This window comes from Archocentrus centrarchus, chromosome 2, assembly GCF_007364275.1.
Source record: "Archocentrus centrarchus isolate MPI-CPG fArcCen1 chromosome 2, fArcCen1, whole genome shotgun sequence".
NCBI lineage: Eukaryota > Metazoa > Chordata > Actinopteri > Cichliformes > Cichlidae > Archocentrus > Archocentrus centrarchus.
In genome coordinates, this window is record NC_044347.1 from 5,201,110 (window position 1) to 5,273,198 (window position 72,089).

The 72,089-nt window shown below is 42.9% G+C and overlaps 2 protein-coding genes, 1 long non-coding RNA gene and 1 pseudogene across 3 annotated transcripts; 1 reads left to right on the forward strand and 3 right to left on the reverse strand.

Annotated features, from left to right (window-relative positions):
- Positions 1–289: 289 nt before the first annotated feature.
- Positions 290–19,825, reverse strand: LOC115796312 (protein NLRC3-like). The gene is made up of 11 exons (XM_030752657.1): positions 19,777–19,825; positions 19,555–19,692; positions 12,841–12,919; positions 12,459–12,678; positions 10,527–12,324; positions 9,303–9,476; positions 3,951–4,124; positions 2,955–3,128; positions 1,983–2,138; positions 1,083–1,129; positions 290–907 (listed from the first exon to the last, which is right to left on the reverse strand). Exons 3-11 carry the CDS (start codon positions 12,841–12,843, stop codon positions 369–371), a joined length of 3,285 nt encoding a protein of 1,094 aa, XP_030608517.1. The 5' UTR covers positions 12,844–12,919; positions 19,555–19,692; positions 19,777–19,825; the 3' UTR covers positions 290–368.
- A 3,227-nt stretch (positions 19,826–23,052) lies between these two features.
- Positions 23,053–27,536, forward strand: LOC115796942 (uncharacterized). The gene is made up of 3 exons (XR_004021368.1): positions 23,053–23,146; positions 24,032–24,141; positions 27,475–27,536. It is a non-coding gene; the product is annotated as an uncharacterized LOC115796942 (long non-coding RNA).
- A 7,876-nt stretch (positions 27,537–35,412) lies between these two features.
- On the reverse strand, positions 35,413–36,860 carry LOC115796702 (uncharacterized). Its single transcript, XM_030753088.1, has 2 exons — positions 35,902–36,860; positions 35,413–35,744 (listed from the first exon to the last, which is right to left on the reverse strand). Exons 1-2 carry the CDS (start codon positions 36,775–36,777, stop codon positions 35,718–35,720), a joined length of 903 nt encoding a protein of 300 aa, XP_030608948.1. The 5' UTR covers positions 36,778–36,860; the 3' UTR covers positions 35,413–35,717.
- A 16,992-nt stretch (positions 36,861–53,852) lies between these two features.
- LOC115798360 (uncharacterized) overlaps positions 53,853–72,089 on the reverse strand; it is a 243,522-nt pseudogene continuing 225,285 nt past the window's right edge.

Consider the following 72,089-nt stretch of genomic DNA (forward strand, 5'->3'; position numbering starts at 1 on the left):
AGTGATTCCTCTCTGATATCACAGTTTGTCTCATCTGCAGCAAACTAACTGCAGCTGACATGAACTGAATCATCTGAGCTGAACTGAGCTTCAGAGAAACACAACATCCTGATATTCACTGTGAAGCTTTGAGTGGAAAAAGACAGAAGAACAACATGTGGATCCTGGAATAATGGCAGCTTCCATCTTTAAAGGACTGAAGAGGAAGAAGTTTACAAGGAATCATTGAGAACAGTTTCAAACATCAACTGATTGAATCCATGAATCTGAAAACGTGTTTGTGAGTGAAAGAGACAGACATGTACAGACTGAACTATCTGTTCAACAGTCAGAGTTTCTCTGACAGGAGGACACTCTTTACACTCAACTCAGCACAGAGACACTGAGGAAGGAGGAAACCAAAAATGAGGAAACCAGAGTGTAAATCCAGGATAAAGAGGTTCAGTGAATGTGGTGTTGAAGGTGTGGAGGTGGATCAGAGTGTCAGAGGAGACTCTGTAGAAGGACAGAGTGCCAGCAGGACAGTCCACATACACTGCTACTCTGTGAGAGAGAGAGGAGGAGGAGATGGATGTTCCTCTGCTGTTGTGCCAGACAGAGTAAACATCATCAGAGCAGCTCAGACTCCAGGACTGATCATTCCTTCCAAACAAACAGTCTTCTCTGTTTCCTTTCCTGCTGATTCTTCTGTAACTCACTGATATTTGAACATCTCTTCTCCACTCGACCTCCCAGTAACAGCGACCAGTCAGACCATCTCTACACAGCAGCTGAGGCCAACGATCAAACCTGTCTGGATGATCAGGATATGACTGAACCTCCAACACATGTGTCACCTTCCTGTTGTTGTCAGACAGTTTGAGTTTTGTGTTCACTGTGTTTGTGTCGATTGTGAGTTGACAGGAATCTGATGGAGAGAACAAACACAATCCAGCTGCAGTTATTGATCCATCATCTGTTCATTGATTGACACTTTGATGATGACTCCTGACATCAGAGATGTGAATGAGTGATGTGACAGTTTGAAGATGGTTGAATGTGTGCTGCCTTGTTTTCATCAATCACATTAAAAACACACTTACACTTCCTCAGACCTGGGATCAGCCATCGGACTCCAGCAGGCTCCACCCTGAAAGGAGGAGGGGGGTCAGAGCAGCACAGTCTCTGTCAGCATGCACACATGGACATTACATCGCTCTCAGACACACACTGTTAGACACTGATTTTCAGATTGTGTCCTCTTTGTGTTTGTTCTAAATGGAGAACATCAGTGACTCTGTGAGCTGTTAATTAACAGCTCTGGAAAAAGATGCAACAGGTTTGTTGTATTTTTCTGCATGGAAATGATCACAGAGGGACCTGCTGACTTTTTGTTTTCCTGTCCTTGATGTGCTGCTACTTGGTCTGAATATTAATGATCAGAGTGGATCAATGATCAGATCATTATTGCAGTGCACAAACAAAGGCAGCTGCAGTGAACTACAAAGGAAGCATCTGTCACTTCACTTTTCATTAGTTTCTGTTTTTGGATTCTCCTGCTCTGTTTCACTCACTCTGATTCTCATACTCGTCTGCTTCACTTTGATTTTTCTCACTGACTTTGATGATCAATATTTCAGATTCTCCTAACAGGAACATGAGCCACTGGAAATCAATAGAAAGGCTCATTTATTGATTTATGAAACTTAATCCCATTGATGGTCAGAGGGTAAAAATGTGAGACTGTTCCTCTGCAGAGATCACTTTGAACTGGTTGCTCCATTGTTGTTGATGGAGATTTTCTCCTTTGAGACCCCCATACAGATATCTACTGTTTCTGTTCAAGCAGACTTTCTGATAGAAGCAAAGTAAAAAGGTTCCTCTATGTGTGACTGTTCAGATAACACTCGTATCCAGCATGAAGTCATCAGACAGGGCCAGAGTGAAGTACAGCTTCCTCCTCTAACAGACACTATCTGTGGCTGCAACAGGCCTCTCCATACCTGAGAGTTTCCAGTCTCAGCTGCTCCAGCAGCTTCACTCCTGCCTCTCCTGGATGGTTGTAGCTCAGGTCCAGCTCTCTCAGATGGGAGGGGTTGGAGGTCAAAGCTGAGACCAGAGACTTACAACCTTCTTCTGTGATCAGGCAGCCTGACAGCCTGCAGACATGACAGATACTCTTAGAGAACAGCAGAGCTGCTGCATGCAGACAACAAACTGAAGCAACAAATCATTTTAAAATGAAATGACTGAAACAGGAGTTCAAAATAACCAAGTCAGTCTAAATGTTAAAGACTACAAGTGATAAAATCAGTGAAGTCAAAATGATGATCAAATCTACATAAAGTAGGACTGAGGCTGATGGGAGTGTCATTAGTTTTGCTGCTTTTTGGTTTGAATGAAAGCTTTGGTCAAACTAGAAGTCTGAGCAGATGATGGCACTAAATTAAAAGTCTGCTGATTGTTGAAGTTCTTATATTTCATTGTGAGGACAACATGAACATCTGAAACTAATTTGATCACAACCCATCAAATCTTTGCAGAACCAAAGTGGCAGCTAAACATCATCCTCCACTGAACTGTGCTGCTGGTGAGGCTGACATCATTTAAAGGTGCACATGAGGAAAGACTTCATTAAGAATCAGACACAGAGGAAGAAGAACAAACTGTGCAGAAAACAGGATTTCACCATCATGAGCAACATCCAACATTTTTTGTAAGTTTTTTGCTTTTGATCAGATCCATCAGCCAGTTTAGAAAAACACTGAAAGCATTTCAGTCCAGATTCAAGGCTCAGGAGCTGATTTAAAGACATCTTTAAAATAAAGAAACTCAAAAAAAAAATTCTTTGAGCAGAGAAAAGAAAACTTCCACAGTTTAGATAATTTGACAAATCACAGCAGACACAGTCCTGCATCAGTTAGACACTAATGAAAACCAGATTTTAGTCTGTTGAACATTTGAAGAATGCTGACCTGAGTGTTTCCAGTTTACAATGTGGATTCTCCAGTCCAGAAGATAATGCTTTCACTCCTGAGTCCTTCAGGTCATTGTTACTCAGGTCCAGCTCTCTCAGATGGGAGGGGTTGGAGCTCAAAGCTGAGACCAGAGACTTACAACCTTCTTCTGTGATCAGGCAGCCTGACAGCCTGCAGACATGACAGATACTCTTAGAGAACAGCAGAGCAGCTGCATGCAGACAACAAACTGCAGCAACAAATCATTTGAAAATGAAATGACTGAAACAGGAGTTCAAAATAACCAAGTCAGTCTAAATGTTAAAGTCTACAAGTGATAAAATCAGTGAAGTCAAAATGATGATCAAATCTACATAAAGTAGGACTGAGGCTGATGGGAGTGTCATTAGTTTTGCTGCTTTTTGGTTTGAATGAAAGTTTTGGTCAAACTAGAAGTCTGAGCAGATGATGGCACTAAATTAAAAGTCTGCTGACTGTTTAAGTTCTTCTATTTCATTGTGAGGACAACATGAACATCTGAAACTAATTTGATCACAACCCATCAAATCTTTGCAGAACCAAAGTGGCAGCTAAACATCATCCTCCACTGAACTGTGCTGCTGGTGAGGCTGACATCATTTAAAGGTGCACATGAGGAAAGACTTCATTAAGAGTCAGACACAGAGAGAGGAAGAAGAACAAACTGTGCAGAAAACAGGATTTCACCATCATGAGCAACATCCAACACTTTTAGTATGTTTTTGCTTTTTGATCAGATCCATCAGCCAGTTTAGAAAAACTATGAAAGCATTTCAGTCCAGATTCAAGGCTCAGGAGCTGATTTAAAGAAATCTTTAAAATAAACAAACTCAAAAAATAAAATTCTTTGAGCAAAGAAAAAAAACTGCCACAGTTTAATAATTTGACAAATCACAGCAGACACAGTCCTGCATCACTTAGACACTAATGGAAACCAGATTTTAGTCATCTGTTGAACATTTGAAGAATGCTGACCTGAGTGTTTCCAGTTTACAATGTGGATTCTCCAGTCCAGAGGATAAAGCTTTCACTCCTGAGTCCTTCAGGTCATTGTTACTCAGGTCCAGCTCTCTTAGAGTAGAGGACTGGGAGCTGAGAACTGAGGACAGAGTTTTACAGCTTCCGTCTGAGAGGTCACAGAGACTCAGTCTGAAAAGACAATAATAAGAAAACAATTAGTAAAGGTCTTCTTAATTAAGAATTATTAACATTTTCATTTAATTGGAGTGCTACTAGTGGGTGGATCCTAAATTCCTAAAATGATTTTTGATATCAATGATGGTATTGGTATCAGATTAATACTAGAGTCATGGAACTGATACTACATTCAATACTCCATTAAAGTATCTTTAATTGCCCCTTAAACCTAATAACTGGTTGTGCCTCCCTTGGCAGCAAAAACTGCAATCAAGCATTTGTGATAACTGACAATGAGTCTCTCTCATCACTGTGGAGGACTTTAGGTCGCATAGGTCCTTTACAGAATTGTTTTAATGCAGCCACATTGGAGGGTTTTCCAGCATGAACGACCTGTTTAAAGCATCTGAGTTGGACTTACTTTAGCCAATCAGAGGTGGACTTGCTGGTGTGCTTTGGACAGAGGTAGGAAGTAACGAAGTACAAATACTTCGTTACTGTACTTAAGTATATTTTTCAGGTATCTGTACTTTACTTGAGTATTTATTTTTCTGACTACTTTTTACTTTTACTCCCTACATTTTTACACAAGTATCTGTACTTTCTACTTCTTACATTTTCAAACAGACTCGTTACTTTTTAACACGTCTGAGAAAAGTTTGCATTTCCGTCAAACATCAAACGATCTGAGGAATAACGGAGGAATAATAACATAAGAGACAATCGAACTGGCGTATCCTCCATCACCAGGGGTAATCGGGGTAACTCATATAATTAATGTATCATAGCGCTATAATCAGGGGTTACAGCGGGCCGGACCGAGTCCATAAGTTGTGCTCGCGGGACATAAACAGCTTAGCTAGCGCTACTGAAGAGGAGCGAGCATAAAGGGAGTAATGTGTGGCAGGTAAATGCAACGTTTCTAAATGCTCAACAAATATCAGCAAACACACAAAGTGTGTGTAATTGGTCACACAGTGTGTCTGTTGGCTAAAAGAAGAGCTGCTGTATTTCAGGGAGAGCAAAGAGAGAGAAAGTCACTCATAGATGGAGAAAGAGGACAGGAGAGGAAGAAGAGAGGTTAGATTTAAAGGTACGGACTGGAAAACAAACTGAAGTATGCTGACTTTGTGTAATTCAAAGATTGTATGAAAATACTGCAGTTTAGTGCATGATAAACAGGTCAGCTTGTTATACTGTATTTACAGTAAAGCTCTGTGTTCATGGTCAGAGTTACAGGTTACATCAGTGCAGCAGAGATGAGTTTGAATCAAAGCTGCTGATGCTGAGATTCATTCACTGAATCCCAGAGGTAGGAAGTAACGAAGTACAAATACTTCGTTACTGTACTTAAGTAGATTTTTCAGGTATCTGTACTATACTTAAGTATTTATTTTTCTGACTACTTTTTACTTTTACTCCCTACATTTTTACACAAGTATCGGTACTTTCTACTTCTTACATTTTCAAACAGACTCGTTACTTTTTAACACGTCAGAGAGAAGTTTGCATTTCCGGTCAGTGCGCCGTCAAACATCAAACGATCTGAGCCTAAACGGAGAAATAATAACACATAAGAGACAATCGTACTGCGTATCCTCCATCATCGGGGCTTATCTCGTACAAAGGGATTAAATACGCAAACCCATATAATTAATGTCTCATTTATAGCGCTATAATCAGGAGTTACAGCGGGCCGGACCGAGTCCGTAAGTTGCGCTGCGGCACATAAGCAGCTTAGCTAGCGCTACTGAAGAGGAGCGAGCACGAAGGGAGTAACGTGTGGCAGGTAAATGCAACGTTTCTAAATGCTCAACAAATATCAGCAAACACACAAAGTGTGTGCAGTTTGTTACACAGTGTGTCTGCTAGCTAAAAGAAGAGCTGCTGTATTTCAGGGAGAGCAAAGAGAGAGAAGTTCACTCATAGATGGAGAAAGAGGACAGGAGAGGAAGAAGAGAGGTTAGAATTAAAGGTAAGGACTGGAAAATAAACTGAAGTATGCTGACGTTGTGTAATTCAAAGATTCTATGAAAATACTGCAGTTTAGGTTAGCTTGTTGTACTGTATTTACAGTAAAGCTCTGTGTTGGACTGGAGCACAGAGGCTGTGTTCATGGTCAGAGTTACAGGTTACATCAGTGCAGCAGAGATGAGTCTGAATCAAAGCTGCTGATGCTGAGATTCATTCACTGAATCCAACATTTCTGCAGCCTGTATGCTGTCAGTGTAGGGGATGGAGATCAGCTCAGAGAGCTGTGAAATACTGGGTTACATCTTTGTGAGTTCAGTTCATCCACACAGAGCAGTAAACCTCAGAGCAGCAGCAGCAGGTCAGCTGATCACAGCCTGCACACCAACATCATTTACTGCAGCTACAATAGAAAGCTGTGGTTCTTCTCCCTATGCAGAGCCACTACAGCTGATCTTAGGGTTCCTCCACCTTCTGAATCCCACTGTAACCCCTGAGTATCCTCATGTTGGTGTTTAGGTGGAGGCACAGTCACCCTCTACTATGGAGGACACAGAGAATAGAGCTGTGTTTAAATTCCCTTTAACAGTTTGTGTCCTACATAACAGTTTCAAGCTGAGTGCATTCATTAGGATTAAAATTTAGATTGGAATAACATTTGTATTCTCATGTAATATTATTTTATATTATTACAATAATATATAATGAGGTTTGGTTAGTTTTACAAAAAAATAGCTTGTAGAAACATCCTCCAAAGAACTACTTTTACTTTCTTACTTTGAGTACATTTCAGAGCCTGTACTTTTTTACTTTTACTTAAGTAGAGAAGTTGAACCAGTACTTCGACTTTTACTAAAGTATTTTTTAACATAAGTACTTGTACTTCTACTTAAGTACAGAATGTCAGTACTTTTGCCACCTCTGCTGAATCCAACATTTCTACAGCCTGTATGCTGTCAGTGTAGGGGATGGAGATCAGCTCAGAGAGCTGTGAAATACTGGGTTACATCTTTGTGAGTTCAGTTCATCCACACAGAGCAGTAAACCTCAGAGCAGCAGCAGCAGGTCAGCTGATCACAGCCTGCACACCAACATCATTTACTGCAGCTACAATAGAAAGCTGTGATTCTTCTCCCTATGCAGACCCACTACAGCTGATCTCAGGGTTCCTCCACCTTCTGAATCCCACTGTAACCCCTGAGTATCCTCATGTTGGTGTTTAGGTGGAGGCACAGTCACCCTCTACTATGGAGGACACAGAGAACAGAGCTGTGTTTAAATTCCCTTTCACAGATTGTGTCCTACATAACAGATTCAAGCTGAGAGCATTTATTAGAATTAAAATTTAGATTAGAATAACATTTGTATTCTCATGTATTATTTTATATTATTACAATAATATATAATGAGGTTCAGTTAGCTTTACAGAAAAATAGTTGGTAGAAAAGTCCTCCAAAGAACTACTTTTACTTTATTACTTTAAGTACATTTCAGAGCCTGTACTTTTTTACTTTTACTTAAGTAAAAAAGTTGAACCAGTACTTCGACTTTTACCAAAGTATTTTTTAACACAAGTACTTGTACTTCTACTTAAGTACAGAATGTCAGTACTTTTGCCATCTCTGGTTTTGGATCATTGTCCTGCTGCATAACACAAGTAAGCAGAGCTTCAGGGCACAAACTGATGGCTGGACATCTGCTCTATATGATAAAAGTGCAGAAGGTTCCTTTAAAAGTTAAAAGCATCAGTGATATTGGCCCTCTGTTTACATGGTATCAGATCAATACCAAATTTTCCAGATCAACATATAAATTGTCCACTGTAGCTCTGTAAGGGTCTTAAATGTAATATAATATTGGGCAATATCAAATATCACATTTCTGTTTGCCTAAGTGTAGTTATTTATGTTGTGGGGTATTTTTATTTTCTTCATATTTTTCTATGATAACATTATAGTGGTTCACACATTTGCTTGAAAAGTTACTGGTCCAGTACAAGCATCAGGAAGAACATCTGGGGGATAACAGTCAAATCAAACATGGAGCTGCTGCTGTGGTGAACCCTTGTGACAAGAGAGCAGCTTAAAGTCACTTTATGCTTCATAAACTACTGAGAGAAAAATGAGCTGCTGTGAAACTATATTAAGAATCACGTGTGCAGAAAATAATACTAGTAATAATAATATTAATGTAATACACCACAAAATTCCAGTCATCTCATGTTTTTGGTCATATTGTCTTAAGTTTTAACAGATTGAGCTGCAAGTCCAGGTTTGTATGGATAATGACACACATGCAGAGGTGGAAAAGTACAGACATTCTTTACTTTAGGTGAAGTTCAGATACTTTTGTTAAAAATATATCTTGCTATAGTTCTCTACCACAGTAGCCTGTACTTTTTCACTTTTACTCAAATAAAAGTACAGACTGTGAAATGTACTCAAAGTAAGAAAGTAAAAGTATCTCTTTGGAGCACATTTCTTTCTATTGTTGAGCAAAGCTAACTGAACCTTGTGCTGCAGCTTTCATACTGTTTTCAGCTGCTGGGAGTGAAGCAGAGTGGATGATGATGCAGATGAGTGACAGACTGATGATGATGATGATAATGTTTGATGAGGAGGAGCACATTAGAGGTCTGCTTCACAGCTAAAGCTCTGAGTCTGAATACACAGGTTCCTCTCAAATGTTTGTTTTTTCCTGAATAATAATTAATAACATTACAGTTTGGCCCATAAGAGGGCAGCAACATTAATACAATTACATGAATATGAATCCTGAAATAACTGCAGAAATGCTGATAAAGGTTTATTAAACACACACAGCAGATGTTGGTGTTTTGGTGCATTTTCACGACAGATCTACCAACCAGTGATATTTCTTCGTAGTTTGTGCCTGGAGTGAATTCCTCTTTTTGAAATTTGATTTTGCATATTTCTATCAGACCCCCCCTCACCATCCAGCTGCCCCTGAGTTATTTATGTGTTCATTTCTGTCCTTTTCTCAGTTATTGGCACATGCAAATATAGACTTCACTGCTTATAAGCAGCTGTTAACTGCAAGAAAACTGGAAGCTTGTTCAAAGCTAAAAATCTGGTTTTAGATGCAATAAAACTCAAAAAAACACTTTGAAAGAGATTTACAATTAAGGACATGTCAGGATATAAATTAAAGTATTTGGTAAACAAATCTCACATCAAATCACAAACCGCATGATCTGACCTGAGTGTCTCCAGTTTACAGCGGGGACTCTCCAATCCAGCAAGCAGCAGCTTCAATCCTGAGTCCTGCAGGTTGTTGTTACTCAGGTCTAGCTCTGTCAGCTCACAGTCTTCTAGTTGAAGAGAGGAGGACAGAGCTTCCCAGCTTCTCTCTGACAGGTTACAGCTGCTCAGCCTGAAGAGATATAACATATAGTGTAGGGTTGTCCTGATGGATGATGGTGTCAACAATGGTCAAAGTGACGGGCAATAGCTCACCAATCTTTTAATCTAATTTCCCTATTAGTGCATTACATTGTTATTATCATTATTCTGAGTCATAATCAATTAAATCTGCTTTGCTACAGTTTCATGTTCAGTCTTCCAAAAACACCAAACACTTGCAACACAGACGTGTCTGAATGTCAACAGACATGCTTTGAGTGTGTGTTTGTGTGTGTGTGTGTGTGTGTGTGTGTGTGTGTTGACAGTGATCCATCACAATAACAATCAAATAAGAGAAAATAGGAAGATATTTCTGACTTCTTGTCTGATTTTTATGTATTTATTTTTTAAATCAGAGTTTAATGTAACTGTGCATTCACAGAGATGCTCCTTTATCTCATCTCCTTCACTTGTTTCCTCCACTGTTATCACTGTTCAGCTGATATCCAGTCATCATATGTTCAGTAATTAAGAGGCTGAATCACAAAGTGGTGATTGTCAACATGCAAAGGATTCTTCATGCTGGAAGTCACTCATATATTTTTTTTTGTTTTAAAGATATCAATACCACAATGGCAGCTCTTCTGCTGTCAGTCATCAGCAATGCCACAGGGGGAGGGCAACTGGACAATGAAGCAAATTGCCCAAACTTAATACAGTGCTGTGAAAAAGTATTTGATCCGTTACTGATTTCTTAGTTTGTTACATATTTGACACACTCACATGTTTTATATCATCAAAGAAATTTTTATATTACACAAACATATCTACATTTTATATTTACTCATGTTATTAAATGATGAATTATTCAATTAAGTGAAAATAATAAATTATATCAATTATTTAAACTACATGTTGTCTAATGGTTATATTATTAAAATTTGTTTGCTGATCTGAAAATATGGAAGAGAGACAAATATTAAGAAATCAGGAGGTTTGCACACCACTGTATGGATCATATGAAGAAAGTAATTTCCTGTTTAAAGTGTATTTAAGTTATTAAATGTTTATGATAACTTACAGAGCTTTGTTGGAGGCTTTGACCACTGGCAGCAGCCTCAGCAGAGCCTCCTCTGAAGCAGAGTATTTCTTCAGGTCAAACACATCCAGATCTTCTTCTGATGACAGTAAGATGAAGACCAGAGCTGACCACTGAGCAGGAGACAGTTTATCTGTGGACAGACTTCCTGAACTCAGGAATTGTTGGATCTCCTCCACTAGAGAACGATCATTCAGTTCATTCAGACAGTGGAACAGGTTGATGCTTTTCTCTGCAGACAGATTCTCATTGAGCTTCTTCTTGATGTACTGGACTGTTTCCTGATTGGTCTGTGAGCTACTTCCTGTCTGTGTCAGAAGACCTCGTAGGATAGTCTGATTGGTCTGCAGTGAAAGACCCAGGAGGAAGCGGAGGAACAAGTCCAGGTGTCCATTTGGACTCTGTAAGGCCTTGTTCACAGCACTCTGGTGCAAAGATTGTAATTTAGATATATTAAATAATGTAGACCATATGGAGGTTGTTTGTTGTTCTTCCAGCAGATTGACTCCAGAGTTGATGAAGGTCAGATGGACATGAAGAGCAGCCAGAAACTCCTGAACACTCAGATGGATGAAGCAGAACACCTTGTCCTGGTACAGCCCTCTCTCCTCTTTAAAGATCTGTGTGAACACTCCTGAGTACACTGAGGCTGCTCTGATATCGATGCCACACTCTGTCAGGTCTGATTCATAGAAGATCAGGTTTCCTTTCTGCAGCTGATCAAAAGCCAGTTTTCCCAGAGACTCAATCATCTTCCTGCTCTCTGGACTCCAGTGTGGATCTGTCTCAGCTCCTCCATCATACTTGACCTTCTTCACTTTGGTCTGAACCACCAGGAAGTGGATGTACATCTCAGTCAGAGTCTTGGGCAGCTCTCCTCTCTTTCTGGTCTTCAGCACATCCTCCAGAACTGTAGCAGTGATCCAGCAGAAGACTGGGATGTGGCACATGATGTGGAGGCTTCGTGATGTCTTGATGTGGGAGATGATCCTGCTGGCCTGCTCCTCATCTCTGAATCTCTTGTTGAAGTACTCCTCCTTCTGTGGATCAGTGAACCCTCTGATCTCTGTCACCATGTCAACACACTGAGCAGGGATCTGATTGGCTGCTGCAGGTCGTGTGGTTATCCAGAGGTGAGCAGAGGGAAGCAGGTTCCCCCTGATGAGGTTTGTCAGCAGCACATCCACTGAGGTGGACTCTGTAACATCAGCCAGGATCTCAGTGTTGTGGAAGTCCAGAGGAAGTCGACACTCATCCAGACCATCAAAGATGAACACAACCTGGAAGTCTTCAAAGCTGCAGATTCCTGCTTCTTTGGTTTCAGTAAAGAAGTGATGAACAAGTTCCACCAAGCTGAACTTTTTCTCTTTCAGCACATTCAGCTCTCTGAAAGTAAATGGAAACATGAACTGGATGTCCTGGTTGGCTTTGTCTTCAGCCCAGTCCAGAGTGAACTTCTGTGTTAAGACTGTTTTCCCAATGCCAGCCACTCCCTTTGTCAGCACTGTTCTGATTGGTTCATCTCTTCCAGGTGAGCCTTTAAAGATGTCTTCTTGTCTGATTGTTGTTTCTGGTCTGTCTGGTTTCCTGGATGCTGTTTCAATCTGTCTGACCTCATGTTCATCATTGACCTCTGCAGTCCCTCCCTCTGTGATGTAGAGCTCTGTGTAGATCTGATTCAGAAGGGTTGGGTTTCCTGCTTTAGCGATGCCCTCAAACACACACTGGAACTTCTTCTTCAGGGTGGATTTAAGTTTATGTTGGCACAGGACTGTAAATTCTCCAAGAACACAAAACATATATTCTTAAAAATATCAATTTCAGCATGTCCTACATTCAGAAATAGATAAATATAAATTTACAAATGTCAAACTGTTCTTTCAACAGTTTAAACCTTCAGAGAAATCCTCTTACTGCTCTGCAGACGGTCAGCCAACTCCTCCTGCTTCATTCTCCTCAGGAAGTACAGTGTGATCTTCACAAAAGCCTCTCTGCTTCTCTTTTCATCTTCACCTTTCAACAGCTCCTCATCCTCTCTCTGACTCTCTAAGCGTTTTGGGTAATCTGGACTCAGAACCTTCTGGATCTTCTTCAGTTCATTCTTCACAAAAGTGATGATGTTTTCCTCCAGCAGCTAGAACAGAATATTATATGAACGACCCAATCAGACTGAATCATAGAGCCAAACATCAGATCCATGTTTGAAACACCTTCATTGTCAGTGTCGTGAGCAGTGTTCTACAAAGAGCAGCATGGAGATGACTGAACAGAAAACTTTAACAGTAGTTGTACAAACCATAAATATGGAGTCCAGCTGTGTTTGGGGCTGTTGGGCAGACTGACCACTGGGACCCTCTGAGCTCTGCTGATCCACTCTGTGAAGGAATCATGAAGAATTGGTTCAAGCACAGGTTTAAAGATCTAATAGGTGATATTTTAACACTGACTTGGGTGGCTTCATGTCACTGTTTAAATTTAACAGTCCTGCTGATCACACATACAATGAACAGGTCAACAATATGCTTTGAATTTAAGTCCTCACTGTTTTTTCAAAGGTTGAAATTGTATCTATTTACTCTTTTAAATCATTACTGGTGTCCAACAGTCTTTTCCTTCAATTGAATAACTATTATTGGACATGAACGTTTTCAGTGGTATGCAGAAGTTTGGGCACCCCTGATAATTTTCATGATTTTCCTTCATAAATCATTGGTTGTTCGGATCAGCAGTTTCAGTTAAATATATCATATACTGTAGCAGATGAACACAGTGATATTGGAGAAATGAAATCCTTTAATCCTTTTATGGGAAATAAAATATTTTTTTCACTTGACAGTGCCTATTTAGTCATGTCCCTCAAGTCATAGATAAAAGTATACTTTTATAATACCAAATTAAATTATTAAATCAATTAATAAATGTTGATATCAACATAAATATCTATTTGTGCTCTTTTGTTATTGATGTATATTTTCCAGATTAACTGTTAATTATTCATTAAAATCACATTATTCAGTTCTGTCCCTGGCTAACCCCCAACCCCGTTACATGAATGGTTCTCCCCCCATAAATACTAGGGATGCGCTGATCCGATATTCAGTATCGGTATCGGTCCGATACTGGCCTAAATTACTGGATCGGATATCGGAAAGAAATAAAAAAATGTAATCCGATACATTAAATAACGTTTCGCTCACATTAGCTGCATTACAGTGCTCTGTCGTCGTCTTCTTCTTGTGGGTTTGCGGTTGACCAAACCAGCTTAGAGCTGCATTACCGCCACCTACTGGAATGGAGTGGGGGATCAGGAGTTAGAAAACAACCCCCTCAGATCCTCCGTCGCTGCGATGGATTCCCTTTGACACTGAGCGATCATCGCTGACATGTTTTTCCGCCTCCACCGCTCTCTGCCTTGTTTGTGTGTTGTGCTCGCTGTGCTGAGAATCAGCTGTTATTTTTTTTCTCTACTTCAGCTCCCGGACATACTGCTAGCGAGCGCAGCTATTAGCACTGGTGACTGTCCGGTACCGGAAGGACCCCTTCCCCGTCAAAATATTTTTGATACTTTAATCCCTGATTTGTGACTAAATATAGACCTGCAGTAGAAACGTATTTAGGAAAATGCTTGTAAATATAAAGCATTACAAGATTGCGCTCATGCAGCCCCTAGTTTTTCACGTGAGCACTGATGACGCAACAGCAGCAATCAGCTGATTTACGTGCAGTCTGTCTGCACAAGCGGAAAGAGGCGGAGCCGGCGCGCTCAGATGGAGCAGAAGGAAATGTTTTTCTAGTGTCCAAAAGAAGCCTTTTTGTCCCTGTAACCTCCATTAAACCTTTACTGGGAAACAGCTGGAGGTCCTTCATCAACCACCTGATCAGTAAGTGAAGAAATCCACCCTGTTTGTTTTACTTGGGTAATCAATATAAATAGAATACACAATTGCTAAAATAATCGATAGTTGCAGCCCTAATGAAATTTGCAACATTCCATAAGCATCACCTTCTCACACAGAAGCAACAGGATTCAGGTGATAGTTATTGTTGTAAGTAAGTAAAGTTTATTTATATAGCGTTTTTCACAGACAGAAAAGCGCTGTACAATAATTAAAACACAATATCAACCACCCCCCCACCCCCAGAAAACACTATGTTAAAAACATAATATTACCAGATTAAAAGAAAAAGAATAAAAATAAAGTCAGAAACCAGAAAGCCTGGTTAAACAGAAAAGTTTTCAACTATTTTTTAAATGACGCCACAGAGTCAGCTAAATGGAGCTGGAGTGGTAAACAGTTCAGAATCAGAATCAGAATCAGAATCAGAAGGTTTTTATTGCCATATGGGTGAACAGGTTCACAGCATTAGGAAATTGCTGCGGTACTTCGTGCTTACAGAAAAAAACAAATAAGTATAAAAACTATAAGACAATATACAAGTATACAAATTGCAAATATACAGAGATATTAGAGCTATAACTATAGCACAATATTACAAAATTACAAAATATACAGTGCAGAGACTAATTAAAAGATAAAAGAATGTAGACTATATTCCACTAATATGTACATCAGTGCAATCAGACAGGTGCATAGACATAGGGTCATCAGCGTTTGTGGAGGGTGGTGGTAACAGTCTTAGGGTAATTGTTCATGAGTCCAACAGCAGAGGGGAAGAAACTGTTCTTATGGCGGGAGGTTCTGGTCCGTATGGACCGTAGCCTCCTGCCTGAGGGGAGAGGGTCAAAAAGTCTGTGCCCAGGGTGAGAGTGGTCGGCTGTGATCCGACCTGCACGCCCCAGTGTCCTGGAGGTGTACAGGTCCTGGAGAGATGGGAGGTTACAGCCAATCACCTTCTCAGCAGAGTGCACAACGCGCTGTAGTCTCTGTTTGTCCCTAGTGGTGGCTCCAGCGTACCACACAGTGATGGAGGAGGTGAGGATGGACTCAATGATGGCAGTATAGAACTGCACCATGGTCCTTACTGGCAAGTTGAATTTCTTCAACTGCCGCAGGAAGTACATCCTCTGCTGGGCCTTTTTGACAACAGAGGTGATGGTGGGCTCCCACTTGAGGTCCTGGGTGATGGTAGTTCCCAGGAAGCGAAAAGAGTCCACTGTGGTGATGGGGGTGTCAGTCAGGATGATGGAGGGTAGAGGGGCTGTGTGCTTCCTAATGTCCACTATAATCTCCACTGTCTTCTGGGCGTTCAGTACCAGGTTATTGTGGCTGCACCAGGACACCAGACGTTTGACCTCCATCCTGTAGGCCGACTCGTCCCCGTCTGAGATGAGTCCGATGAGAGTCATGTCGTCTGCAAACTTAATAAGCTTGACAGACTGGTGGTCAGAGGTGCAGCAGTTGGTATACAGGGAGAAGAGCAGAGGAGAGAGGACACAGCCCTGAGGAGTGCCAGTGCTGATGGTCCGGGAGTCCGAGACATTCTTCCCCAGCCTCACGTGCTGCTTCCTGTTCATCAGGAAGTCAATGATCCACCTGCAGATGGGATCTGGCACGTTCATCTGGGACAGCTTGTCTTGGAGGAGATCAGGGATGATGGTGTTGAAGGCAGAGCTGAAGTCCACAAACAGGATCCTGGCGTAGGTTCCCTGGGAGTCCAGATGCTGTAGGATGAAGTGCAGAGTCAGGTTGATGGCGTCGTCCACAGACCTGTTGGCTCTGTAGGCAAACTGCAGGGGGTCCAGAAGGGGGGCTGTGAGGGACTTGAGGTGGGACAGCACCAGACGCTCAAATGACTTCATGACCACAGAAGTCAGTGCCACAGGTCTGTAGTCATTTAGTCCAGTGATCCTTGGCTTCTTGGGGACAGGAACAATGGTAGCGGTTTTAAAGCAGACAGGCACGTGGCAAGCCTCCAGTGAGGAGTTGAAGATGTTCGTGAACAATGGGGCAAGCTCGTTAGCACAGTGTCTCAGTGTGGCAGGTGAGACACCATCTGGACCTGGAGCTTTGCGAGCTTTGACACTCCTGAACTGCTTTAGCACCTGGTCCTCCTGAATACAAAAGACTGTGGGGGTGGGGGAGGAGGGGGACTCTGGGGTGGGAGTCCTTGATGATGTGGGCTTCTCTGAGGTGTGGGGAGTGGGGGAGGTTGGGGGGTGAATATTTGTGTTGGCTGTATTGTGGTTGGGACTGGTGGAGGTGTGAAGGCTGCTGAACTGACCATCAAAACGACAATAGAACTCGTTCAGTCTATTTGCAGTTTGTAGGTCGTCTGTGGAGTGGGGGGTTTTAGGCTTGTAGTTGGTAATCTGCCTAAAACCTTTCCATACAGAGGCCGCGTCGTTCTCTGAGATCTGCTGCTGTATATTCTCAGAGTGATGTGATCTAGCAGTGGCCACTTCCTTGCTAAACCTGTACTTGGCCTCTTTGTAGCAGTCTTTGTCCCCACTTTTAAAAGCCTCCCTCTTCTCTATCCACAGCTGCTTCAGTTTGGGAGTAAACCGGGGTTTGTCACTGTTATAACTCACCCTGGTGCGTGATGGCACAATGCTGTCCTCGCAGAAGTGGATATACGAGGTTACAGTGTCCGTGTAGTCATCCAGACTGTCACAGGCAGCCCTCATTGAGTCCCAGTCTGTAGTTTCGAAGCATGTGCGGAGCTCCTCCACAGCCTCACGGGTCCACTGCTTTGTTGTCCTCACCACAGGTTTTGAGAGCTTCAGCCTCTGTCTGTACGCGGGGATCAGGTGGATCATGTCGTGGTCAGAGAGGCCGAGTGCAGCGCGGGGCACTGCGTGATAAAGCCCCGCTTATCGTGCTGTAGCAGTGGTCTAATGTCTTCTCCTCTCTGGTCGGACATGTGATATATTGTTTATATTTGGGAAGTTCCTGTCTCAGGCTGGCTTTATTAAAGTCCCCAAGTACGATGATAAGAGAGTCCGGGTATGTCCGCTCCATGCACAGAATCTGCTCTGTGAGCGCGCACTGGGCCTCGTGCACGTCCGCGTCCGGCGGGATGTAAACAGCAGCCAGTATGAATGAAGCGAACTCCCGCGGAGAGTAGAACGGTTTACAGTGAATGAAAAGATATTCCAGTGAGGGAGAGCAGTGCTTAGCAATCACTGTCACATCCGTACACCAGCCACTGTTTATGTAGAAGCAGACTCCTCCACCTGTAGCCTTGCCGGAAAGCGCAGCTTGCCGGTCTGCGCGGAGGAGATGAAATCCCTCCAACTGGAGCGCGCAGTCCGGTATCTCCTCACACAGCCATGACTCCGTGAAGCATAACACACAGGATATGGAAAAGTCTCTATTCATGCTCCTCATCAGTGTCAGTTCGTCCATTTTGTTCCTAAGTGAACGCACGTTGGAGAGGAAAATCCCAGGTAAGGCTGTGCGTAATCCACGTCTCCTTAGCCTCACAAGGACGCCAGCGCGCTTCCCTCTCTTTCGGCGTCTCACTTTCTGGGCCAGAGTGTGTAATAAATCCGCCGCAGATGCGACAAAAACAGGAAATAAATCCGAAGGTGTTGTGGACCTAATGTTGAAAAGCTCTTCTCTGGTGTAAGAATACCCAGAAGAGTGTCCAGACACAGAAATAACGCACAAAAACAAACAAAACAGAGCGCACCGAAGTACCAGGGCATCCATTCGCGGCGCCATCTTGGAAAAAAAGAGAGCTTTGGTTCCAGAGCTTTGGTGCCACTGCCTAAAAAGCTCTGCCCGCCCTGGTCCTTAGTCTTGTATGTGGGACAACTAAAAGACTTTGATTTTGTTGTGTGAGAGACCGTTGATGTCTTTTTAAAAAAAAAAAATTTTTATGTTTTTAAAATGCCTGGATCAATTTTAAACATCGGATTTATATCGGTATCGGCCGATATCCAAATGTAAAATATCGGTATCGGTATCGGACATAAAAAAGTGGTATCGTGCCATCCCTAATAAATACAATGAACCATGATAGAATGTACATCAGAAAGTGACATCACTGAAGTCTTTTGGACAACAGGACAGCAGAGAAAGGCAAGTTACTCCTTAGTTTTTCTATATTTTGGTCATTTAAGTTTTTATATTGTGGCCATCAAACTCGGTGATTCAACATGGAAACAACATGGTGACTTATGGAAAAAGTTGTTTTTATTTCAAGAATATGTAAAAATTCTGAATCTCATGGATGCCATGTGCTCTCTCTCTGGTATTCACTACATGGAGCAATGGCCATTTTACACTTTACAACATACAATTTGGCCCTTTAAGTTACGTTTTTGGCATTTCGCCTTCCCCGCCAATTAAGGGGGTTAAGCGAAATGGCAAACAAGTAACTTAAAGGGCCAAATTGTATGTTATTTTTGACATCAATTTCTGGACCGAAAGTGGGCGGGGCTGGAAGCAGCCCGTGGGCCGCAAGTTTGGCCACCCCTGCCTTACACCATGTTTCCATCAACACAGGTGTAGTGTATACAGCATGTTAGCCAATCAGCAGCAGCTTCAGTCTCCTGGGTATGGACAGGATGCATTCAAGTGTGGGACTGATTGTAGTTCAGTTGTGTATTGGGTCAGCTCTGTTAGTGGCGTTACGAGATTATTTAGATGGACATTTCCCACATACAGCACATACACAGTGAGTAAAACAACACAACCTGTGTGGACAGATGGACTAAAGCCTACAAACATTTACACTGAAGTGATTCAGAGAGCAGAAGATCAACAGTCTTGTTGGGTCAGCTTTATACACTGCAATGTTTAGAAAAGATGTTTGACTCTTACTTCAGGACAACATTTAGACCACTCTTAAATATGAAGAGAAATTCATGATTACAATCAAATAGTTTGATCAGCAGCAGATGTTTGATTTCTTCACAAACAAACAAACAGAAGAAAACTGTCTGGTTTCATTTCAAATTTGCTGATTTTGCTAAAATGGATTTTCAGCTCTTTAGAAACAGTTTGTCTCTAAGAGAAGGTTGAAATGGGACTGAAGGAGTGACAGTTTGTACTGAAGTTCATATAAAACATCATCAAGCAGGTAAATGTTACTAACAGCTCACCTCTCTGCAGCAGAAGGTTGTTGTCCTTTAAAATCAAGGGGACGCAGTTTAGACCGATCACTCTTTAAGGACACACAGCTGGGTTCAGGTTCAGGTTCAGGTTCAGGTTTGGGTTTATGTTTAGTTCTGCGCTTTTTCCTGTAAATAATGATGCAGCAGTGATGTGAGTGCTGAGCTGTGACATGGAGAAGAGTCATGGACAGTTAGAGATGGTCATCTCACCTCTGAGCTTTGGTCTGGCTCTCATGTTCCCCACACAGAGTGGTTTTAGAGGGAGGGACTCCCTCCTCTCTGTCCTCACACTGATCCATGCTGCTGAATTCACATCAGCTCACACACACTTTCTACCTTCACCTGCAGAGGAAACACACATCAGCCCAGCACACACACACTGATTCACTTTGACACTGTGACGCGTACTTAAAGTACTGAAAGTAGATCCTGTTACACTCAGTAACATGTAAGCTGTACTTTGAATCTGTACAGGCTGAAGTAACTGTAGCTGTGAAAAAGTGTCGAGCAGAAAAAAGAGAAACAACCTGCAAATATTCAAATATAGTCGCAGAACTTTAAGAGAACAAAGAAGTAAAGTACTGCAGTAAATGTACTTGGATACTTTAACTGTGGATTTGTGTTGGTGTTAAATCTGTGCTGGATGTAAAAATCCATGTGAAACTCAGTCATCACTGAGGTGGATTTAATGGCAGAGCCAATAAAGACAAACTGGATGGTCAAAGGAAAGCATCAGATTATCTGTGGCTGTGACATTCAGCCTCTAACAGCTGATCAATAATAATGTGTCAGCGCTGCAGCAAAGGGAAAGAATGGCAGAGAGAGAAGAGGACAGATGGAGGAGAGCACAGAGAGGTGGAGGAGGAGGAGCTGATGAAGATGAAGCTGAGGAGAGGCAGATGAGTTTATGATGTGTTCACAAAGTCATTCAGCATTTGAGCACATGCTCAGTTCCAGCTGACCTGTGTCTGTAAACTCATCTCAGTGGTTACACAAAGTTAGAAAGCAGCAGCAGCAGCTCAAACTGATGGATTGTGGGCTTTTCAGCAGCCGCTGCTGACAAAGCAGCAAATAAACATCATCAATATTTCATCTGCTGTCTCACTGATTCCTGTTAAATATGAGCTCATAAATGATTGACAGACAGACATGAACTGGTGCTCAGCATCTCCAGGAGCCAGGATGGCTGCAACAACCAGATCAGTGCTCCCTGAAGCTCCAGCATCTCACTGACCATCAGCCCCCTGAGTGCAGTCCAGCATCTCATCTGATGATGACTGTAAGGTAAGATGGTTCCTGATAATTCAAGGTATTAATTCATGTGCACATCAACTGAAATCCTCCTTTCATCATGTGTGCAGCTGAATGCAGTCAGACAGTGTGAGACGGAGGAGGCTGCCATCAGCTCTAATTCTACTATCAGTCCACTAGATGAAGCCATAAACCCCATGAAGCTGACTGGAAGCTTCAATCATTAATATTCAGTCAATTTAACACATCTGAACAACGTTTTCAACCATCAGAATTAAAATTATTCAAAGTTTCACTCCATTTATTCCTCTTTAGTTTTTAACAGGAAAGACAAACAGTAACAGATGTTCCATCTCAGCTGGTTTCACATCTGGATCTTCTGCCATGCAGTGACATCAGGACTGCAGGTCACATTAGAAACTCATCTGATTAAGGTGCCGTTTACACGAGACCGTTTTCATTTTGAAACGGTGTCGTTTTGATGCGTTTCGGCCTTGCGTTTACACGACAACGGTGTCGTTTTGATGCGTTTCGCCCTTCTGTTTACACGACAACAGAGTGAAAACGATGTGTTTCAGAAACGGGGTCCAGAGTGGAGCGTTTCAGAAACGCACCGGCTTGCGTTTTCGTGTAAACACTTGAAACCGGGGTGATTTGAAAACGCTCGACTCGCACATGCGCACTATGGTTGCGACGGCCAGTTTTTCGCGCACGCGCAAACTGATAAACAGTACTCGCGGATTCACGAGTGCTTCTTATGCTTTTCCTGTGTTTTTACCGTTTTGTAATTCAGCGTTGTGTGCAGCAGCGATCCAACCTCATCATCTGTCCACACAAAACCTCTCACATTGGCCGTTTTGTAAGTAATGAACAATTTGCCGCACTACCTACTGTGTCACTCCACGCATGCGCGTCTTGCGTAAACAAACTGCAAAGAGAAAACCAACGCCAACTTGTGGCCTGGCATGGGAACTACATCGTTTTCATCGTTTCACATGTCCTCGTGTAAACGCGGATCGTTTCTGAAACGCCATCGTGTAAACGAAAGGCTGAAACGCATCAAAACGACACCGTTTCCAGTGAAAACAGCTTTGTGTAAACGGCACCTAAATATCACATCTCTGATTAACTAAACAGGAAGTGAACTAAGTGATTGTGTCTTAGAATTAATGACTGACTCTTAAATCTGTAAAGAGGTTCAAACTGCTTCAAGACTCTGGAGATCATCTGTGTAATAAATTATAACAGACTAACAGATCTAATGTAGAAATATTTACAGCTCACTCTGATCACAGTTATAGTTCTGCTTTCAAACTATTAACTACACAGCTTTAAAATTATAGGATGACATGAACATTCAAATACAGCCAACAGCTTCATGTACCTGATATAATAAAACTATGAGCATGAGTAATAACCTGAATGCAGGACTGTAATGGAGTTTTTCCAAAGATCTGAACTCTTTACAGTCTAAAAGAAACATTTCAAGGATTTAAGTTACTGAAGGAAATTCAGTGAAGGTCACATGTTTTCATACAAATATATTTAAGTTACAGTTGTTTAATACTCAGCTTTTATTTGTATTTACATTGAAACTGGATGAAGGGTCAGGAGTTACAGCTCTTAGGAACGACCTGTTCAGTGTGAGCTTTGTTATTTATTTCTTTAACTAAATTAAACACATGAAGGTGTGGACATTATTGAAACTGTGTTAGAAATATTTGTGTAAGGCCCCAATCACTGAAGCTCTGGATGAAACACCTAAAAAGACCAAAAAGATCATCAGAGAGTCAGAGCATTAGTGAGATCAGCAGTGACACAAACACACACATATGAGAAAGTCTGTTTGTCCACAGCACACAAGTCTGGATGACCTGAAAGAAGCCCTTCATCAAAACATACAAGTGAAGGAAGAAGACATCTCATAACCCAAGTGAAGTACAAAGGAGGGGAAAAATAATAACAAAAATAAATAAGTCAGTGTGTGGTGGTGGTGCTGGCTGGGGAACGTCTGCAGGAAACATCAGAGAAGGAGAAGTTTGTAAAAGTTTCAAACAAAGAGTGAAATCTGTCCCTCAGACTGTCTCTGTGAAGGTGCGTCAGGGACCGATGTAATGTCCATAGACAATGTGTACTGAAAGTTTGTTTGTGTATTGGTGCCACCTACTGGCCAAGTTAGGTATGCATGGTTTAAATAATGTGAACTGGCCGCTGTTTATGATGTCATCAGTGTGAGTCAGGATTAAGCAATGGAGGAGGAAAGCATGGTTGTCATCCCAGGGTTTCATCTGTAAACATCTGCTGTATTTGGTCTTAGATGGCATCGTCGGTATGTAAAATGTTCATTCCTGATTCTTATTTTTGTAAATAGTCAAGCATTTGTGTAATTAGGCGAATGGCTAATTGTATTTAGCAGGCTGATTTACCACATGCTAGTTTTCCTCATGTTGGCTACGGATATATTTATTTTACTACAGAATTAGTTCTGGCTTAGGTATTTTCCTAATAGCAATACATTCAGTTGGTATTATACACAATGTTCATATTTAATCACAAGTGAGTAATTATTGCAGTTATGTACATCTAATTAGTTTGGAATGTAAAGGTGACCGTATTATGTTGATTTCTTTCTTAGTTTTACCCTACTGCCAATGCCTTCAGTAAAGAGAGAAGAATTGGATCCTCTTGTCAGTGTGGTTATTGGAGTGGAGTTTAGCTGCCTGTCGACACAAGAGCAAGGCGCTTTGTTGAGGACAGAACAACTGAGAAGCACGGCCTCACTATGAGGAGTAAACTGTGAAGCCTTACCAGACTTACAGTAGATTAAACATGAATTAATTATTAAGGAACACAAATAACAGCTTCACATAGTTCCTAAAATACACACTATTTGTTTGGCCAGAGCTGAATGTGATTGAAAGTGTGCTCAGTTTTAAATATTTTTGGGGTTCTGTCTTTCAGACAATCCAAAGTTTGTCCTGAAATAAAATAAAAGCTGAACTTTGAGTCGAAACACGACAGAAACAAACTGAAGTTTGTAAAGACAAACAAAGCAAACTCAGTTTCTGCAAACAGTGAAGACAAACAGCTGCTTTCATTCAGACTGACTCTGTGTGTGTGTGTGTGTGTGTGTGTGTGTGTGTGTGTGTGTGTGTGTGTGTGTGTGTTTCAGTCACACTGAGTCTAAACGTGTGTTTAATGTGTGTGTGTTCAGATGTCTCAGCTGATGGTTTCTGACTCTCCTCCTGCTGAACCTCCGAGTCTCCTACAGATCACAACTGCAAACACGTCGTCTGCACTAATGTGACTCCGCAGAGCCTTCAGGTCATCTTTGCTCCTCATGATTCAAATAATCATTCAGATCCAAAGTGTCTGAAGCCACAACAACATGTTGCTTTAATGAACATCAATCACATGAATGAAGAGCTCCACTAACAGCTTTTTACTGTCTGTGTTCAAACTGATCTTTGTGTCTCAGTCCAGTGTGTATGCAGAGTGTGAGGGAGTGTGTGAGTGGGATTACACACTGAATATGGAGGACCCCTAAAATGTAACCTACAATTTCACTCTCAGCTCCAACATTCAGGCACTTTGATCACAGTGAAAAACATCAACACATCATTAAAACCACATCAGATGATCCAGATGAGTTTCTATCAGTCTGTAAATTCCTGAAAAAGACAAAAAAAAACTCCCTAAAAAAAAAATCATTTCCAAACAATGACTGTTCACTGATTAATAATTTATCACAGTAATCTTTCCTCATCTGATTGTTTGTTGATATTTTTCACATTTAAGTTGAGCCAAGTCTCTGTACTTCAGTTTGATTGATTTATTTTATTATATTTAATGGTCCAGCATCATTTTATCATGAAATGCTGCAGGAACACATTCAGACTCTGTAGCAGGTGTTTCAAAAACTCCTCAGAAATACAAACATGGTTTCTAAAGGTTAAATCTGTTTCTGATGCAGCAGTCATAGAAGAGTCAGCTGTGACTGTTTCATCAATGTGATCGATCACAACACGAGAAATGATCGTCTCAAACTTCATTAGTAGAAACACTGATTAGAGGAGAAAGCTGCCTTCATGTCCACAGACTCACATTTGTAATGATGTAAAGCTCTCACAGATCTCTGCCTCTGTGCAGCCGTGACAGTCTGAGTACAACCACATGATATCTGACTGAAACACTGCAACTCTAAAATAGAAACCAATGAGCAGTTTGTTTTCAAAGACCCATTTTTCTCTTTAATGTTTATTGTTGCTCATTAGTAAGACAAAAGTATTTCTTAGCCAATTAATCAATTAATCAATAAAATAATTGATAGAATACTTGATTACTAAAATAATCAGTAGTTGCCCAGTCTCCAGTCTCTGTAACATGATCCTCTCTGTGGGAACAGTCAACACTACTTTCTGTTGGAGGAGAGCCAACAGTTTGTGACGCAGTGTTTTTGAACCAGAGGCCGACATGTTGAATCTAGAAGCTGCAGCACATCTGCATTAAAGAGTCATTTAGAAGATCCACTGTGACCCATCCACAGGAAATCCACAGTAACACCTCTGAGTATCAACTAACTCTGCTGCTGCTACACACACACACACACACAGCTGTAGTTAAATCCAGTTTGACCTGAAACACAAAGATCTTCATGGATTTGGTGAAACTCAAGAATCAAATCAAAGAATCAAAACTTGAAACAGAATAAAAACCAAAGAGAATCCAGAATCAAAAAGTCAAATCTCAGATTCTCTGATCTCATTCTGACTTTATTTGAGGAATAACGTCTCTTTACAGTAATGACAGACTGAGGTCTGCAGATTAATGCGCTCTGATATCAACTGAATGAGGAAATGAGTGACAGTTTGAGGCTCAGAAGGATGGAGGAGTCAGAGAGAAACGCAGAGAGCTGAAGAATCCAAATGGTTTGGAGCTGTAATCATCTTTAAATATTGTCAGTGATTAACAGACAGATCAGAGTTTGATATGAACCCTTTTGGTGGCTCTGATCCAGTCTCTGAGTAACACGACTCCTCTGTCTGCTCATCAAGAGTCAGCATCACTTCCTGTTGGAGGCGAGCCAGCAGTTTGTCACGCAGTGTTTTTAATCAGAGGCCTCCATGTTGGATCTATATCTCAGCTACAACCACATTAAGTAATGGTGCTCATGATCTAAAAAGGTCAAACACAACGGCTTCACCAAACCACCAACTATGAACCAAAGAAAAGTTTGATCACTAATATTCTCTGAAAAATGGACAAAAATCAATCAATTCTGCTGTTTGTAAACTTTTGAGCACAACTGTTTGATTCTTTTTAATCTTTTGTGTTTTTGTCATGAATTCATAATTAAATTTGAAACACGGTCCCGTTCATAAAGTAACCTCTGACAATAAAAACCTGTTTTTCTCGACCTTTGAGAGCCAAACAATCAGGATCAAACACTCGAACATGAAACAGGATTTTTGTTCAAATCTGGTCAGAATGAAATCAGATGCAGGTGTTACAGGTTAAAGTGTTGGACAGTGAGTGTCCTCACAGCCGCTCCATCTGAGAGCAGATCAGAGAAAGTGTCTGCTGTAGTTGTAGAGCTAAAAGTCCTAAACACACAAAACAAAGACTAAAAACTGCAGTGAGAACATTTACTGAGCATTTTATGAACGTTGGTGAACAGGTTTCTGATGCTGCCACAGTGGAGTTTTTCATACCTCAGTGTGTACGAGGTGCTTTCTGAAAACCTTATGACCTGAGATCCTGACAAAGAGCAACAACGTGTCACAAAGTTCACAATTCTTACACATTTTTCTGAATTCCCTCCCAGCTGTCAATCAATCCACAGTAACAACACCTGAGCTCAGCTGCTGACCATCAACTAACTCTGAGCTGCTCTGATTTATGGACTCTGGTTTTAGTCCACAACCTGATCATGTGATTTGTTTCAAAGAATGATCCAAAGTTTGTCCTGAAATCAGAGCTGAACATCCAAACCTCACAGAGCAGAAACAAACAGTAAAGTTCCTGAAGAAAAACTGTTAAAGGAGGAAACAAAGCAAACTTACAGTTTCTGCAAACAGAGCAGAAGAAGAAGAAGAAGCTCCACTCCACACCTGGACACCAAACACTGACACAATAATCAATAATTCCCCTTGTTGGATCAATGAAGTATCTATCTATCTATCTATCTATCTATCTATCTATCTATCTATCTATCTATCTATCTATCTATCTATCTATCTATCTATCTATCTATCGCACAAGTGAGCTGATTCCTGGAAGGAGGCAGGACTCCACCTGAAGCAGGACAGGTGGGAGGGGCTCAGCAGAAGCAGCATCAGTGTTTGTATTGAGCTCATCAGAGCTGGTTAAACTGGTTTAATTAGACTGTAGAGGGGGGGGTTGGTGCAGTGACTTGAATGTTTACCTGCTGATCCTCCTGTGATTTAATGCTAAGATGAGTCAGTGTATGTTAAAGTAAATCTTTGAGTATTTTTCTGTTTTTAATCAGCTGAGTGTGAAATTTGAATCACTTTGATAATAAAAACATGCTGATGATGTCATCATGAAGAAGGTCAAAGTGACACTGAATGTAAAAATGTATGTTTGGTGTTTGATGGTTTTTGACTCTCCTCCTTTGAACCTCCATGTCTCCTGCAGAGCTCAGCTGATCCTGCACACACGTCGTCTGGACTCACATCTTCACTAATCTGACTTCGACACACTTCACAGTTTCTTTTCCTGCTCAAACATCAAAACAGGAAATATAAACAATAAATGTGATGAACAAAGGTCGTCTCTGCTCCACCTCATCATTACAAAAATGAAACAATCATAACAAAATTGTCTCCAAATACAAGAAAAATGACTTTAATGAAGAGAAATCAAAACATCAAAACACTAACAGCTTTGTGTGTGTGTGTAGGTGTGTGTGTGTGTGTGCATCCACACCTTCATGGTTTCACTTTAAAAATATGCCGTCAGACTGGTCAGACCTGCAAATGTTCCCACCACTTCTTTGAATGCACAGTCTAGTTTGCAATGGTAAATTAACTAGTTCAAATAAAGTGCTTTTCTACTCTGAGCACTCATACAACATGTTTGCATTCATCCATTTATACAAGCACTTCCATATGTAACTAAGCTAAGTGTTCATTGCGTAACTTTCACACACATTCACACTCCAATGCTTGCGTCGGAGAGCAACTTGGGGTTCAGTATCTTGCCCAAGGATATTTTGGCATGCAGCCTGGAGTAGCTGGGAATCGAACCACCAACCTTCCAATTAGTAGGTGACCTGCTCTACCAACCGAGGCACAACCACCCCAGTAAGAACGTTTTTGTGCTCTAAGTGTTGAATTAATATTGATGTAGATGGTAGTTAACATAAGACTGGATGAAGGAACCTGAGGAGGCTGTTGGAGTTGGCTTGAAAAGCTTTATTGTCCAAGGCCAACACTACAAACAACCCTAAAAGAAAATACAAAATAATGAGCTTGGTAACAAAAAATTACAAACCTGCACCTCAGCTCCATGACAACCACAATAAACAGGTGAAAAAAGGTGACCACTAAAAGAAAATGGCAGCTCTGCCCTACGAGCGTCTGCTGGGCACAACACCAGAAGACAAAAGGACAAATCAATGAAGGTTAATGATTGAAAGAAAAAAAAAACAGGCTAACCAGAAACACAAGAACTAAACAAAGAAACAAACACTCCAAAGCACATCCTGCTCCCGCCACCAGCAAAGGGCCAAATGCCCTGAAATGTGGCAGCAGCCAAATTATAGAGACCCTGCAGAGCATCCTGCAGGACTCAGACCAACAGCAGGATCAGCAGGAGCCAGTAGAAGAGGAAGCTGAACATCAGGAGCTGGAAGCAGCACAACAAACATTAACCTGATGATTCTGTTAAAGGAATATAACAATGGTTATACATGGTTATTTCATAAATACCAACATCCAGAATGTCCACCATCAAAATATGAAACTGAGAAGAAGCTGGAACTGAAGCAGGCTGGACAGACCCAAGTCTTCATCACTGCTGACTGTGGTCAGATATCACAGAGCTGTGATGTAACTGCAGTGATGTCACAGAGCTGTGATGTAACTGCAGTGATGTCACAGAGCTGTGATGTAACTGCAGTGATGTCACAGAGCTGTGATGTAACTGCAGTGTCTGATCATCTATAACTATTGGTCCTTCCTCTGAGCGCTGCAGCGGCACAAGTCCTGTCTCCTTTCTCCACCACTGTTGTCATGGTGACAAGTTTGTATCCATCAGTCAGCTGAAACTGACTGAACAGCCTGCAGCTCAGCATCACCTCCACCTGTCTCCATCACCACACCCTCTGCTCTGCTGGTGGTTTCTTCCTGTTTGTCATTTTGACCTTTGCGTTTTCTCTGTAATATTTTAGGATCTTTGTCTACAATATAAAGAGGCTTCAGAAGACTTTTTGTTGTGATTTGGTGCTAAATAAATAAAACTGAATTGAAGAAAGACAAAAACAGCTCTATAGATACACTGAGGACTCATTAGAAAAGAGGAAAGAGGTGAGCAGACTGCTACTATTACTAATAATAATTATGATAAATAAGTTTCATGAAGACATGAACCAAAACAGAAGATCATGAAGCTGAACTCATCACTAGCATAACTATAAAATAAAAATCAATAATGTTCCAATATAACAGAATAATAAAGAAATCAAAACAAACCTTCAAACTCTAGAATAACAATAAAAACCAAACAAAACCAAAACTCAAATAAATTTACTATTAATCCAAAACTCTTGAGCGTTTTGACCCTGAGTCCCATCCTCTGAACTCTTTCTTTGATCACATTATTCAGGTTTGTTTGTCAGGTCACTCTGACTCCTCTCTTATGGGGAATCCTGAGGTCGGCACTGAGAAGCAGGAATTCTTCTTATCCAGATAAATTCCAGGTTAGCCCTGAGTTTCTGTACCATGAAGCTGGCTCTCTTCTTACCAGGTACATCGACCTGTTCTGGTGCAGGTTAGCTTCATGATGAGACATCAACAGGTGTGAAGTTACCAACTACTGACCAATCAATCATCTGGATGAATCAGCTGATCAATCAGCTGTTAAACAGAGCAGGTTCCCCTCAGATCCCTCAGACTGCAGAGAGCTGAAAGGTTTTTCAGTCAGTTTGTTTAGTTTGAGTCTAATTATGATTGTTTGGAGGGTGAATCCCACAGGAAGAAGGATTTAATAAACTCAGATGTTACAATAAAAACACAACTTTGTGAGCTGACTCACAACCTTATAGACAACCAGAGTCTCAGTAAACAGGTGCAACGAGCTGTAACAATTTTATCAAACAAATAATCAAACTAAGCAGATTTCCCAAATATTCTTTGATCAGTTTTCCAAAATATTTCATGTTTTTCTTTAGTTTTGGAGTCAGAATCATGATGTGAATGCACTGTTGTGTTAACCCTACCCCATAAATGCTTTTCTACAATGAGCTCCATGAACTGTACAGAGGCTCCTCCTGTTAGTGTTTCCTTTGTTCACACAAGTGTTTGAGTATTATGGCAATGCAGAGCTGACAGGCAGGAAAAAAGCAGGAAAAAGGGGGAAAAAAGAGGACAGAGCACAGGTAGAAAAACACAACGACTCACCAACTGCTGCACCTGTAAAAATGGAAGAACAAAAACCAAACAGCACCTGAAAAACACACATGTATATGTTTTTGTGTGTATTTTGTGTATGTGTGTGTAAATGTTGTTGCCTCCTCCAAAGCAGGTCACTTCTGTGAGGAGCTGCTCGTCTCCACTGATGAGACCACAGCAGCTGAACAGGCGCAAACACTTCAGCTTTAACTGCTTTGAGGCTTCAGGCTCAGAAAGTCTCTTCATGTTTCCGTCCTATTGTTCGGGTTGTGGCTCTGATTGTTGGTTATTAAGCTCCAAGTTGTGTTTGATGCTTTGGCCGTAAGTGAGGGGGTCGCACGGCTTTACGACAGTGCCCCACATGACGAATGCTGCTGCCATTAGACACGTTTCTCCGTGGGTGATCAGGAGCAGCGCGTGCTAGCCGTGCGCGTTCATGTACAAACGTGATGGGCTCGACACACGGGGAGCGACAAACGACAGCGACGAATGGGTCGCATCGCCACTGGGGTGAAACCGAACACACGGGACGCGATAGCGACGGCAGCATTGCGAATCGCGCTCTTACGTCACTCGTCTCCAAGAAATGTGATTGGTTATGAAACTGGAGGGATTTAGACATTTTCAAAGCAGTCCGTGTCAGACACGGCAATAAAGATGAGTCTGAAGATTTTTTTGGAACTGACAGAAATCTTGCTGTTAAGGCTCCGCTACAAAAGAAAAAGACAACCTCGCGTTCATCCTATATTAGCACAAAAGTCCTCTCTATCCGTCTGTTTAACGTTAGTGTTACACCAACACGTTCTCATATGGCTGCCTTTTATGTGTAACTCGATAATCACTGCGTGAAGTGTCATATAATATAGGAAAGTCAAACACAGCTAAAACGATGCTTTCCTTCGTGCTGAAAGTGGTTGCAGACTGCAGCGTGTAGCATACTCTCCGCTCATTGGTCAGTCAATGAAACTCTTGCTGATTGGTTTAGTGCCACGCGACAGCGACAAAAGTAGAACATTTTCCAACTTTGTTGTGTCGCGTCGCCTGGTCGCGTGTGCACGTCTACGTGTACGAGCTCGAAATTTCACATGCATGAATGTTGGCCCAGGGACAGCCATCAGATTCCGCTCCCCCTGTGTTAAACAGGGGGAGCGGAATCTGATGGCTGTTATTAGGCTATCAAGATGTGTTCACCCAATTTTGGGTTATATAGAGCTATCCGCATGGGCTATATGGAGTATCTATCTATCTATCTATCGATAAACATCTAAACATAGAGAGAGAGAGAGCGCACGTATCTGATGGGAGCGCATTTGCAAAAAGTGGGACAACTTCGCCGAAACACGTTGTTTGAGCTTTCACGGTGTCCGTAGTTTTCTTGCGGCGCAAGCACGGTGCGCTGGTTACGAGCGCTGAACAAGCACGCGCGTTTTTTGCCGCGTGGGCGGCGCAGAGACGCTGGTGGGCGGCGCAGAGACGCTGGGGAAACCGTATCTGATGGGGAAACGCGGCTCGACGTAACACCGGTATGTTATTTGGCCACAAGGGGGCGCTGATGTCCACCAAATTCATTTAGTGTGGCTAAAATGAAGTTAATGTGTATTATCATTGCTGGTCATACAGATGTGCTTATTTTGCTCTGTTCAAACTATCACTGTTAGATTTAATGTAACCAGATTATTTAGTTAATTATTAGAGTGTGTTAGGATGATTTGCTTTCCCATATTGGAAATTTATATGTGTATTTTTCTTTTCCTATTCCATTTAGAACCACACACACACACACACACACACACACACACACACACACACACACACACACACACACACACACACACACATGTGCCTACACCTACATCACCATGCCCACATACTCTTTGGACTCACTCCTGTATGCCAAGTGTTATGCAGCTTGTATGTGATCCATCCTTTAGACAAACAAAGTCTATCTGGAAGAAACTCCCTGACCCGAGTCCCTGTCCTGAGAGCAGCTATCAAACCAGCCTCCTGGAGAAACCTCTCCAACATTCAGGGTTGAAATTAAACCCATTAATAATAAATGTTTTGGCAACAGGCAGAAAGCAAAAGATGTACGATTAATGTTGGATTTCCTCTAATTCGTTATCATCAGTGATGAAGTGAAAATTGTCACAGAGGGAACGTAGTGTCCACTAACCTGTGGAGGAGACACAAACTCAGTGTGTTGTTAAGGTGGAACAACTTGTGTTACGAGTGTGAGCAAAGGTCATGTGTGTGCTGTAGGTTTGGTACCATCAGCTTCAGTGTCAGTCTCTCCTGAGTTTGGTGACACTTCAGTAAGACGAGCATCATTTTCTGAACACACTCGTCATCATTTTGTTTGCATGCAGAGATTTTTGCAGTGTGGAGGAAACTAACTCCCTTCATAAGGCTGTTACAGCCTCCCTGCACACCTGATCTTATCATCAGAGCCGTGACGTCATCTGTGGACGCCTCCTGGAGGAGATTTTCCTATTCCTATTTTCTGACCTGAGTCCCCTGGAGAGGCAAATGACTCATGGCTTCATTACGGTTTCAACCCCCCCACTTCAACCACAGGGGCAGATGGAGGGTCTGCACGTTGGTGTCAGGTGGGGTGGGCCACGGGAGAAAAGGTGGAGCTGTCCGAGGTTTCTGATGAATCAGCGTGTTGGTGAGTGAAGCTCTGAAGGATACAAAGATTTATCCTCTTCATCCTTTATTCTTTGTCTGCTCACCACTTTTTCTCTCCCTTCATTCTGCCTCAGACTTCCACAGACTTCCAAAGACTCCCACAGACTTCCACAGACTTCCACAGGGAATCTTCCATTTCAACAAAATCTTTCCATTTTTTAAATTTCATCTTTCATGTTTTACCCAAACCCTGCAGGCACCTGCACATACATTTTTGGGGGGCAGGTGCCAAAAAACAGGGACCATCACCATAATTTATTCATAAAACAAAAAAACACAGTAGGAATTATGATTATATATTTGTTAACACAATCAATACACAAAACTCAAATGATCAAATTGCATAAATAACTGAAACACGAGCAACATGGAGGCCATATTGTGTTCTTTTTAATAACCAAAGAATAAACTAAACAATCATCAAACAGATTTAACCTTTAAACAGGATCAAAACTCTGCTCTGAATAAATGAACTGCAGTTCTCCTCGTGTCTCTGTGGGTTTCCTCCCACAGTCCACAGACAGGCAGTTACTGGGTGAACTGGTGAGTCTAAATGACTCACAGCTGTGAATGGTTGTCTGTCTCTGTGTTAGCCCCCCAACAGGCTGGTGACCTGTACAGGGTGTAACCCCCCAGGAGCCTGACCAGGAGAAGAGAATAGATGGAATATATAATATATATCAGTCGTTCTGAAACTGTGGTATGTGGACTCCCTCTAGTGGTAGGTGGGAAGTCTCCAAAAATTATTTATATCTAATAATTCCTGAACAAGTGAAATTTATTTCTTTGATGATGAATTCAGTTTTTTAAATCATCCAAAAGCCTTACAGTGCTCACTGTGTGTGTGTGTGTGTGTGTGTGTGTGTGTGTGTGTGTGTGTCCTGGTCTAACTCTGTCACAGCCTCAAAGTCTGTTAAAACTAAAGGTCGACTAAACTTTGACCTCAGTGAGGAGGTGTGGTCGACCATGTTGGTGTGTGTGATGTAATCACATTTTCCAAAGTTGTGATTGGTTGAAGCAAACAAACTTTCTTAATAATAATGACCAGGATGGACGGAGAAATGGATCTAATCACTGCATTTCCTCTAAACTACAGGTTTCCTCCAGGAAGTGAATCCACTGATGTTTCTATTTTTGCACAGTTATCAACCATGATGCAATGATTTTGATCTTTGATATTAATGCAGAAATCATTGAGAAGAACTCAGTTCTTCATCATCATATGGTTGAGCAGTTATTCAATAGTGAAGGACTTTTGCTCAGCTATGAAGAATTTGTCAGAAAATGTAATATCCCTGTAACTCCTGGAGACTATGCCAGGGTATTTGGAGCCGTCCCCTCTGGCGTATGTTTGCTTTTCAAGGGCCAAAAGAGGCTCGATGCTTTCGACCTCACCTGTCTGTCTCCAGCAGACACGCCTGTAGGGAAAACCTGTCTTTGTGGTCAGCGAGCAAATAGCAGAGCTAGAAGAACGTTTGGTCTTGTTAAAAACTGAACACAGAAAAATAACTCTGGATACTTCATAAACTTTCTGATGTTAATGTCAAAATATCATATTTATTGTTGCAAACAACAAGACAGATCGCACAAATAGATTTTGTGAGTTCTAAAAACAAGAACTTTGCAGAAATGAACCCTCTCTGAGCTCATAAGTGGGCAAAAATGGAATGATTTGTAAAAGTTTAATTTGAGCATGATAGGTTCAGATCATTTTAATAACTCAGAGAACAAACACACAACTCTTTTGAACTTGCACAAGGAGGAGAGATCCGTTCCTTGAACTCGGCTCGCGGCTGAGCAGAAGTTATCTGTCCTAAAGGACTGCTTCCTGCGCAGCGCTTTTATTCGGACTTTCACAATAAGATCACGTGGGTTACACCAAACGCAGTTTACAGCATGTAATAAACAACATTCTTGGCTTTTTCCTTACCATATATGGTAGTAAGTATCCTGTAGAATGTGCATGTAACGTGTATATGAGACACGTATCCTATATGTGTTCCCTGCAGGCTTGAAACAGCCTACAGGTAACTACAACTTCCTTTGTAAAAATTGTTACCACGTGTTTCCATTTCAAACATAAAAACAACAGTATCATATGTACATAAAACAACTTATAGAAAATATACAAACAGAAGATATGATAAGTTATAACAAACAGAATGGAATTTATACCATAACTCCAACATTTCCCCCCTGTTTATCATAACTTCACTGGCATATTTTTCCACGCCACACCACTTGCTTGCACATTTTCAGTGTGGATTTCATTCATTGCCAAATATATACATATTTACAAAATATCCTCAGGCATTTCAGCGTCTTGGTCGACCATCTGAAGCTGCAAATATGACACAACATAACCAGTAAAAATCTTTGTTATGATGAATCTGATGCAGGGCAGAATACACATTGTAAACACACAAATCAACACTAACACACACAAAACAGGAGTCAGGCATTTCAACAATACCTGCCACCAATTTCCCCCATTTAGCCAGGAAAACCAATCACTCTGGCTTTCCTGAGTGTGCTGTTGTACATATTTCTGTAATTCAGTCAGTCTGTCGAGTGCCTCCCTTATGGCTCCACCAGCATCATCTTCATCTGGGATGCAAGTACAACATGTCTTACCAATAATCTTACACACGCCACCCTGGGAAGCTGTCAAAAGGTCTAATACTATCCTGTTTTTCATCACCATTGCTCTGAGTGAACTTAACTCTTTTAAAGTTCCTTGTCATAGAGCTATGGTTGTATTTACCAGACGTAATAGTGCATAGCGATTTATTTCCACTTGGTCACGCACAAATCCCAGTCCAATTCCTGGAAAGATAGACTGGGCAATCTTCGCTCCGACTCCCCAGATCCGGAGCTCCTCTGGGACTTCTGAATGGCTCGTGAGCCACTCTCCAACCTGTCGCTTCGTCTTGTGATGTGGATGACTGGCCTGGTACTGCATGAAAAAGACATGATCTGACACATATGCAACACTACACAGGCCTCCCCAATCTGGGGGAAGGGACACGTATGCTTTGTGACCACAGATGAAATACCAATCCGCTAACACTCTTGTTCCCTTGGGTCCTGGTGCTACTCGTGAGCACTGACTCAGCTCTCCAGTGTCCATCTGTATTCTGTAGGCCAAATCAGACTGACATTCCTTCCTCCGTACAGTTAGATTATTATAACAAGCAATATTTTTGAGGCAGGTCAGGCATTGTCTCTCATCTGTTGGTGGACAGTAGGAATAGATAGCATTACAGAGAGTGGCTGGTAATCTACCCACCTTGATGGTTCCATTTGCTATAACACATGCTGGAAAAGCTTTCTCTGGCAAATGAGTCAACATCAGTACCTCAGGAAGGGGGTTAGCTAGCTGAGGCCAAGTAAGCAAATCTGTTAACATAGAACAGTTTCTATTAATGGGAGAACTTATCCCCTTTACATTAAGAATTGAGGTAAAATTTGCTTCATTCCATTTAGCTCTTCTCCCTGGATGTGTAGCCAACCCATAGAGACACCATGAGTGCTCCCAGCTAACATTGTAAGGCCTCAGTCCAGTATTGTGTCCTGCCACTGGCATATGTGCACACACATAACAATTTGTCCAATTATTAACATGAGCTGTGACGTTCATTAACTGCCACCATTCATTGGTTGCATATTCATGTGGGTACTGGGTGTAATTTAATGAAGATGTTCCTCCTAAAACTAGCAGTGTGCTCACACTGAGAATAATTATGAGGCTGCAGAAGGGCGCCATTCTAAAGGAGTAGGGATCAGTTGTTGTCTTCACTGGGTTGAGACGAAAAAACCACTATAAGGAATTTCCCCTTTGTAACCAGACTTCCACCTTTACTCCGAAGTAAGTGGCTCCACCTTCTTGCAGTGACTCAGATGAATCCACGTAGATCTTTCAGCGATTTTCACTGCTGTTGGTGTGGTCAGGAGAACTTGATATGGGCCGTCCCACCTCGGGTTTGACCAGCACTTCCGTTTGATGACATTGACCAGCACCCAGTCTCCTGGCTGTATCAGTGGCACCTGTGGAGAGAAAGAAGATGCTTCTGGCAGTTTATTAGCATCAGTTACTTGTTTACTTTGTAGAAATTTCCTCATCCAGTCACTCAAATCACAGCTCTCTTCTGCCTTTTCTTCCTCCGTATATACAGGCAGCCTGAATGGTCTGCCATATAATATTTCATACGGAGTAAGTCCTAATTCTGATGGTGTTATGCGCATGTACTTTTTCACTAGGTCTATACAGTCCACCCAAGGTCTCCCCGTTTCTGCCATGCTTTTCCTCAACCTATTTTTTATCGTCCCATTTGTTCTTTCCACTAACCCTGCACTCTGCGGGTGGTATGCACAATGGTTCTTCAGTTCAATGCCTAAATTTTGAGACACCTTAGACACTATCTCATTTACAAAGTGTGGTCCATTATCACTCCACGGCTTCTCTGGAATGCCATAATTAGGAATTATGGTCTTACATAAGGCTTTTGCAACCGTCAGTGCATCCGCTTTTGCCGATGGAATAATTTCAACCCATTTTGTAAAAGGATCTACAAGTACTAAACAGTACTTGTAAGTCCTACATTGATTCAGTTCTATGAAATCCATGTGAAGGAACTGAAAAGGATAACAAGGTGTTGGAAATCTACCCCTTCTTGGTCTCAGATTACCCTGTGGATTATTTTTACAGCAAGTTAAACATGCTCTACAAAAATTTTTTGAATAGTTATTAAAGCCTTTTGCATAAAAGTATTTACTTATTGTCTGTACCATCCCTCCTGTTGAGACATGGCAAGGCCCATGACTCAATAATGCTGCAGTATTAAACAGGGCTTTAGGGAGTACCGGTTTATCATTAATATGATAAATGTTATCCTTCAGTGTCGCACCATCCCTAAGCCACTGCTCTATTTCTGCTTTCGGGGCTTGTGTTTGCATGTCCTGTAAAACCTCCTGGCTTATTGGCTCTTGTATATGTAAGTAAGTGTCGCTGTGGTCATAAAGGCCCTGTGCCGCTTCCTTAGCTATCTTATCTGCAAAGGCATTTCCTAAGGTGACAGAATCTTTGCCCGCAGTGTGGGCTGCACATTTACAAATAGCTATGTTTTTGGGTTTCATAATAGCTAAGAGCAACTGAGTTGTTAGGCCTGCTGTGCCCATGATGAGGCCCGAATTGATTGAAGCTTGCTGCCACTAAAGCGACGCATTTCCTCATCTGTGTTGTTGACTCCCAGATTGTTTTGACTACTCAACCGATGCAGAGTTGAGCCTCACCGTCAATCCTCCTAGCCTCGCCCAGCACCACCACCGCACCCTCACAAGATGGCTGCCGGGATGAGAAAAATGGCTGCCGGGATGACACGCAATGTGGCTGGCTCTGTGTGGATGCCTCAAAAATCCTTTAATAACATCGAAAGGAATCGGCTTTTGCCTTTAACTGGTCTTTTCTTTTCTTTTTTGTGTTTTTCTTTATCTGTATGTCATACTGGTCTGGAAAAAAGGGATAACCAAATCCTGTGCCCAGCACAGGCGAGTCAGCATGTCCTTTTCACAATATTATTGGATAATGGTCATGCCAGACTCACCTCACCCTCAGGTAAACATGGACAGTTGGATGATACTAAACTAGTTCATGTTTTAATAATACTTCTTTTGGCTGGAGACATTGAAGTAAATCCGGGGCCACAGCCAGCTGGCCCGCGGCCGCTGCTGTTTGGATTACCAACGTTGCTATTTGGGCTGCCATCGAAACTGCCTTGGTCTGTTCCTGTGCCCCGTCCGTTTCCTCTGCTGCTCCCCGGGCCTGTTTCTGGTCTTCCGCCGCTGCTCCCTGGGCCTGTTGCTGGATTTCGGCCGCTGCTCCCCGGGCCTGTTCCTGGTCTTCCCTTGCTGCTCCCCGGGCCTGTTCCTGGTCTTCCCTTGCTGCTCCCCGGGCCTGTTCCTGGTCTTTTGCCGCTGCTCCCCGGGCCTGTTTCGGGGCTGGCACTGCTGCTCCGCGGGCCTGTTTCGGGGCTGGCGCCGCTGCTCCCCGGGCCTGTTTCGGGGCTGGCGCCGCTGCTTCCCGGGCCTGCTTCTGGGTTTTCGCCGGTTTGCGCCGGGCCGGCTTCCGGTTTATCATCGCTGCTTCCCGGTCTGGCTCCTGGGCTGACTCCGCCGCTCCCTGGTCTGGTATCTGGGCTGACACCGCTGCTCCCCGGGTTTGCTCCTGAACTTTCACCGTTGCGACCTGTGCCAGCTCCTGGGTTGCCTTTGCTGCTCCCCGGGCTTGTTGACTGTTCTGATGATCTCCAGCAGTCCCATCCAAAAAGGTACAGGAATCCAGTTCTTAAACGGCATAGATCTACTAAAATATTCCGGACATTAAACCAGGCTAAGGTTGTCTGGGACCCGTTATCAAAAATAAAGGGATTATTTGGCGGGCACTTGAATATCCGCAGTATGAGGCCAAAACGTGAACAGCTGGAACACCTGCTCTGTAATTCCAACATTGACTTTTTAGGACTTTCAGAGACGTGGCTGTCCCACTCTTCCCCAGAGGCTGTAGTAAATATGCCCGGTTATAATGTATTTAGGAAGGACAGAGAAAGTGGGAAGGGTGGGGGAGTATTAATATATGTTAGAAATACTCTTAAGTGTACAATGATTGAATGGCCAAGTGAAATAGTTTTGGAATGTGTTGGTGTAGAGATATCACTTTCTGAAACAATGTCTTTTATAATAGTATGTATGTATAGAAAGCCCACAGCAAAAAATGATTTCTATGATCAACTTAGGATTCTTCTTGATCATTGTGATAAATTTAAAGAAATTATTTTACTGGGTGATTTTAATATTAATTGGAATGTAAAGAAAGAACGAACAAATCTTAAACGAATTACTGATTATTTTAATTTAACACAAATAATAGAAAACCCAACTAGATTAACAAATCATTCTGAAACTCTCATAGATCTTTTATTTACAAATCATGCTGAGAGGATTCTTAAAACATATAATCTCATTACAGGTCTTTCTGATCATAATATTGTACTTTTCTCCCGCAAATTAAGTAAAAAACGATTCAATACCGCTAATTTTAATAATCATCATAAATTTATTCCAAAACATTCACATTCAACTCTTGAAGATATTATAAACGAAGTAAATTGGCCCGAATTGTTTTTGGAAGATAATATTGAACTCAACTCTCAAATATTTAATTCAAAAATCACAGAACTTATGGAACCTTTTCTTAAAAGGGGAAAAGAAAATATAAGGAAAAAACAACTGCCATGGCTAAATAACTACTGTAAAAAACTTATGAAAGAAAGAGACATTTTGCTTAAAACCTCTTTGAAAACTGGGTTGACTGTTGATAGGCAAAGATTTACTTCCATGAGGAATAAAACTACTAATGCACTACGTAAAGCCAAAGCAAATTTCTTTCTGGATGTAATCAAAGGTGCTAATGGAAACGTCAAAATCATATGGCAAAACATAAATAAACTGATAGGTAAGGAACATAAAATGATCAATGATAGATTGGAAATAAAAGTTAATAACAAGTTGTTGATTAATCCAAAAGAATTAGCAACTGAGTTCAATAACTTTTTCATTAAGTCTATTGATGAAATAAGACATATGTTTAGTCAGTCAGAGACAGTTTGCAATTCTAATGACTCTGGACAGCCTCTTTTTAGATTAGATCAAATTACAGATATGGAAGTCGCTAGTATAATTCAATCAATGAGGGCTTCAAAAACTAAAGATGCATACGGGCTTGACACACACTTTTTAAAAACACACAAAGATGCACTGGTTTGTCCAATAACACATCTGATAAATTTATCCATCAGAATGGCAACAGTCCCAGCAAGTTGGAAGGCTGCCATAGTCTCACCAATTTTTAAATCAGGAGACAAATCAAATATTTCTAACTATCGTCCCATTAGCATCCTCCCTGTTGTTTCTAAGGTTGCAGAAAAATGGATTGCCAAGCTGCTGAACAAACATCTCAGCCACCATTCTCTTCTGCACCCCATGCAGTTCGGGTTTCGCCAGCATCATTCCACAGAGACGGCAAATTGTGTCCTTATAGAAACAGTGAAATCCCTGCTCGATAAAACCACCTGTGTTGGTGCAGTCTTTCTAGATTTAAAGAAGGCATTTGATACAGTGGACCATCAGGTCCTTCTGTCCAAACTGACTTATTTTAACTTTGCCGAAGATGCATTAGCTTGGTTTCAATCTTATTTATCCAACAGGAGACAGTCTGTGTCTGTCAGGGGCACAATGTCGTCATACCTTGACTGTCCAGCAGGGGTTCCCCAGGGCTCTATTTTGGGACCAGTCCTGTTTTCTTTGTATATAAATGATTTGCCAAATGTGTGTCAAAGTGTCCACTTTCAAATGTATGCTGATGATGCTGTTATTTTTACACCTGCAAAAAGTCCTCAGGAAGCATCTTCAATCCTCACATTAGCCTTGGAGAATATACAACACTGGCTCCTTCAGTCCTCCTTACTGCTGAATAAGAAAAAATCAGTTACAATGATGTTTACAAAAAAACCTATAAAACTGGAGCGGTCTAGTGTGTTCCTGGGGGGCGAAGAGCTTGATCTTGTGCAGGATTTCAGGTACCTTGGGGTCACACTGGATCCCACACTGTCTTTTAAAAAACATATAAAACTTACAGCAAGCATAATTAAATTTAATTTAAATAACTTCAAACAAATTAGACCATCAATGACAATTATTTCAGCTAAGGTTTTTCTACATTCAATGATATTATCACATATAGATTATTGCATTACATCTTGGTCACTCACTGGAGATACGTTCTTAAAACCAATAGAAATATTATTTAAAAAGGCTATAAAAATCCTTGATCAAAAGCCCTTATCATATCATCAGTGTAATATTTTGGAAAAATACAATATGCTCAATTTTGAAAATTTTATTAAATTTAAAAATAGCTGCTTGATCTATAAAGTTCTTCATGGACTAGCTCCAGTTCCACTTTCAACATACATTAAATCAAGAACTGACCGAGGTTTTGGCACCAGAGCCTCTTCCAGAGGAGACCTTGAGATCCCCCGTAGAAAAACAACCTTTGGACAAACGGTTCTGTCAGTCAGAGGGGGTCATTTCTGGAATACTGTACCGACTAACATCAGAGAATGCTCCACTTACAGTACTTTTAAAAAGCACCTTAAGCAGTTCATTAAAAGTTCCCAGACATGTTCGCACTTTCACTAATTTTTATTTTTATTTTATTTTATTTTATTTTTTTTTTCTCCTTTTTTCTTTTTCCATTTGTATATTGTTTTAATGTTTGTCAATGTGTTGTCTTTTACTACTATTGTATATTCATGATGTTTTCTGTTGTTTGTCCTTCTGCCTAGGGACTACAGATGCAAATTAGCAAATATGCTATAATCTGGCTCATTTACAATCTGTACTAAGTATTGATTGTTTTATTAATGTGCATTGTCCCAAATAAATAAAAATTAAAAAAAAAAAAAAAAAAAAAATTAATTAAATTAATTAAAATTAATAATGTAGCATGTTTCACTGGCTGACCTGTAGACGTCTGCATTCCCCTTCTTGCCCACTGGGCTGCAAAAAGATGCACTGTTGAAAATGCATATTGGCTATCTGTATAAATTGTCACAGTCTTATCCTTATAAAATAAGCAGGCTTCTATGAGAGCTATAAGTTCCGCTGCTTGGGTGGAAAAATGAGATGGTAGTTGTTCTGCCTTAATGATTTGTTTATCAGTTACTACTGCATACCCCGTTTCTGTAATACCTCTGTCATTTTTCCTGCTTGACCCATCTATATACACCACGTCGCCTTCTGTTAATGGCGTATCTAACAAATCCTCCCTTGGTTTACTATTTTGCTCTGTTATAGCTTTACAATCATGTGGTTCTCCATCTTCTGGAGTAGGAAGCAATGTAGCAGGGTTCAAAGAAGTACAGCGCTCAATTGTAATATGCAGCTGAGATAGTAGCAGAGCAATACAGCTTAAATGTCTCGCTGGTGAAAGGAAAGTCATCTTACTTTGTAATAACAGAACTGAGACCGCGTGTGGTACTTTTAATGTCAGTGGATGAAACAAAACTAACTCACTAGAAGATTCCACTGACATTGCTGCTGCACATACCGCTTGCACACCAGGTGGGAGTGCTCTTGACACTGCATCTAAACGTTTAGAATAATAAGCAATAGGTCGCAGTTTGTCACCAAAGGGTTGCAACAAGGCTGAAGTCATAAAACCATTTTTACAATCTACAGTTTGAACAAACTGTTTAGAATGATCTGGTAGGGGCAGAATTATTTCTGTAGTTAAAGCTTGCTTAACTTCAGTAAATGCCTGTTCAGCTTCTAGAGTCCATTTTACATTTTCAGACATTGTCATGGGCACATCATGTATAACTGATAACAATGGTTGTGTCATTTGTGCATAGTTTGGAACCCAGGCTCTACAATAATTGCATAAGCCTAAAAATGCCAACATCTGTTTCTTTGTCTGTGGTTTGGATGCCTGCATGATGGCTGTTTTCCGAGACTCCAGAAGCTTTCGCCCTTGCTGTGAAAGAATGTGTCCCAAATACTTTACTTCCCTTTGCACCCACTGCAGTTTCTCCAAACTGACTTTATTTCCTGTTTTTGCCAGGTGTTGTAGCACTTCTAATGACTGTGTTCTACAATGCTCCTCTGTGTCTGATGCTATGAGAATGTCATCCACATAAGTCAATACTTGGGAATGTTTTGCTATTGACAGCTGCGACATGCAATTTGCAATAGCTTGTGAAAAGATTGTGGGGCTATCCGTGAATCCTTGAGCCATACGTGTGTAACAGAATTTTTTTCCCTTGTAGGTAAAGGCAAACCAGTCCTGTGAATCCTCATGTAAAGGAATCGAGAAAAAAGCATTACTGAGATCCACAACCGTAAACCATTTTTTGTCAGGGGTCAACTGATTTAGCAGTATATGTGGGTCTGGAACACAGGGTGCTCTAGTTTGTACAGCTTGATTCACAGCTCTTAAATCCTGCACTACACGCCATTTATCTGTACCTTGTTTCCTTACTGGGAATATAGGGGTATTACAATGAGCATCAGGTTTTTCAATCAGTATGCCTGCCTTCAGCATCTCCATAATAACTGGTTCTATCCCTGCCTGTGCGTCCGGTTTAAGTGGATATTGACGTACATAAGGTCTGTAATCAGATTTTGGTTTAATAATTACTGGGTCGGCGGTACTTAATAATCCTACATCTGCTGCTCCCTTTGACCACAAACTATCAGGAAGTATTTGTAATTCTGGGAAACTTTCTGTGTTTACCATAGATCAGGCTGATGTGGAGCTATTTGTGTGTTCATGGACTTTAGTCATGACTGTCCACTGCAGTTCGATTTTCTGTACCTGGCCATCAGAGGATTCCCACCGACCTTGACCCATGTCCCTCCAGTCTGTAAGTTTTTCAGCGTCGCACAGAAGCTGGCCCACATCTTCCCATTTAGCTGTAGGAGGTTTTGACAGTGACACATGAGGTACTGATAAAAATGGATTGAAGGAATACAGACCTTGGGCTTCAGGAGTCAAAGTTACAATGACTCCACTATACTCTCGTTTTAACACATAGAGAGTATGCAAGTTCAGTTTTTGAGTCTGCAGCTTCCTAACCTTTTCTGCATAGGTTTGGTCTGGGCCTGGAGTCTCCTTATACCTGAGAGTGCAGTGCATAGTTTCAGGAGGCTGCAAATCACTCCCTGATTTTAGGTAAGAAGCTCTTAAATTTAATAACTGTCTACCTGTTTGAGCAAGATCTGATTTTGGAAAATCCAGGCTCCAGTAGTAATAAGTCTGAGGTAGCTCTTCTACCTCATGAACCTGATTTACCACTGTAGCCTGCATTCCCATTGGAGTGGGAACTATAGCAATTCCCAGAGCTTGAAGCATGTCTCGCCCTAGCAAATTCACTGGACACTCTGAACTCAACACCACAGGGCCCTGACTGTAAATTCCTGTCCCTGGATCACTAATTATCACTAGAGCTGAGAGGGGTAAGGCACTTAATTGCCCATTAGCTGATTTTACAAAAACTCTCTTCTTAGATTCTTTTAATTTTGGGATGTGTTCCTTCACGACTGTTCTATCTGCACCTGAGTCACACAGAAATTCAGTTGTTTTGCCATTTACCAAGAGAGTTATTAAAGGTTTTTGACCTGGTGTGGAGATTACAGCTAATATTAGCTTCAGATCAACACTGGTAACCTCAATGTCATCTGAAACTCCACCTAGTCATGTAGAGCTGTTGTAATCTAGATTGTATGGAGGATCCCTAAACCTCCTGTTCCTTTTTTAGACATTAGAGAAAAAGTTATTCATAACCATCTCAAAGATTATTCTTCATGTTCGGCTGCTTTCAGCACTGCTGGTATTTGTTTAGACTCTTTTGCTCCAGTTGATCTTTCAGAGTTAACTTCAATAGTTACTTCCTCCAAACCAGCAACATGTTTGTTAGATCCCATTCCTACTAGACTGTTCAAAGAAGTCTTTCCAATTATTGATGCTTCAATCTTAAAAATGATCAATCAGTCTTTATTAGTTGGCTATGTACCACAGACCTTCAAGGTGGCTGTAATTAAACCTCTACTTAAAAAGCCATCACTTGACCCAGCTGTCTTAGCTCATTATAGGCCAATCTCCAACCTTCCTTTTCTCTCAAAGATTCTTGAAAGAGTAGTTGTAAAACAGCTCACTGATCATCTGCAGAGGAACGGTTTATTTGAAGAGTTTCAGTCAGGTTTCAGAATTCATCACAGTACAGAAACAGCATTAGTGAAGGTTACAAATGATCTTCTTAGAGCCTCTGACAGTGGACTCATCTCTGTTCTTGTCCTGTTGGACCTCAGTGCAGCTTTTGATACTGTTGACCATAACATTTTATTACAGAGATTAGAGCTTGCTATAGGTATTAAAGGTACTGCACTGCAGTGGTTTGAATCATATTTATCTCATAGACTCCAATTTGTTCATGTAAATGGGGAGTCTTCTTCACACACTAAGGTTAATTATGGAGTTCCACAGAGTTCTGTGCTAGGACCAATTTTATTTACATTATACATGCTTCCCTTAGGCAGTATTATTAGAAAGCACTGCATCAATTTTCATTGTTATGCAGATGATACTCAGCTTTACCTATCAATGAAGCCAGATGACACACATCAATTAGTTAAACTGCAGGAATGTCTTAAAGACATTAAGGCCTGGATGACCTCTAATTTCCTGCTTCTAAATTCAGATCAAACTGAAATTCTTGTTCTCGGCCCCACAAATCTTAGAAACATGGTGTCAAACCAGATACTTACTCTGGATGGCATTACTTTGGCCTCCAGTAACACTGTGAGAAATCTTGGAGTCATTTTTGACCAGGATATGTCCTTCAATGCACATATTAAACAAATATGTAGGACCGCTTTTTTGCATTTGCGCAATATTTCTAAAATTAGAAACATCCTTTCTCAGAGTGATGCTGAAAAGCTAATTCATGCATTTATTACTTCTAGGGTGGACTATTGTAATTCATTATTATCAGGCTGTCCTAAAAGCTCCCTGAAAAGCCTTCAGCTGATCCAAAATGCTGCAGCTAGAGTACTGACAGGGACTAGAAAGAGAGAGCATATTTCTCCCATATTGGCTTCTCTTCATTGGCTCCCTGTTAAATCTAGAATAGAATTTAAAATTCTTCTCCTCACATACAAGGTCTTGAATAATCAGGCACCATCTTATCTCAAAGACCTCATAGTACTATATCACCCCAATAGAGCACTTCGCTCTCAGACTGCTGGCTTACTTGTGGTTCCTAGGATACTTAAGAGTAGAATGGGAGGCAGAGCCTTCAGCTTTCAGGCGCCTCTTCTGTGGAACCAGCTTCCAGCTTGGATTCGGGAGACAGACACCCTCTCTATTTTTAAGATTAGGCTTAAAACTTTCCTTTATGATAAAGCCTATAGTTAGGGCTGGATCAGGTGACCCTGAACCATCCCTTAGTTATGCTGCTATAGGCCTAGTCTGCTGGGGGGTTCACATAATGCACTGTTTCTCATTCACCTTATTTACTTTGTTTATACTCCACTCTGCATTTAATCATTAATTGATATTAATCTCTGGCTCTCTTCCACAGCATGTCTTTCTCTCCCCTCAGCCCAACCGCTTGCGGCAGATGACTGCCCCTCCCTGAGCCTGGTTCTGCTGGAGGTTTCTTCCTGTTAAAAGGGAGTTTTTCCTTGCCACTGTCGCCAAGTGCTTGCTCATAGGGGGTCGTTTTGACTGTTGGGTTTTCTCTGTATTATTGTAGGGTCTTTACCCACAATACAAAGCACCTTGAGGCGACAGTTTGTTGTGATTTGGCGCTATATAAATAAAATTGAATTGAATTGAATTGAAATCTCCTCTCACTCTTCCCCAATCATGTTTAAAATGGTTTCTGAATACAGAAACCATTTCATCCCCATTCAAATTGAACGAGGCTTGTAATCCTACAACCTCTGTTGCCCACAAGTTTACATTAGTTTTATGAGATGTCAGACCTTTAACTGCCTCTAACATTTCTACATTTGTCCACGGTCTAAAAACTAAGATTGTTTGTGCATTATCATTACCAACACCCCTATGTGGATTAGCTACTTCCACCATAGGAAATGTGTTTACTGGCGGCCGTAAAGAGTCTGAATGTCTCACAGAACAATCACAACTCTCAGCCCCCAGGCAATGCTTCACACCATATTTACACAGGAGGGGCTCTAAATCTGGATAACCTCCTTGTACCAGGGCAACCACATTCCCTGTTTGTTTGTTCTTATCATGACTTCTAAGGACCATCCTTCCTGCCGTTAAATTTAATTGCTGCACTAACTCCCCCTCCTCCTCAACCTGTAAATTACCATCTGCCCCCTGTAACTGCGGGGGAGATGCTTGGGCTGAAAGAGGTGGCTGAGCTGGGGGAGGTGGTTGAGGTGGGGGTTGCACCCTACAAGGCCTAACCGTCTCATCCTCTGTGTGGAAAAGGCTGCCTAAAAGGAACTGCTGGCCCTTTAAGGGGGGCGGAGCTTAGACCACCAGTGTGCAGCATGCAGACAAGAAAGTCCAGAGGGAGAAGTTGAAGTCGCCTTCCTTGCAGCCCGGTCTCGTGTTGCCCCAAAGAAGCAACAATCTGTTCCTCGGTTAGAGTTGTGTGCTGCTCTAACAGGTGCTCAGCTCTACAAGGTCATCAGCACCGAGTTGACCCATTCCATACGCAGCTGTATCTTATGGTCTGACTCAGCCACAGTCCTAACCTGGTTAGGTTCAGATTCCTGCAGATACAAGGTCTTCGTGGGCACTCGTGTGGCGGAAATACAAGAGCTAACGGAAGCTGCTACATGGAGATATGTGCCCTCACGAGATAACCCAGCAGATGACATCACTCGCGGCCTCACTATCCAAGACATCACCAAAGGCAGTAGATGGACGGATGGACCTGAATTCCTGAAACTGGCTCCAAGTGACTGGCCTGATCTACCACCCCCACTCCAGAGTGATCCTGATGGTGAGCTGAAACGACAGGTTGTTTGTCTAACTGTGTCCAGCTCTAGTGTTCCGGATCCACACCAATACCAGACTTGGGACAGCTTCTTAGAGGCCACTGCACATCAGCTTCACAGGGCGGCTGACCACAACCACCCTCTTACTGCTGATTCCTACGCTGCTGCTGAGCTAGAAGCTCTACAACACGCCCAAAGAGAGTCATTCCCAGAGGAAATCACCCAGTTAAAGGCAGGGAAACCCATTGCCAAATCCAGCCGCCTTCTTCTACTTGCACCTGAGTTTGATGAGAGAACAGGGCTCATCAGAGTAGGAGGCCGTTTACGCCGCAATCCCGACCTGGCTGTAGATGAAGTCCACCCCATTGTTCTGGACCCCCGACACGCACTGACCCAACTCATTATACAGGATCATGATGGGAAGCTCCAGCATCCCGGGCCAGAAAGGGTGTTTGCTGAGATCAGGAGAAGATACTGGGTGTTACGTGGCCGTGAAGCAGTACGCCGCCATCAAAGATCCTGTGTTGAGTGCAAGAGGTGGAAAGGTCACCCCAATCCACCCAGGATGGCAGACCTCCCTCCAGCCAGACTGCGCCTGTTCAAGCCGGCATTCTATTCCACAGGTGTGGATTGCTTTGGGTCGTATACCATCAGAATCCGACGCAGTAACGAGAAAAGGTGGGGGATATTGTTTAAATGCTTAACCACCAGGGCAGTCCACCTTGACTTGATCCCCAGTATGGACACAGACGCATTTTTAATGGCTCTGAGACACTTTATAGCCAGGCGTGGCAAACCCAAAGAGATTCTCTGTGACCAGGGGACAAACTTCCGAGGAGGAGAACGTGAGCTGCAGGAGGCATTTCAACAACTTCACCCTAACCTCAAAGAGCAACTAGCTTGCCAACAAATCAAGTTTGCCTTCAATCCTCCTGGATCCCCACACTTCGGAGGTTGCTGGGAGCGGGAAATCCGCTCGCTAAAGACTGCTCTTCAAGTCATCATTGGAGCCCAAACCATCACTGAGGAGGTGTTTCGCACAGTTCTGATTGAAATTAAGGGGATACTCAATTCAAAACCCCTGGGCTACACTTCATCTGAGGTAGCAGATCCTGACCCTGTTACCCCCAACTATCTCCTCATTAGGCGGCGGGATGCCTCGTTGCCGCAAGTCATCTATGATGGCCCAGATATTCTTGGGCGGCGAAGATGGAGACACAGCCAAATTCTAGCTGACCATTTCTGGCGAACTTTCCTGAGGCATTACCTGCCAGGACTCCAAGCCCGTCAGAAGTGGCAGACAGAATCAGCCAATCTACAAATAGGAGATGTTGTCATGATAGTGGACAACCAGCTCCCGCGGGCCCTTTGGCCTGTGGGGAAAGTCTTCCAAGTTTTTTCTGGATCAGACACCCGGATCAGATCAGCTGAAGTGACTGTAAAGGGAAGAACCTACGTGCGACCCGTGGCGCGACTTGTCAGCCTACCCACCTTGCCAAAGGATGATTGATCGCCCTCCCCTTTACTCAGCCTTTTCTTGGTTGTTCGTATTCACAGGCGAATACGGGGGCGGCTGTGGAAAAGGCTGCCTAAAAGGAACTGTCATGCTGGCCCTTTAAGGGGGGCGGAGCTTAGACCACCAGTGTGCAGCATGCAGACAAGGAATGGCAGAGAGGGGAGAGGAGCTGAACCAGAGTTTACAGTCTGAAGTTGGTGGAATTATTTGCTGTTTAGAGTTTGCTAGCCACCCCAGTTTGAGTTGTGTGCGTGAAAATACAAGTAAGTGATGTTAACAGTAAATGACCTAGTTTATTTATCAAAATATATATGTTTCACCCTTAATTGATATCATGCTCTGTTCGCATGCACATTTAGTAAGTGCTATCTACGTGAGTTCCGTGTGTTGTACCTTTGTAAACCTAGTGTATTGAGAAACATTAATGTTGCAGTCATGAAGAGTGTCATTGTGATAGTATTTCAGTTATTTTGGCATTATTTAGACACTGTTGTCACATTATTTGTTATCTGTTTTAGAACCACACATCCAGTTCCTGTACCGTAAAGAATAAGCAGTAAATTCACGTTACTGAACCCATGGGAGTGCGACTCTACTCTTTTCTGGAGTTCTAACCGGACTCACCACAGTGATCCAACCCCTCCAACCAGCCCAAGATAGAACCTATTTTACACTCTGGCCTTAACAATGCAGCATGCACATTGCAGGAAGTTTGTTTTCCCTTCTTTTGTTCTCTGCCCGCGGCCCTTTTTTGTGCCTGTTCCAACCACGTTTTTGCCACCATTAACTGTCTTTCTTTTTCAACTTTACTCTTCCCTTCCTTTGTTGCCACGCTTATTTTTAAATTTCCCACCAAATCTTCACATTCCCTTAACTCCAACTTTCCACTAAAACCATACTTTTTCTTCCATTTATCGCAAAACGTTGTGCTGCCTGGAGAGTATCTCTCCATATATTTTAAATCCCCCTCTAGGGCAGGTTTACTCGGTTTACTGTTCATAATCCCCATTTTACTTCCTGTGCTTTGTCCCGATCGGACCACGTGTCCTTCTGGGACCTAATACCAAATCCGCCCGTCACTGTGCACTTCAACAGGCCGTAAAGTTCGTTGGCACCCGTAGGGTATCCCTTCACGCTGCTGCTTCCACGTCAAAAGGCTGCTTACACGCTCTCATTCACTCACATTCACACACACGTACGCGTATTTACAAGGCGTATTTTAAAATTCTAAAGTCCGAATTTGGGAAACCTCTCTTTCCGGCGAGAGTTACCAATTTACTTTATCTTTTTAACAAAAGTAAACCCACAGTACCGTCTTCCCAGCCTGAGCAGCCCAGCCCGAGTGCAGCGGTAACCACTGAGGATAACCAATTTTCTCCAGCCCGAGCAGACCTATACCTCACTGGTTCAAAAATTAATTTCTGGGCCTAGGTTCGAAGGTATAGCGGTAACTGCTGGAGATTTTACGTTTTCCAGCCCGAGCAGACCTGTGCGTCCCTGAACCTAAGACCACAGCGGTAACTGCTAGTAAAACGGACTACTTTCGGCGAGTCTACCTAATTTATAACGCGCGGCTTTCACATACCTTTGCTACTGTTGGTGTTACGTCCCCTCGGACTCCGGGAGAGTAATGAACGGTGCTGGAGGAGCGAACCTAATCACCGGCCTGATCACGAATTCATGCTTCAGGGCTTCCCTCAGGTCAGCTAATGATCCTGGCTGTCGACAGTCTGCGGTGTTCTTCTCCTCCAGCGTCAGTCAGCAAACTGTCCCGCTCCGGCTCTCGAAGGACCAAAAAATGATAGGTTCAGATCATTTTAATAACTCAGAGAACAAACACACAACTCTTTTGAACTTGCGCAAGGAGGAGAGATCCGTTCCTTAAACTCAGCTCGCGGCTGAGCAGAAGTTATCTGTCCTAAAGGACTGCTTCCTGCGCAGCGCTTTTATTCGGACTTTCACAATAAGATCACGTGGGTTACACCAAACGCAGTTTACAGCATGTAATAAACAACATTCTTGGCTTTTTCCTTACCATATATGGTAGTAAGTATCCTGTAGAATGTGCATGTAATATGGTGTATATGAGACACGTATCCTATATGTGTTCTCTGTAGGCTTGAAACAGCCTACAAGTAACTACAACTTCCTTTGTAAAAATTGTTACCACGTGTTTCCATTTTAAACATAAAAACAACAGTATCATATGTACATAAAACAACTTATAGAAAATATACAAACAGAAGATATGATAAGTTATAACAAACAGAATGGAATTTATACCATAACTCCAACAGAGCACATTTGGTTTCCACTGTTGTAAATATTCCTTCATAAGTTGGTACTGTGTGAATATGTGAATATGGACCTTCACTTTATGACTGAGGGAGGCACAGCAGATGTGATCTCATGAATGAGCTCAGATCGGTCACTCTGTGTCTCCACACAAACAGAAAGCATTCATGTTCAGATTGAACTCCTCACTGTTCAGTGATCAGTGTGAGTGACAGCAGCAGGGAAAGCTCCATTCACTCTGAGTCTGTATTTGTAGTGGAGGTGGAGGGATTTAAACCTCACATGATGAGATGCTAGCAGGCAGAGCAAACATGGAACGCTGTAACCAAGGAGCCGACATAGTACAGGAACATCTGTGCCGAGTATGATCTGGAAGTCCCGAGGTACGAGCCCACAGGGGGCGGAGTTTAAAAAGACACCCAAAAATCACAGAGAAAAATGATGCAGCAGGCTGGTCTATTTTGATGACATTTCATTGTAGCAACTGAAATCATACTCAGTAGTTTGTGTGGTCCCCATGTGCTTGCACGCATGCCTGACAACAGATGATGTCCTGGGGGGTCTCCTCCCAGTTTTAGACCAGGGCATCACCGAGCTCCTGGACAGTCTGAGGTGCAGCTTGGCGGCGTTAGATGGACCTAATAAGGTCATGCAGTGAAGTTACAACAGTGTAACATGTGCTCCATAGTCAGGAATCTACATCAGCTGGTGATACAGGAAGTAAATTTCACAAAATATATTTAAAAAATCAATGTTGTCAAATAATGAAATTTCTATCTAGTTTCTAAAGGATCATTTAATTGTCCAAATGCCACCACAGACAAGTTAAAGTCTAGTTGTGATTTCATCATTCTAACAGCAGTAAAATAAATGTCAAGATGAACTCTGGCTGCTCACCAAACTTGTGTTCATTGGACAATAATGTGTGAACGTCTCTGAGCAGTTTGTAAATTGATGTTTTGGGTCAGTGCAGCTCAGTGATTCCTCTCTGATATCACAGTTTGTCTCATCTGCAGCAAACAAACTGCAGCTGACATGAACTGAATCATCTGAGCTGAACTGAGCTTCAGAGAAACACAACATCCTGATATTCACTGTGAAGCTTTGAGTGGAAAAAGACAGAAGAACAACATGTGGATCCTGGAATAATGGCAGCTTCCATCTTTAAAGGACTGAAGAGGAAGAAGTTTACAAGGAATCATTGAGAACAGTTTCAAACATCAACTGATTGAATCCATGAATCTGAAAACGTGTTTGTGAGTGAAAGAGACAGACATGTACAGACTGAACTATCTGTTCAACAGTCAGAGTTTCTCTGACAGGAGGACACTCTTTACACTAAACTCAGCACAGAGACACTGAAGAACCAAACCAGAACCCAAATCCAGCATAAAGAGGTTTAGTGAATGTGGTGTTGAAGGTGTGGAGGTGGATCAGAGTGTCAGAGGAGACTCTGTAGAAGGACAGAGTGCCAGCAGGACAGTCCACATACACTGCTACTCTGTTAGAGACAGAGGAGGAGGAGGAGGAGGAGGAGGAGGAGGAGGAGGAGATGGATGTTAGTCTGTTATTGTGCCTCACAGACTGAGGACCATCATCAGTGCAGTTCAGATTCCAGGACTGATCATTGTGTCCAAACACGCAGTCACTACTGTATCCTTTCCTGCTGATTCTTCTGTAACTCACTGATATTTGAACCTTTCCTCTCCACTCAACCTCCCAGTAACAGCGACCAGTCAGACCATCTCTACACAGCAGCTGAGGCCAATGATCAAATCTGTCTGGATGATCATGATATGACTGAACCTCCTCCACATGTGTCACCTTCCTGTTGTTGTCAGACAGTTTGAGGTTTCTGTTCATTGTGTTTGTGTCGATTGTGAGTTGACAGGAATCTGATGGAGAGAACAAACACAATCCAGCTGCAGTTATTGATCCATCATCTGTTCATTGATTGACACTTTGATGATGACTCCTGACATCAGAGATGTGAATGAGTGATGTGACAGTTTGAAGATGGTTGAATGTGTGCTGCTTTGTTTTCATCAATCACATTAAAAACACACTTACACTTCCTCAGACCTGGGATCAGCCATCGGACTCCAGCAGGCTCCACCCTGAAAGGAGGAGGGGGGTCAGAGCAGCACAGTCTCTTTCAGCATGCACACATGGACATTACATCGCTCTCAGACACACACTGTTAGACACTGATTTTCAGATTGTGTCCTCTTTGTGTTTGTTCTAAATGGAGAACATCAGTGACTCTGTGAGCTGTTAATTAACAGCTCTGGAAAAAGATGCAACAGGTTTGTTGTATTTTTCTGCATGGAAATGATCACAGAGGGACCTGCTGACTTTTTGTTCTCCTGTCCTTGATGTGCTGCTACTTGGTCTGAATATTAATGATCAGAGTGGATCAATGATCAGATCATTATTGCAGTGCACAAACAAAGGCAGCTGCAGTGAACTACAAAGGAAGCATCTGTCACTTCACTTTTCATTAGTTTCTGTTTTTGGATTCTCCTGCTCTGTTTCACTCACTCTGATTCTCATACTCGTCTGCTTCACTTTGATTTTTCTCACTGACTTTGATGCTCAATATTTCAGATTCTCCTAACAGGAACATGAGCCACTGGAAATCAATAGAAAGGCTCATTTATTGATTTATGAAACTTAATGCCATTGATGGTCAGAGGGTAAAAATGTGAGACTGTTCCTCTGCAGAGATCACTTTGAACTGATTGCTCCATTGTTGTTGATGGAGATTTTCTCCTTTGAGACCCCCATACAGATATCTACTGTTTCTGTTCAAGCAGACTTTCTGATAGAAGCAAAGTAAAAAGGTTCCTCTATGTGTGACTGTTCAGATAACACTCGTATCCAGCATGAAGTCATCAGACAGGGCCAGAGTGAAGTACAGCTTCCTCCTCTATCAGACACTGTCTGTGGCTGCAACAGGCCTCTCCATACCTGAGAGTTTCCAGTCTCAGCTGCTCCAGCAGCTTCACTCCTGCCTCTCCTGGATGGTTGTAGCTCAGGTCCAGCTCTCTCAGATGGGAGGGGTTGGAGCTCAAAGCTGAGACCAGAGACTTACAACCTTCTTCTGTGATCAGGCAGCCTGACAGCCTGCAGACATGACAGATACTCTTAGAGAACAGCAGAGCAGCTGCATGCAGACAACAAACTGCAGCAACAAATCAGTTTAAAATGAAATGACTGAAACAGGAGTTCAAAATAACCAAATCAGTCTAAATGTTAAAGTCTACAAGTGATAAAATCAGTGAAGTCAAAATGATGATCAAATCTACATAAAGTAGGACTGAGGCTGATGGGAGTGTCATTAGTTTTCCTGCTTTTTGGTTTGAATCAAAGTTTTGGTCAAACTAGAAGTCTGAGCAGATGATGGCACTAAATTAAAAGTCTGCTAATTGTTGAAGTTCTTATATTTAATTGTGAGGACAACATGAACATCTGAAACTAATTTAATCACAACCCATCAAATCTTTGCAGAACCAAAGTGGCAGCTAAACATCATCCTCCACTGAACTGTGCTGCTGGTGAGGCTGATATCATTTAAAGGTGCACATGAGGAAAGACTCCATTAAGAATCAGACACAGAGAGAGCAGAACAAGAACAAACTCTGAAAGCATTTCAGTCCAGATTCAAGGCTCAGGAGCTGATTTAAAGAAATCTTCAAAATAAAGAAACTCAAAAAAGAAAATACTTTGAGCCACAGTTTCTTAGTGTTAAAATTGTATGGAGACATAGGTTGTATTAATTTTTCATACTGTAATTCACAGGTCCAATCATATGGTTCATATACATTAACATAAGGTAACAATTAATTATCTACAACTCACAGGTGTCTTCAGTGCAGCAAAGTTCACTGCGAGCAATAATTTGTGGAATATTGATCATTTCCAGTACATGCTGGGTAATGCTAGCTAACAGAGTTGGGAGGAGTTCTGTTACTACATTCAACAAAAAGTCACATTATAGCAAACTGACTGTGACTGACAGACTGTATCAAATATTACATTTCTGTTATTCTAAGAGTAGATATTTATGTTGTTTGAGTATTTTTATTTTGTTTATAATTCATGATAACAGTGTTTGATACTTTAGGTATCACTATTCTCCTCCACAGTGTAGTGGTTTACACATTCAGTCACTGGTTTGATCCAAACATCAGTCCAATCAAACATGGAGCTGCTGCTGTGGTGAACCCTTGTGACAAGAGAGCAGCTTAAAGTCACTTTATACTTCATAAACTACTGAGAGAAAAATGAGCTGCTGTAAAACTATATTAAGGATCACTTATGCAGAAAATACTACTAATAATAATGTAACACACCACAAAACTACCAGTCTTATCATGTTTTTGGTCATATTGCTTCAATCTGCAAGTCCATGTTTATATTGATAATAACACACATGCATGAGGTGAAAAAGTACAGATACTGTTAAAAATACTCTGCTAAAGGTTGCTAAAGTACCTTTAGTAAAAGTATCTCTTTGGAGCACATTTCTTTCTATTGTTGAGCAAAGCTAACTGAACCTTGTGCTGCAGCTGTCTGACTGTTTTCAGCTGCTGGGAGTGAAGCAGAGTGGATGATGATGCAGATGAGTGACAGACTGATGATGATGATGATGATGTTTGATGAGGAGGAGCACATTAGAGGTCTGCTTCACAGCTAAATCTCTGAGTCTGAATACACAGGTTCCTCTCAAATGTTTGTTTTTACCTGAATAATAATTCATAACATTACAGTTTGACCCATAAGAGGGCAGAAACATTAATACAATTACATGAATATGAAGCCTGAAATAACTGCAGAAATGCTATAATGGTTTATTAAAGACACACATTAGATGTTGGTGTTTTGGGACGTTTTCATGACAGATCTACCAACCAGTGATTTTTCTTGGTAGTTTGTGCCTGGAGTGAGTTCCTCTTTTTGAAATTTGAATTTGCATATTTCTATCACACCCCCAAACCATCCAGCTGTCCCTGAGTTATTCATGTGCTCATTTCTGTCATTTTCTGGCACATGCAAATATAGATTTCATTGCTTGTAAGCAGCTGTTAACTGCAAGAAAACTGGAAGCTTGTTCAAAGCTAAAAATCTGGTTTTAGATGCAATGAAACTCAAAAAACACTTTGAAAGAGATTTACAATTAAGGACATGTCAGGATATAAATTAAAGTATTTGGTAAAAAGATCTCAAATCAAACCACAAACCACATGATCTGACCTGAGTGTCTCCAGGTTACAGCGGGGACTCTCCAATCCAGCAAGCAGCAGCTTCAATCCTGAGTCCTGCAGGTTGTTGTTACTCAGGTCTAGCTCTGTCAGCTCACAGTCTTCTAGTTGAAGAGAGGAGGACAGAGCTTCCCAGCTTCTCTCTGACAGGTTACAGATACTCAGCCTGAAGAGAAATAACATAAAGTGCAGGGTTGTCCTGATGAACAATGGTGTCAACAATGTTCAAAGTGACGGGCAATAGCTCCCCAATCTTTTAATCTAATTTCCTTTTTAGTGCATTACATTGATATTATCATTATTCTGAGTCATAATCAATTAAATCTGCTTTTCTATAGTTTCATGTTCAGTCTTCCAAAAACATCCAACACTTGTAACACAGACGTGTCTGGATGTCAACAGACACATGCTTTGAGTGTCTGTGTTTGTGTGTTGAGTGACAGTGATCCATCACAATAACAATCAAATGGTCTGATTTTTATTTATTTATTTTTTAAATCAGAGTTTAATGTAACTGTGCATTCACAGAGATGCTCCTTTATCTCAAGTCCTTCATTTTTTTCCTCCACTGTTATCACTGTTCAGCTGATATCCAGTCATAATATGTTCAGTAATTAAGAGGCTGAATCAGAAAGTGGTGATTGTCAACATGCAAATGCTTCTTCATGCTGGAAGTCACTCATGTTTTGTTTTTTTTTAAAGATAGCAATACCACAATGGCAGCTCTTCTGTGTGTCCCAGTGATCCCAGGAGGTATGTTGCCCGGATGCTTGTCCCCCTGGTAGGGTCTCCCATGGCAAACTGGTTCTGGGTGAGGGTCTAGACAAAGAGTGGTTCAGAAGACCCTTATGATTGTAACAGCAAGGGAACAGTTTACCCTGCCCGGGATAGGTTTACCGGGGCCCCACCCTGAAGCTAAGCCTGGGGAGGGAGCTCAAGGGAGAGCGTCTGGTGGCCAGGCATTAGCCCGTGGTGCTCGGCTGGGCGCAGCCCAAAGAGGTTACATGGGCCCGCCCTCCTGTAGGGCCACCACCCGCAGGAGGCGTCGTAGGGGTCGGGCGCAGTGTGTGTCGGGTGGTGGCCGAGGGTGGAGACCCTGGTGGACCGATCCCCTGCTATCGAAACTAGCTATTGGGACATAGAATGTCACCTCTCTTGTGGGGAAGGAGCCTGAGCTAGTGCATGAGGTTGAGAGATACCAGCTAGATATAGTTGGGCTCACCTCAACGCATGGCCTGGGCTCTGGAACCAGTCTCCTGGAGAAGGGCTGGACTCTGTTCCAGTGTGGAGTTGCCCTCGGTGAGAGGCGGCGAGCTGGGGTGGGTATTCTTGTATCCCCCTGGCTTGGTTCCTGTATGTCAGAGTTTTCACCGGTGGACAAGAGGGTAGTTTCCCTGTGCCTTCGGGCTGGGGAATGGGTCCTGACTGTTGTTTGCACTTATGCGCCGAATGACAGTTCAGAGTACCCACCATTTTTGGAGTCGCTGGGCGGGGTGCTGGAGAGTGCTCCATCTGGTGACTCCATAGTCTTGCTGGGAGACTTCAACACTCATGTGGGCAATGACAGTGAAACCTGGTGGGGCGTGATTGGGAGGAACGGCCTGCCCGATCTGAACCCGAATGGTGTTTTGTTAGTGGACTTCTGTGCAAACCACAGTTGTCCATAACAAACACCATGTTCGAACATAAGGATGTCCATAAGTGCACATGGCACCAAGACACCCTAGGTCGCTGCTCGATGATCGAGTTTGTAATCGTATCATCAGATCTGCGGCCATATGTTCTGGACACTCGGGTGAAGAGAGGAGCTGAGCTGTCAACAGATCACCACCTGGTGGTGAGCTGGATCAGGTGGCGGGGGAAGATGCTGGACAGACCTGGTGCACCTAAACATATTGTGAGGGTGCACTGGGAACGCCTGGCAGAAGACCCAGTCCAGGAAATCTTTAACTCACACCTCTGGCAGAACTTCGACAACATTCCGAGGGAGGCTGAGGACATTGAGTCCAAATGGACCATGTTCCGCACCTCCATTGTTGAGGCTGCTGCTCAGAGCTGTGGCTGCAAGTTGGTTGGTGCCTGTCGTGGTGGTAACCCCCGAACCAGATGGTGGTCACCGGAGGTGAAGGGAGCCATCAAGCTGAAGAAAGAATCCTATCGGGCTTGGTTAGCCTGTGGGACTCTGGAGGAAGCTGACAGGTATCGGCAGGCCAAGCGGAACGCAGCTGGGGCAGTGGCTGAAGTGGGAGGAGTTTGGTGAGGCTATGGAAAAATCTTTCGTACGGCATCGAAGAGATTCTGGCAAACCGTCAGGTGAAGGAATACTTCGAGGACCTCCTGAATCCCACTGACACGCCTTCTGTAGCGGGAGCAGAATCTGGGGACGAGGGAGATGACTTGAACATCACTGGGGGTGAGGTCATGGAGGTAGTTAAACAACTGCTTGGTGGCAGGGCCCCTGGGGTGGATGAGATTCGCCCTAAGTTCCTGAAGGCTCTGGATGTTGTAGGGCTGTCTCAGTTGACACGCCTCTGCAACATCGCGTGGAGCTCTGGGGCAGTGCCATTGGATTGGCAGACTGGGGTGGTGGTCCCCATCTTTAAGAAGGGAGACTGGAGGGTGTGCTCCAAATTTCGGGGGATCACACTCAGCCTCCCGAGAAAGGTCTATGCCAGGGTGCAGGAAAGGTCGAAGGTCGAACCTCGGATCCAGGAGGAACAATGCATTTTTTGTCCTGGTCGCGGAATGCTGGACCAGCTCTTTATCCTCTCAAGAATATTCGAGTGTGCGTGGGAGTTTGCCCAACCAGTCTACATGTGCTTTGTGGACTTGGAGAAGCCATTCGACCGTGTCCCTCGGGGTATCCTTTGGGAGGTCCTGCAAGAGTATGGGGTGTCTGGCCCATTGTTGCAGGCCATTCAATCTCTGTACAACTGCAGTGAGACCTTGGTCCGTATAGCCGGTAATAAGTCGGATTCATTTCCTGTGGGTGTTGGACTCCGTCAGGGCTGCCCTTTGTCACCGATTCTATTCATAATTTTTATGGTCAGAATTTCTAGGTGGCGGAAGGCTTCTTCCTTGGTGGCCTCAGAGTCTCATCTCTGCTCTTTGCAGATGATGTGGTTCTGTTGGCTTCATCCTTGGTGGCCTCCAGCTCGCAGTGGAAGGGTTCGCAGCCGAGTGTGAAGCGGCCGGCATGAGAATCAGCATCTCTAAGTCTGAGGCCATGGTCCGCGTGATGGGAGAAGGGAATGGGAGAAGGGAAGGGGAGATCAACAGACGTATCAGGGCTGCTTCTGCAGTGATGCGGACGCTGCACCGATCTGTCGTGGTGAAGAGGGAGCTTAGTGTAAAAGCGAAGCTCTCGATATACCGGTGGATCTACGGACATACCCTCACCTATGGTCACGAGCTTTGGGTAGTGACTGAAAGAATAAGATCACAAATACAAGCGGCAGAAATCAGTTTCCTTGGAAGGGTGCCTGGCCTATCCCTTAGAGATAAGGAGCAAAGTAGAGCCGCTGCTCCTCCACATCGAAAGGAGCCAGTTGAGGCGGCTCGGGCATCTGATTAGGATTCCTCCTGCCCGCCTCTTGAGTGAGGTGTTCCGGGCGTGTCCCACCGGGAGCAGGCCCCGTGGTAGACCCAGGACACGCTGGAGAGATTATATCTACTGCTTGCTACTCTCCATTCAAAGAAGGCTACAAAGCAAAGCCTCTTCCGCCTTTTGGGAAGTCTGACCACACCGCTGTCCTTCTCATGCTGAAATACAAACAACGGCTCAGGCAGGAACCCCCTGCTGTGAGAGAAGTGACACGATGGTCTGATCAAACAGAGGCCACTCTGCAGGGTGCGTTGGATTCAACCGACTGGGACATGTTTCGCAGCAGCGCGGGCGGAGACATCGAGGAGTTTACGGAAACTGTCGTGGGATTTATTGGGAAAGTTGTTGATGACACTTCACTTAGGAGGACCATCAGGACTTTTCCCAACCAGAAGCCGTGGGTGGATAAATCTGTCCGTGACGCCCTGAGGTCCCGCACCGTTGCCTACAACTCCGGCCTTGCCTCTGGGAACATGGAGGACTACAAGGTTGCATCATACAACGTCCGCAGAGCGGTGAAAGAGGCAAAACATCGCTACGGCCGCAGACTGGAACAGCAACTACAACAGTCTGACTCCAGGGGACTGTGGCAGGGACTACGCACCATCACGGACTACAAAGCACCACACACACACCCGGTGAGTGCCGACGCTTCTCTGGCTGATGAACTCAACATCTTCTTTGCGCGCTTTGAGTCGGGAAGCCGACAGCCCGCTGCGCTCCCGGCCGGAGGGGCGGAGACACTCACTGTGACGGAGCGCGACGTGAGGAGGGCGTTTAGACGTGTAAACACTAGGAAAGCGGCTGGACCAGACGGTATTAGTGGACGTGTCCTTAAGACCTGCGCTGACCAGCTGGCACCTGTGTTTACACTGATATTCAACCTCTCACTGAAACTGTGTGTGATTCCCACCTGCTTTAAAAAGTCCATCATAGTCCCTGTCCCAAAGAAACCACACCCCAGCAGCCCCAATGACTTCAGGCCCATAGCGCTCACCTCTGTGGTGATGAAATGTTTTGAGAGACTCATCAAGACATTCATCACCTCCTCACTGCCCACCACCCTCGACCCACTACAGTTTGCATACCGGCCAGACAGATCCACAGATGACGCCATATCCTTCCTTCTCCACAAGACCCTTTCACACATAGACACTGGTAAGGGGAACTATGTGAGAGTGCTGTTTGTAGATTACAGCTCAGCATTCAACACCATAGTTCCCTCCAGGCTGGTCTCTAAGCTGCTGGACCTGGGCCTGGGCCCATCCCTGTGCAGGTGGGTTCACAGCTTCCTGACCAGCAGACCACAGGTGGTACGAGTGGGTCACCTCACCTCATCCTCCCTCACCCTCAACACTGGATCCCCCCAAGGCTGTGTGCTCAGCCCTCTGCTGTACTCACTGTACACCCATGACTGCGAGGCCACGTCAGAGTCCAACGTCATCATCAAGTTTGCTGACGACACTGCTGTTGTGGGACTAATCTCCCACAATGAGGAGACAGCCTACAGGAGAGAGGTCTCCCGCCTGGAGAACTGGTGCCAGGAGAACCACCTCCTGCTCAACGTCAGCAAAACAAAGGAACTGATTGTGGACTTCAGCAGGAAGCAGCAGAGGGACTACCATCCACTTGTCATCAGTGGTGCTGAGGTGGAAAGAGTGGACACTTTCAAATACCTGGGAGTGACCATCTCACAGGACCTGTCCTGGACTCATCACATAAACATCACTGTGAAGAAGGCCAGACAGCATCTCTACCTCCTCAGGCGGCTGAGAGACTTCAAGCTCCCACTCAAGGTGCTCAGGAACTTTTACACCTGCACCATTGAGAGCATCATGTGTGGGAGCATCACCACCTGGATGGGAAACTGCACCAAGCAGGACTTCATGGCCCTAAAAAGGGTGGTTCGTTCAGCTGAACGGACCATCAGAACCACCCTCCCCAACCTGCAGGACATTTACACCAAGCAGTGCAGGCTGAGGGCCATGAAGATCCTAAAACAGCCCAGCCACCCCGGACACTCTCTCTTCTCCCTGCTCCCATCAGGCCGGCGTTACCGCTGCCTGAGGACTAAGACTGAAAGGTTGAAGAAGAGTTTTTACCCACAAGCCATCCGTCTGCTCAATTCTGAGCCCTAACTGGACCATTATTGCACAGTGTAAATATTATAATTTAAAAAGTGTGTATAGTGTATAGTATATAGAGTATAGTGTATAGTGTGAATTACTTTTTTTTTAATTTTTATTCTTCTTATTTATATGTGTGTGTATATATGGTTGCAGGTACAAAATACATTTCACTGTGCATTGTACTGTGTATAACTGTGCATGTGACAAATAAACACTATCTTAATCTTAATCTTAATCTTAATCTTAATATCTCTCGGCTGGCCTGGGAGCGCCTTGGGGTCCCTCCGGATGAGCTTGAGGAGGTGGCTGGGGAGAGGGAAGCCTGGCTTCTCTGCTTAGGCTCCTGCCCCCGCGACCCGGCCCCGGATAAACGGAAGAGGATGGATGGATGGATGGTTGGATGGATGGATAGATGGATGGATGGATGGATGGATGGATGGATGGATGGATTAAAGGACAGATGGATATTAAAACTTACAGAGCTTTGTTGGAAGCTTTAACCACTGGCAGCAGCCTCAGCAGAGCCTCCTCTGAAGCAGAGAATTTCTTCAGGTCAAACACATCCAGATCTTCTTCTGATGACAGTAAGATGAAGACCAGAGCTGACCACTGAGCAGGAGACAGTTTATCTGTGGAGAGACTTCCTGAACTCAAGGACTGTTGGATCTCCTTCACTAGAGAACGATCATTCAGTTCATTCAGACAGTGGAACAGGTTGATGCTTTTCTCTGCAGACAGATTGTCACTGAACTTCACCTTAATGTACTGGACTGTTTTCTGATTGGTCTGTGAGCTACTTCCTGTCTGTGTCAGCAGACCTCGTAGGAGAGTCTGATTGGTCTGCAGTGAAAGACCCAGGAGGAAGCGGAGGAACAAGTCCAGGTATCCATTTGGACTCTGTAAGGCCTTGTTCACTGCACTCTCATGGAGAGCTTGTAATTTTGGTTTGTTAAATAATTTAGACCATATGGAGATTTTTTGTTTCTTTTTCAGCCGACTGACTCCAGAGTTGATGAAGGTCAGATGGACATGAAGAGCAGCCAGAAACTCCTGAACAGTCAAATGGATGAAGCAGAACACCTTGTCCTGGTACAGCCCTCTCTCCTCTTTAAAGATCTGTGTGAACACTCCTGAGTACACTGAGGCTGCTCTGATATCGATGCCACACTCTGTCAGGTCTGATTCATAGAAGATCAGGTTTCCTTTCTGCAGCTGATCAAAAGCCAGTTTTCCCAGAGACTCAATCATCTTCCTGCTCTCTGGACTCCAGTGTGGATCTGTCTCAGCTCCTTCATCATACTTGACCTTCTTCACTTTGGCCTGAACCACCAGGAAGTGGATGTACATCTCAGTCAGGGTCTTGGGCAGCTCTCCTCTCTCTCTGGTCTTCAGCACATCCTCCAGAACTGTAGCAGTGATCCAGCAGAAGACTGGGATGTGGCACATGATGTGGAGGCTTCGTGATGTCTTGATGTGGGAGATGATCCTGCTGGCCTGCTCCTCATCTCTGAATCTCTTCCTGAAGTACTCCTCCTTCTGTGGGTCTGTGAACCCTCTGACCTCTGTCACCATGTCAACACACTCAGCAGGGATCTGATTGGCTGCTGCAGGTCGTGTGGTTATCCATAGGCGAGCAGAGGGAAGCAGGTTCCCCATGATGAGGTTTGTCAGCAGCGCATCCACTGAGGTGGACTCTGTAACATCAGCCAGGATCTCAGTGTTGTGGAAGTCCAGAGGAAGTCGACACTCATCCAGACCATCAAAGATGAACACAACCTGGAAGTCTTCAAAGCTGCAGATTCCTGCTTCTTTGGTTTCAGTGAAGAAGTGATGAACAAGTTCCACCAAGCTGAACTTTTTCTCTTTCAGCACATTCAGCTCTCTGAAAGTGAATGGAAACATGAACTGGATGTCCTGGTTGGCTTTGTCTTCAGCCCAGTCCAGAGTGAACTTCTGTGTTAAGACTGTTTTCCCAATGCCAGCCACTCCCTTTGTCAGCACTGTTCTGATTGGTTCATCTCTTCCAGGTGAGCCTTTAAAGATGTCTTCTTGTCTGATTGTTGTTTCTGGTCTGTCTGGTTTCCTGGATGCTGTTTCAATCTGTCTGACCTCATGTTCATCATTGACCTCTGCAGCCCCTCCCTCTGTGATGTAGAGCTCTGTATAGATCTGATTCAGAAGGGTTGGGTTTCCTGCTTTAGCGATCCCCTCAAACACACACTGGAACTTCTTCTTCAGAGCAGATTTACATTCTTGTTGACAGAGTGAATCAATGTATTCTGAAAATGCAATAATAAGCTATTAAATTAATTATATATTAAGTAGGCCAACATGTTGGTCCATTTGTTGAGACATTAGTAAATATTTTATTTTTGCAGCAGCTTAAATCTTCAGAGAAATCCTCTTACTGCTCTGCAGACGGTCAGCCAGCTCCTCCTGCTTCATTCTCCTCAGGAAGTGCAGTGTGATCTTCACAAAAGCCTCTCTGCTTCTCTTCTGCTCTTCATCCTCACCCTCCAAGGCTGTGTCACCCTCCCCATGACTCTCTAAGCATTCTGGGTAATCTGGACTCAGAACCTTCTGAATCTTCTTCAGCTCGTTCTTCACAAAAGTGATGATGTTGTCCTCCAGCAGCTAGAACAGAATACTATATGAACGACCCAATCAGACTGAATTATAGAGCCAAACATCAGATCCCAATGAGAATCTACTGGTCTACAGCAAAGATGTTTCTAAAATAAATGCAGTCAAACTTCACTCATTTTAGGCCACTGAGATTAAAAATTATGCTTAGTTGTTGGTTGGTTCTAGTTTCCATGATATGCTTCAAGGTCTGTTTTAAAACCAAAACTTCTTCATTGAAACCAGAAACCACTAAAACTTTCAGATCTTATGATATTATCTCTATTTGACCTTTGACCTCTAATCTGACCTTGGATTTGACTTTCCTGCTCCAGTCGTCCCTCACTATATTACGGTTCACTTATTGCAGCTTTGCTGACAACACAGAGATACTTGCTCAGTAATAACAAGATATTGACATCCACACAAAATGTTCTGATCACTTCCTCTGCATTTCCTCTGTTGCTGCTCTACATGGTTAAATAAAAATGGTTGTGGAGCATCTATAGACAGAGATCAAAATCCATAAGAAAAAGCACATTTTCTCTGTGAAGCAGACATCTTTGGTAACAATGTTGAGCAGTGCAATCCACTGGTGTACAAAGTGCAGCATGGAGATGACTGAAAGAACAGATGTAACAGTAGTTGTTGTACATGTACAAACCATAAATATGGAGTCCAGCTGTGTTTGATGCTGCTGGGCAGACTGACCACTGGGAACCTCTGAGCTCTCCTGATCCACTCTGTGAAGGAATCGTGAAGAATTAGCTCTCATCCACACAGGGACCAACACAAGCTCAAAGTCCATGAAGTGATGTTTGGATGAAGAGTGAAGCAGATGACTCCCTGTAGCAGCAAAGCTTTACTAGCCCTCAGTGATCCCACTGAGAATCTACAGCTCAGTCTGCAGCTGTTCACAGCTTTCAGCTCACTGTGGTTTAGTCCTAACAGCTCTCACCAACTCCTTCACAAAGATTTCCTTTCAGCTGAAGCGCCCTGGAGTAAGACAGTCTCTCTCTCTGTGCTTTCACTGCTGAGCTCCCAGTTCTCAACAACTTCCTCTGAGTCACTAAAACACTATAGATCGAATGCACTGTGTGAAATGATTTGCTTTGGAAGTAGCACTGATCAATTCGAGCTCTGCTTCCTTTCAACAAATGCCTGCTACTCTTTGGAAATGTCTTTAGGAGACTCAGCATTTCCTTCCATCAATCTGTTTATTAGCTGAAAAATAATCAGTGTGATCTTTTCTATCTCTGCGTATTAGAGGAACTAATACATGCTTCTACATTTAGAAGGCCTGACTGCAGTATTCTGCTCTCTGTTCTACCTACAAATGTTAGAAATAGAAACTAGAACTGATTCAGAACTGCATCCAGAATGCTTACGAGGACCAGAAGGAGAGAAATGGTTCCACCTATTTGAAGTCCCTACACTGACTGCCTGACAGTTACTGATTTGAAAATCACTCCACTGTTTTTACTGTTTGAAACCTTCATGCTCACATGGAAGCAACGTATGAACCATTACAGCCCCTCAGACATGTGAGGATAGAACAATGATCCATAAACCTTCATGAAGACAAACGTGTCAGCAGGACATCAAATACAGACTCACAAAGGTGTCTCCTGTGTTTGAAGCACAGCTCAAAGGAGCCCCCTGCTGGAGCAGCTGCAGTCCTACAGACACTCAGCCTCTTCACTACACAAACACCTCCTACAACATCCATTCTTTACACTCTGACTGCTGTGTTTGTGCAACAAACTCCAACACACACCGCTTCACATATGAGCACAGAAATGTGTGTGAAAAAGAGCTGAGCTGACATTAAACATGATGGAGAATTTATTCAGAAACACTGAGTCAGGAACAACATTTAGACACACATTACCTCTCTGCAGGAGGAGGAACACCTGATTTAAAGTTAATATAAAAATCCTTTGACCAGTCGCTCTTTAAGGACACACAGCTGGGTTCAGGTTCAGGTTCAGGTTGGTTCCTGTGAATAATGATGCAGCAGTGATGTGAGTGCTGAGCTGTGACATGGAGAAGAGTCATGGACAGTTAGAGATGGTCATCTCACCTCTGAGCTTTGGTCTGGCTCTCATGTTCCCCACACAGAGTGGTTTTAGAGGGAGGGACTCCCTCCTCTCTGTCCTCACACTGATCCATGCTGCTGAATTCACATCAGCTCACACACACTTTCTACCTTCACCTGCAGAGGAAACACACATCAGCCCAGCACACACACACTGATTCACTTTGACACTGTGACGTGTACTTAAAGTACTGAAAGTAGATCCTGTTACACTCAGTAACATGTAAGCTGTACTTTGAATCTGTACAGGCTGAAGTAATTGTAGCTGTGAAAAAGTGTCGAGCAGAAAAAAGAGAAACAACCTGCAAATATTCAAATATAGTAGCAGAACTTTAAGAGAACAAAGAAGTACTGCAGTAAATGTACTTGGATACTTTTGTCTAAAACAAAGGAAGAAAGGATGCTGCACAGCTTTAAACCACTCGTTCTTCTGAAGTGAGGACACAAACAAACTGCTCTCATCCGCGGACTCACACTCACACAAATTAGCGGCACGCTCGGCCTCGGTGTTCCTGTTGTGAGTCCGTTACCGTGAAGTATGGAGCGGCAGATTTGTGGTGTTTCTAAGCTGCACACAGCTGATGTTAGCCAGGAAAAGCTCACAGACTGCTTCATTACCTTCACACGGAGCTTCACACGGAGACGATCATCTGCAGCTCCGAGTTCAGGAGAGAGAAAGTGAAAGTTTAACAGGAAGGAAACACACAGAGAGGCGTTTGAGGTCAAGTTCACAGTCAGGAACATCAGAAACTGATCAGCTGGGCTTCAGTTCTGTTTCCATCTTCAGAAACTTCTGGAAACATTTGGAGGTTTCACAGAAACCAGCATCACTGTCCTGTTCTTGAACGCAGCCTCTAAAATGATGTGTTTATATTGTGAGTCTGAATTCAAACTGCTTTCACTGCATATGAAAGAAAAGAGTGCAGTTTAGTTTGAGTGGTTTTAGCTGAGCTGCGTCCTTAATCACATGTGAATTGAACAGTTTGTATTGTTGAGGAGCAGGAAGCCTCTCAGTGAGCACTGTGAGGAAATCACTGTTTTTCTCTGGGACTCTTTATCTGCTTTATCTTTGACACAAGTTTGACTCTCAGAGGAAAGCTTCTTCCACATGTCTGTTTCATTAAGACTTGAAGTATTCGCTAATGGCTGGAGTACAAGAAGAAGTACATTTGTTACTTTACTGCCAACAGCAGCCAGGACCACAATGAACCCTGACCTCCAGGAGGCTCTCAGGATCCAGCTGCTCCAGAAAGCTGTGCCTGATAATCCAGAACATTTAAATAAGCACATCTGGAAATCAAAGACAGAACATTTATTTGATGTGACCAAGGTTTTTACTGTCCTTTGTCATAAGACACAATAATGTGCAGCGCCTCTCAGTGTACAGAGATGAATTATTGCTCATTTGAAATCAGCTGCTAAAGGCTGAACTGCATCAAATGTGCAGTAAAAGTAAGTGTGTCACATGATCACAGAGCTGTGAGCTTCTCTCTTTACACACTGCACCTCTGGAGGCCAACAAGCCTTTCTCTCCAAGATCGCAGCACAAACGTCAGTGATCGAAGCAAACAGAAGCAACGAGGCACTGAAGGCACACCCAGCAATGACAATGAAATACTGAAGGCTCAATTAATCTGTGATGAAGAAAAAATAATTAAAATGAAAACATTACTTTGGTTTTACCAAAGAACAAACAAATAATCAGAAAGGATGAAAAAATGAGCCGTTTCTGTTTTTGTGTCTGTGTAAATTGTAGTGAAAAATCAAACTGTGTGAATGCACATGGAGCCCATACAGGCCGGAGATGTTCCTGTTTGAGACGATGACAAAGACACTTTGTCCTCATTCAGTGTCCACGAGCTCTGATCATTTCTGTCTGACACTTGAAATTCAAACACCACAAATAACAAATTACTGCTGTTTTCTCACTTTGTGTCTTTAATGTGTTTGATGAGTTGTGTCCTTGATAAAGTCTGGATTAAATTCACACTGATGGGGAGAAACCTCTTAATATGCATTTGTTACAGTGTATCTGCTCTCTGAAGCTAACCTGCAGTTCCTCTCTGTGACCACCTGAGGGCAGTAAGCACTCATCAGCTCATCTCTGCTGACGTCAGTGTTTAATAACCTCTGTGTTCACATATAGAGCGTCATTATCACACTGATGAACATTAGTGCTGAAACACTGCAGGAAATGTGTCATAATGTCAGGATTATTGGATGTGCAGAGTTGTAGTTACTGACAGTGACCACTGGAGGGCAGTGATCCTGATAGTTTCTCTGGAACAGTCCAGTTCATCCACATTAATATGAAGCTGTTGGTATCAGTGTGATTAACAACAGTTAGCAGCACAATTATAAAAACATTTCAATCATTTGATCATTTAAAAACTCTTCATGTAAAACACACTGCTCAAAAACTTCAAGGAACACTTTGGAAACAGCTCAGATTTCAAATGCTGGATATCTGCACTGATATGGAGCGGGTCATGTGTGAGGAATGAAAGGATGCCACATCATTGGATGGAAATGATCAGCCTACAGAGGCTGAATTCAAAGACAGCCTGAAAATCAGAGTGAAAAAATGATGTGGCAGGTGAGTCCATTTAGCAGAGATTTCACTGCAGCAGCTCAGAACAGCACTCAGTAGATTGTGTGACCCCCACGTGTTTGTATGCATGACTGACAATGTTGGGGCTCCTAATGAGATGATGGATGGTGTCCTGGGGGATCTCCTCCCAGATCTGGACCAGAGCATCACTGAGCTCCTGGACAGCCTGAGGTGCATCCTGGTGGTGTCAGATGGACTGAAACATAATGTCCCAGAGGTGCTTTATTGGATTTAGGTCAGGTGAGTGTGGGGGCCAGTCAGTGGTATCAGTTCCTTCATCCTCCAGGAACTGCCTGCATACTCTCACTACATGAGGCATTGTTGAAGCAGGACCCACTGCACCAGCGTAGGATCTGACAATGAGTCCAAGGAGTTCATCCTGATACCTGATGGCAGTCAGGGTGCTGCTGTCTAACCTGTAGAGGTTTGTGCCTCTCGCCATGGATCTGCCTCCCCACACCATCACTGACCCACCACCAAACCACCAAACCGGTCATGCTGATGATGTTACAGGCAGCATGATGTTCTCCTCGGCTTCTCCAGACCCTTTCACCTCTGTCACATGTGCTCAGAGTGAACCTGCTCTCATCTGTGAAAAGCACAGAGCTGCCAGTTCTGGTTTTCTGTGGCAAATGCAGATCAGGCTCCACTGAGTCAGGCAGTGAGCACAGCGCCCACTAGAGGACCGCAGCCAAATACAAACTAGAGAAAAAACAGGAAAGATGAGGAGGAGAAAACTGTCACCTTCACCTGAAAAACCATTCCTGTTTCAGGGGTTGTCTCATTGTGCCCCTCTAGTGCACCTGTTGTTAATTTCATGAACACCTCCTGATTCTCTCTGGTTGAAATAAAGGCTGAAATGTTGGAGAAACACACTGAAAGAAGGAGTTCATCACTTCCACTTACAGGTATGTGTGGGATATTTACCCAAGGTTAACAGTGTGAATGTTTATCATCAGGGTCATCCATCAGATCAGTTCTATATCACAGGAAGTAAATAACATGACCACAAAGAGAAGGTGTTTTATCACAGATGATGCTCTTGGAAAAGCTAATGAGCTCAACAACTTTTTTTTGAGATTTGAAACACAGGACGTTTCCTTAGAATGTGATAGAGTACTACAGTCTATGGATTTTGCTGATTCCTGCCCCAAGCTGAGAGTTGATCCAATCAAAATCCAGGCACTCTTCAGCGGGGTTAGTAAAAATAAATCTACTG

Excerpts from the sequence above, each read along its gene's own strand:
- LOC115796312 (XM_030752657.1), bottom strand. Across the intron at positions 1,130-1,982 it reads CTGAGACTGGAAACTCTCAG|GGTGGAGCCTGCTGGAGTCC; the intron begins GTATGGAGAGGC and ends TCCTCCTTTCAG. Across the intron at positions 908-1,082 it reads GATCCCAGGTCTGAGGAAGT|ATTCCTGTCAACTCACAATC; the intron begins GTAAGTGTGTTT and ends TCTCTCCATCAG.
- LOC115796702 (XM_030753088.1), bottom strand. The coding sequence starts at position 36,777 with ATGAACGTCACAGCTCATGTTAATAATTGGACAAATTGTTATGTGTGT. Across the intron at positions 35,745-35,901 it reads GCTATGCACTATTACGTCTG|ATGAAGATGATGCTGGTGGA; the intron begins GTAAATACAACC and ends CTTGCATCCCAG.